The 66,695-nt window shown below is 40.4% G+C and overlaps 1 protein-coding gene and 1 non-coding gene across 2 annotated transcripts; one reads left to right on the top strand and one right to left on the bottom strand.

The window, feature by feature from the left end:
- Positions 1-3,434: 3,434 nt before the first annotated feature.
- Positions 3,435-3,506, top strand: Trnat-agu (transfer RNA threonine (anticodon AGU)). The gene has a single exon. It is a non-coding gene; the product is annotated as a tRNA-Thr (tRNA).
- A 2,546-nt stretch (positions 3,507-6,052) lies between these two features.
- LOC126184863 (protein phosphatase inhibitor 2-like) lies at positions 6,053-34,375 on the bottom strand. The gene is made up of 4 exons (XM_049927478.1): positions 34,247-34,375; positions 31,130-31,294; positions 16,451-16,542; positions 6,053-6,737 (listed from the first exon to the last, which is right to left on the bottom strand). Exons 1-4 carry the CDS (start codon positions 34,327-34,329, stop codon positions 6,496-6,498), a joined length of 582 nt encoding a protein of 193 aa, XP_049783435.1. The 5' UTR covers positions 34,330-34,375; the 3' UTR covers positions 6,053-6,495.
- Between the last annotated feature and the right edge of the window lie 32,320 nt (positions 34,376-66,695).

Raw genomic sequence — 66,695 nt, 5'->3', positions numbered from 1 at the left:
TCATTGAAGGTTTTGCGAAATATATGATCAAATACTGGGTTCACTGTTTCTTTACAATATAATGAATACATACTTAAATCAGGTGCCAAATACTTTCTACTCAATTTGTGTATGGCATAGGGACTTCCATATGCTGGAAATTTGTCAACAAAACACTTCAGCTATTGTATCTGACAGTGTTTTGTTGGCAAATTCATATCGTCCTCGTCGGTCAAGTGTAGCAGTTAAGCTAACATTTCTGCTTCAATATTCTATCCATTCGTCCTGCATATACTGCTGTGTGCTGAAAAAAATGGTTTGCACACTTTCACATCATTACCATGAATATCAGGCAAAATGTATTGCCTGGTATTTTCCCGTTGAGAAAGGCATGTGGTACATGTTCATGATGTTTTACAAACACATATACTGTTAATTAGAAAGGCCAATTGCAAATTGAAGTTCGCCAATCCATAATAATCATTAAATATTTTACACTGCCTGTCTGCATTTATCTTTAGGTGGCATTGCTTCATACGAGAACATGGTCCCATACGGCATTCTTTTTCAGGTGTGATCTTGCCCTTACCATTTACATATTCTTCCCCTTTGGCTCGTCTGATTTCTAACATTCCATTTCCAATCTTTCTCATTCCTCAAATGCTTTTTGTCTTTCATACTGTTCACATTATCAGGGATGATGATGATGATGATGATGATGATGATGATGATGATGCAAATGGTCCTGGTACTGAGGACATTTCCAAACCATCGTTAACATCAAGCTGCTCTGTATCACGTTCTTGATCGCCACCTTCCTCCTCCAATTGAAACATACCTGTGAAGTTCAATGTCAAACGTACGGGACTCAATATTTTCGTATTATCGCTACACAATACGATAACACACACCAACAATAACAACATACCTTGTAATTTGTTCCTCTATAGTTTTAGGTTGTGTGTTTTCATCCATGATTGTAACTTCAACAACTATCACCCAACCAACACACTACGTGATTCCAGGATGTGAATCAATGCGGAGTGACGTGAATACTGTGATAGCAACTACTACAGAAGGCAACATCGTTGCATCACACTGGGCATGACTGCACGTAGCGAACGCTAGAGTTGGTTTAGGGAACTGCTGTCAGTGCAGCAGCGGACTAATGAATCCTAGTCCACTATTGCACCATGAAAACGTGACAAAGGCTCAGCACAAAAAGTAGTAATTGGCCCCTCATCTACATTTACCATACAGAATTTAAATATGTGGTTTTGTAGGGCTTTTATACTCCACATAGGCATCATTTCAAGCAGGTAACTTAACACGGCAACAAATGTGGGTTAGTCCACTCTTGCTCTCAGTGCCTCATATGAGGGTTGGAACTTTAATAGTGGCAACTATTTATCTACAGCTCCTACAAAATAAGTGTTTCAAAGTTCTATTGACCTTCAAAGTAGTCACCAGCATTGAGAATAGCCCGTTGCCAGCAGTGTGGAAGTCTTAGAATACTCTTAGCAGTGCTAGTTGTGTTGACAGTTCGAGTGGCGCTATCTATTGCCCGATGAATTTGTAGCGGTTTTGAAGCAAATGCCGTGAAGTGTTTCCTTCAGTTTAGAAATAGAGTTGAACTCACGAGGGCTTAAGTCAGGGGAGTGCAGTAGGTGGTATAGCACTTAGCAGCCCCATCAGTCAAACAAATCAGTAACTGCTTGCACTGTACATGCTTGAGCATTGTCCTGCAAAATGATTGCCAGGTCCTGCAGAAAGTGTCATCACTTGTCTCTCTGCTGTTCATTTTTTGAACACGACCTACGACCAGCGTACATACAGAAGTGATGACACTTTCTGCAGGACCTGGCCATCATTTTGCAGGACAATGCTCAAGCACGTACAGTGCAAGCAGTTACTGATTTGTTTGACTGATGGGGCTGCTAAGTTCTATACAATCTACTGCACTCCCGACTTAAGCCCTCGTAAGTTCAACTCAATTTCAAAACTGAAGGAAACACTTCACGGCAATCGTTTCAGAACTGCTACAAATTCATTGGGCAATAAACTGCACCGTTCAAACTGTCAACACAACTGGCACTGCTAAGAGTATCCTACAACTTGAACATCGCTGGCAACGAATTAAACACACTCACAGTGAGACTCAAATGTCCATCGTATGCAGTAAGTGCCGAGGTGCTATTCCAAAACAGTTGAAGAGCCTCTGTAATGCTGTTTGAGTTTATAGTGCACAGGCATTTGGACTGAGGAGGGAGGCATGCTAGGGTAGTTTGTGCAATTGTTCAAAGCCACTGTGCCTGGGTGGCATAGAGGTTAACGCATCTACCTAGCGAGCAGGAGCAACATATGGCAACTGATGAGACTCATTAGAACTGGGCTGATGTACACACCATAGAAGCTTATTGGGTAACACGGAGACAGCTCTCAGCTAAGTGTGGCATATCGAGAGCATGTACACACCATCATTGCGGAACTGTGGTTCAATATAGAAGAATTTTTCTATTAACACTGTAAACATGGTTGCAGGACAACTCTCACCAAGTTTGCTAGTAACTTCCTAACTCAAGTTCACAATAACCTAATGAAAGATTAAGCTGTGGTACAAAACTCAACCCAGAACATGACATAATGTGAATCAAACAAGGGTGGACTAAGAATAGTATGAAAAGGGTTGAGTGTTATTCATCACATGGGAGGCAGTGAGTTGCAAACAGGCACAATGAAAAGACTGCTAAACAGTTAAGCTTTTGGACAAAAGTGTCCTCTTTCAGAAACAGAAAATGTACACACATGGCTGTATGCGGCCCAACTGTTTTACAAGCAACCAGACTATGTGCATTTTCTATTTCCGAAAAACTTTTTTGTTGTCTGAAAGCTAAAATGTTTAACAGTCTTGATTGTACCTGTCTGCAACTATCTATATCCTTGTGTGGTACTTGGTAACATGAATTACAGACTAACCACTTCAGTGGGCCATCAGTGCATTAAACTCTTTGCACAATTTAAAATGAGGCAAAATTATGACACTGCACCACACTACCAATGTCCTGGCAACCAGTTTCTTTGGCTCATTAATAGGTTGCAGCTCTATGCTGCTATGACCAGTGTTCTTTTACAAGGTACGTACATAAAATAAAGGAAAGGTAATCACTCACCTGTAGCTGACGTGGCACATAGCAACACAAAACAGTATTTATACTATCTTTTGAGCTCTTGGTCTTTCTCTAGTGAAAGTACACACACAATTACACACACCCATGATGAGACTCAAATGTTCATTGCATGCTGTAGGTGTTGTGCTATTCTAATACAGATGGAGGAGCCTCTGAAATGCTGTTCGAGTTTAAGGTGAATACCAAGTAGGCTGAGGAGTGAATGGGAATTTGGATTGAGGAAGGAGACACGCTATGGTTGTCCATGCAGTTGTGCAAAGCCACTGTGCCAGGGTGGCGTAGTGGTTAGCACATCTGCCTAGTAAGCAGGAGACCTGGGTTCGAATCCCAGCCTTGGTACAAATTTTCATTCATCACTTCAGTCTGCATACATGTACTTTAGTGTTCACTTGGAAACTTGCCAAGATGGACCTGCATACACGTGAGCAGCAATTCCTGTTGGGTTTGAATCAGATTGTCACTGAGATGGCATTACACTCTTCTCTAGACCCTGTCAATTAGGATCTTTTTATGGCCAGTGTCCTTATGCTATGTTACATGGCTAGGTAATGTCACTCCTTGTAGTCAAATTGGGCGGTGTGTTGATTTACCAGCAAATAAGGAAACTTAATTCACAGTGGGAACATCCAAAATACCTCCTTTCCGTCGCGTCTCCATGTTGACCTATTTTATTGTGCCAATTCCATATAACTTATTCACATAAAAATAACACTTCAATGTGAAAAGTCACATGATTAACTGGTATCAGTGATATGCAAACTACAACTCTCCAAAGTATCCAATGGGGTAACTTATTTTATCTGGTGAGCTTATGTATGAATATGTAATACACTATCTAGCACAATGTGCATTATTTCCCTTCACTGCAGTAACAAATGACATGTGAGGGACCTGAATATTGTGATTTCACATGTCACAAAACTTGCTGTGTTCTGGAAAAGCCATAAGAATTGCAACATTTTCAAAATCTTTCTCTCAAAGTTCTGGTTTAATATCATTGATAAGAATTTTTTTTTAAATATCAGAAGAAAGATAACTTTGTATTCTTACTACATTTTAATTAACGCCTTGACTTAAAAATCAGCAACATTAAAACACCAGTCAACACTGCAAAATGTTAAGATCTCTCTTTTGGTACTACATAATTAATTCATGTTCAGGACACAAATGTGAAATTTTCTTGCAATACTTCCATAAAAAGTACAAAATTTTTTTTTTTTGTACTTCAATCTATCTTTCCCACAGGTCTTGCTATTCTCTGCTTTCTTCAAAAAAGTGGAGGAAGGCTACTCTCCAACACACATGCAGTAGGCCATATCAATTGTCTAACTGCAAATTGGAATGCTCTTTTCTCACTCCAACTTGGTGTACATTTATGCATATAAACAATAAATTAGCTATGGAAATTCCATATTTTATAAACTGTGTCACTGACCTTGGCCATCTTTTCAGTGTCACAACTTAAAGATGTTAGCTAACACTAAACACCAATATTAATAACCTACAGAGCAAGTTCTTTATTTAAATGAAAGAAACTGTAAAATTTTTAATCTTGGTAAGAAGGTAGCATTACTGAATATTTCCTTCATGGCATAATGTTCATTACTTTACATGCTAAGCAAATCAAATATAAAAGCAATGCTAGTTAGATGTTCTTGCACCCACTGTTCTCACAGAGCACTCTCTCTCCTACCTTCCCTAAAAGCTTCATCACCAATAACATACATCAGAGTTCCTTTCCTCATTACAATGGAACTATTACAGACTGAAATGTCCGCACAATACTCACCATTCAGTTTCTCTGCGCAGTGGTGTTACACTCAATGTGTTCACATTAAGAAAGATCAGTATTTTATTTCACAACAAAAATGCAGGGATAAACTACTGTTCATTTTGGTTTCTAACATCTGTAAAGAAATTATTAACTTTAAAGATTTCTGTAATGTTTATTGTGAAACACAGGTTGGGTAGGATTGTATTTGTTTGAAGAGAATAACCAGTGTTTTGAGTACAGTACACTGCATGAAAATGAACATGAAAAGTCAAACATCAGTTTAAATTTTTGTTCTGCATCCAAGTGGTGTTCATACAAATATGCCTCCTGTACTATCAGGAGAAAAAAACTACCTTTTCTGCAAACAATGGGACTACAAAGAAACAATTTTAATGCATAGATGACAAACTAGTCCCAGGATGATTTGTGTCTTACACAACACGGGGGGTGGGGGTACACAATTAATAAGGAACTTTGTCAGGGTGAAATATCTTTTTTATATATCAGAAATATGAAACAAAATATTTCAGAAAAAATAAGAATTTGCATTTCAGTACTTTATACAATTAAGAATAACATCTTACAACATATCCACAATATAATAAAGAAATGTATTTACAAATTTCTTACCAGTGGTTACAGGAATGTAGCATGACGCATTTCATCCCTATGAAAACAGATCACGAACATAACTGTTTGCACTAGCAATAAATCTATCACACTGGGAAGCTTAGGAATGGTACATGCTATATGACACAAATCAGGACTGACAAAACTTCCTTGCAGTCCAAAGGTAGGAGCAAACTGTCACTGACCAGTGAACTGAAGCTATTATATATAAAGATAGCACCCAAATACAAATTTAAATTTGCTAGATAAAATAAAAATAAAGAGCTCGACAGACTTCAATGCTGCCATATATATGTGGGGAAAAAATAACTGCATAGGAAAATAAAGCCATTTTATTTGTGTATTCTCATATATGAGAATAACTCTTTCAAAAGTCTTTAAACAAAAAACTGTCCTTTCAGCCATAATTCTACCTTCAACATCATCTCTCTAAACCCTTCTAAGAATTTCTTCAGTAGATTTTTATCAGCTCTGCCACATGTTCATCTGGTAAGTGACAGCCCACCAATCCTCAGACTTCAAATTTCCCTAATTTTTTTCTAAGTAACCTCAGTTTTGTTACAAACTTAAGCATTAATCTACCGGGAAAAAAAGATTTCAGTTCTAAAAGAATTCCAGCTTCCACTTTTCAAATCTCACACATATATATGCCCTATATTGGACAAAATACTGAAGGGTTTTTACATCTGATACATACATACATTTATATATATATATATTAAAATTTTTAGCTGCATTTAATTGTGCATTCACATTTAGCAATTAATGTCAAAAACCAATGTTATACTTTTACTGATCAGTTTTGTCATTTGGGAAGGGGGAAAAGTATTGTTTCTTTTGATAAATTAAACTTAATGGACACAGATGAACACCAGTCTGTAATGTTTTAAATAAGATCCAGTTAGTAACACAATCCAGAAAGATTTAACTGCAATGTCCTGTTGCTGCAGGTACTGTGACACAGTTCATATTTGAAGCACTGGCACTGTTCTCAGTCGTTTGTTGTGCATGTTTATCATCCTCCTCCATTTCTACTGCTTCGTCATGCTCACAGTAATCATCTTCTTCAACCTCTTCCTCTTGCTCCATCAGCTTCCGAGCAAGTTTTACAGCATAATACTCATTGTAGTGAGCTTTTCGCTTGCTTTCAAATGCCACACGCTTGGCTGTAATGCAAGAAAATATATATTAACTTTGTGAATACAATAGTGAACTGAAATTCATAAAACAAGAACTGAATGATTGTCCACAATAACATATGAGTTCTTAACGATGATAAAAAAAATATTCGTAAACGTGATATGATATCCAGAAGCTCTATTTATGCTCCACTGTACAACAATCTAAAATATGAAACTGGTATATGAATGCATCAACAGAATTACAAAACCCACAATATCAGTGAGCTGACCGATCGTAAAACATATTCTGAACTATTTAACGTTATGATACCAGTTGATAAAAAGATTCTTCTAAAAAAATTATGAAGGGTCCAGGAACTGGTGCTCTTGTGAAACAACAGCTCATTTTTTCTCTGCACAATATCTTGCAAATAAACTTGGATGAATCATCAAATTCTGCAAGTACGGATAATAGCAGCTCTAATGTTCTCAATACAAATAAACAATTTATCGGATAGGGTCACTAGCACTCAGTTTGTCCGCTGAGGATGCTATTGTCTACAGAAAAGTATCAGTCACTGAATGATACGGAGATGCAGTGACTATAGCATTTCCAATTGATGTACTTACAGGCAGTTCTCTTTAAATGTGGGTAAATACATAATAATGCTCATAAATAAAGGAATACAAAAGGTTCCAAGAAGTTCGCCACTAATTCTATTAGTGAATATTGCCATAATGTTTAAGTAAATGGGAAACTACATGAAATAGAAAGAAGAATAATTAGTATTTAACATCCTGTTGGGAACTAAGTCATCAGAGATAGAGCACAAATGCAAATTTTGGCTAAGATGGAAAGGAATTTGACTGTTACTCTCAAAGGAACCATCCATGTATGTAAAGTTATTGAAGACTATGGAAATCTTAAATCACAATGGCTGAATGGTAGTTGAACTGCTGTTCTGTGCAATGTGAGTACCATCTATTCACCATTACACATTCTTGCTCAAAACCATGAAACAGAATGAATTCATGAAACCTGTACCACAGAAGACCAATGGAAGACTTCAATTTCATGGTAGGATTCTCAAAGCGTGTAGCACCTCTAACAGAAATAATAATAATAACAATAATAATAATAATAATATAGTTTAAAGCTAGGCAAAATTCTTTTAAACCCACATTGAATTAATTTAGATGAACAATATTTGACGTATACTGTACATCAATTCTGCTGTCTTTGACATATCTTGCATACTTCTACACCATATGCTAGTAGAATAGGATAGACAGTGCCTATTATTAGTAAAGATTACACTCGGTCATTCACAGCACACTGGCTTGTGAGTATACATGTAAGATAAGGGCAACTGTTGGCTTCTTCCTGGTTGCAGACTGAAAATATTTATCATGTTTGTACTAAGAGGGTACCAATAAAGTTATTTTCATATTTCAGTGCCTTTGTAAACCATCCATTCTGACATATGCTTTTAGAGGCACTTCAGGTATTTTTATGTAGATGTGAAATGAACACAATGTAAAACAAATCTAATGAAATATTAATGAATCACATCATCTCTGGCAACAGAATTCAACATATCAACTGGCAATTAAAAATTATGCCATACTCAACAGTCTCAGCATTGGCGGTAACTAATATTTAACTCTAAATGTGTGTTTGCACCTACAAATCACACATAAAAACTCTTAACAAAACGATTTCCCACCACAATTTTAAATATAAACTTCATAGAGGTTGAAGTTGTTTTCAGGTGGAAGGCACGTACACACTGTGAAGAAATATCAATAACATATAGAACAAGTGCTTTATCAATGTTGGGTATGTCACTGTCTTGGGTTTCAAAGATTTTTGTGATTTTTTATAATGAACTACCATTTCAGTATGAAACATAAAGAGAGGAAACATCCCTTTGGCTTCATATTCTGAAACAGCAATGTTATTTATTTCCCATGGTGTCACAGACTTCTTCAGTTTAATAGAAACTAACATTTTTGAGTTATCCTTCCTGATATGTAATGACCCAAACATTTTATAAGCCTATGACAGGTTTGTTAAAATTCTTAAAATCATCCATAAATATCACACATCCTTGGTTACTGGGAGTTTTAAAAGAAAAATCAAATACATTACTGATCTCTGCCTTTTCCTCTGATTTGCCACAGCAGACTTTCATTTCACAAGCCAAATTAGCTTCATAGAGTTCATAAAGTTTCAAACCATATTTGTTTTTATATACTGACTGGTAAATAGACACCTGCATCACAAAGTCACTGATTCACCACAAAAGAGTACTGCCCAGAAAATGATTACTACTAACAGGGATACTGAAATGGTCTAAAGCTAGTGTATTTTGGGGTGGGAGTCATTAATTCTGCATTGAGTTGTGAGAGACATTGATAACAGTTGAACTCTCTTCTATTTAGAACCTGATAATGAAATGAAAATTTTTACACCATTAATGTTATACTGATGCAATAAATCAAGGGCCTATGTAGAGCAAAACTTCAGAAACAACTATTTTATAAATGTGTGTATTCCTCCAGTAAGAGGGCTGCCCTATTATTTTGATTCACATTTTTCTATGTCATGGTTCATAGACACATTTGTTTATTCAGTTAATGAAGCCATGAACTCTTTGGAATAGTACTGACAAAACTGTCTAACATTAAGAGCCAGACTTTGCGAACCACCAATTTCAATATGGTACTGCTATAAAGTGACACCTGAGGAAATGTTTAGGTAATTACAGTCCCATTAAAAATAACTAAGGTCCAAGATCTTGAGTAACAATATGTTTCAGAGCGGGTGGAATCAGAGTACTCAATAACACAGAAATTTTATTTATATTATCAGGTTCACAATCTAACAAGCTTCAAGATTTCAAATAATTAATGATTCTGATCCACTGCAGATGTACTTCAGGTGGAAATCCCTTGGTAACTGAAGCACTGACCAAATGGCATCATCAGGCTAGCATGCAGTTCTTTACTGCTTCTGTGTGCATGGGTTCGAATCACTTCATGCAATTTTTTTTTTTTACTCCTTAGCACGAGAAATTCTGCAGATTGATCACTACCACTTACAAAAAGGAAGGAATGAAGGAGTAGATTTAGCATCCTGTCGACAACAAAGACAAGGAAAAAATTTCTGGTGTTTTTCCCGAATTTTCCGGGTGAAAATGCACTTTTTCTATGTTAAGTGACAGTATGCTTTCCCTCTGAACTGTAAAAATTATCAGCCTTTCCAATGGTTAAGGTTTTATACACCATCTTAGAACTTTCTGGCACTTACAAAATTTGAAAGATCTTTGATGTGCAGCAACATGTATTATGAAAGTATAAATTTGAATTCCACCAAAACTAGCACTTCATTTCCGAAGCACTGAAATCGAGATTGCAATGCGATTTTGTAAGCCAATCATAGCTCGTCACATGATCTCGCCAGTCAATGATACCAGGTATTCAGAGCATAGGGCACATGATGTAGTCACCCAATAGCAACAACACTTAAGTACCATGAACACACAAATAGTAAAAGTTAATGGTTTAAATTAATACACATGGTGTTGCTACAAGAAAAGCCAACAAAATTCTTCTAAGTGGCTGGTCTTCACAGTGTTAAGTTTTAAATGAGAATAAAATGCCCTGCGATTTAAGAAATTCATCGAACACTCTCACATAGCATCCACTCGCAATATTTTCCTGCTACCTGTTACAAACAGCAGTTGCCAGAGAGCGCCAGAAAATAGGCGTTACTGTGTGTACATATCCACGATGACGTAGGAAGCCCATATGCTCGTATGTGTAATCTTAACAAGAGGATACTCCAAGAGCATCGGAAATTTGTAAACCATAGGAAAATGCATAATTTGACTTAAAGTGCACATTCTTATGTCCAGATTCACAATGAAGCACACTCCAAACTGATATTAAGCTTTCAGTGTGGTTTTCGGGATGTAAATTTTCTTGGAATACCACCACTGCTATTATGCCATAAAAAGAACAAAACATGAAATAATATATCTCGTGTTTTGTTCTTCATTATGGCATAATGCCAAATGTGCCAGAAGATGAAAATGTGCACTTGAAACTCTGAACAGTTGAAAGTAGCAGGGAATATATAATGAAACACTGTTTCACATAAATTGAATGCATCAGCAGAAAAGATTAATAAAAGCCAAATTTCTTTAGCAAACCGACAAAAATAACTTCATTGTGCTGCAAGGGGATTAATGCTTGATTGCCAAAAATGTGGAAATAAGAAAACTGAAATTAATAACATATTTTGGCCTTCTGTAATTATGTGAATGTATTTTAATTCACTTGATAGCTCCCTGCTATAGATATCCGTTTTGTGTTCATTTGACATGAGAGCTGTAAATTAAGAGGGAACAGTAAAATCACTAAACGTAAACACAAGCCAAGTGGAGACTACCCCTTCCATCTAAAACTCTTACTGCTCTGCGCATGTGCGAATCTGCCAGCTTTGGTAAGACAGAAAAATTTTTCCTGGTAGCATATGGCTGCTTGTTGTTACTGCCAATATAGCTAACAGCCACACTAAGTAGCCAGAAGCGGGAGAAGTTACCGCTTATAGGAGACTCAACTGCACCTCAGTCCGCTGGCAATTTCTCAAACTAACCTAATGTAAACAGTTGTGGCGTCACGCTCATCAGAAAGAGTTTGTTGTTATGAAGTACTGCATAGTCTTCGTCCTAGAACCTTTTACACATTTTGTTGTTGGCAGACGCTTGTGTGTGCGCTGTGTTTTGTTGCTGTAAATGGCGCATTTCCTTTGCAACTTTCATTTTGTTTGTTTTTCTCTCATTTATACATTATTGCTGCAGTATTATCCTGCTGTAACTGGATACAGTAATATTCTTTGTTAGTGCCAGTTCTTCCTAGTCAAAATTACGAAAAATTAACTGAAAACTGAAATTATGAAAAATTCCCAGAATTCTTAAATATTCCCAGTTTTATTCCTGATGAAAAAACTTCCGGGTTTCTCCCTTATTTCCCGGTTGTCTCGTGGCGTATACACCCTGAACAATGACATTAGAGAGCATGAGCTCTGATTGTTTCATGGACGGGAAAGAAATTGGCTGTGCCTTTCCAAAGGAACCACCCCAATATTTGCCTGGAGCACTTTATAGAGAAATAGCAGAAAACTGAATGGGCAAATTGATATAGTTACCTATAATTCCATATTTCTGGACAACCCAAGTCAGCAGGTTTATAGAACCGAAGTCATTCTGGCAGAAGTGTACATCCCTCTGCCAATCATGTGACTTCCTTCTCTCATCAAGTTAAGAACTTCGGAAATTATGAAACTGCTGCACACTTCTTGAAACATTTAGAGAACTGCATAACCAAGCATAAGGGTGTAAACTTTATGCACAGTTAGCTGTCTGTTCCAGTAGTTCACACAAAGTTGTCATGTCATCAACTGTGTTTGGTGTAGAGGATTTCTCTGTTTTCCCTCCAATGGTGAGTACCATTTGATGCACTGAGAAGGCTTGCCCTGAGACGGGATCAAAGATAATGAGAGAAAGGGTTGGGTTGTTTGGCGGAAGAGACCAAACTGCGAGGTCATCAGTCTCATCGAATAAAGGAAGGACGGGGAAGGAAGCAGGCCGTGCCCTTTCAAAGGAACCATCCTGGCATTTGCCTGGAGCAATTTAGGGAAATCACGGAAAACCTAAAGCAGGATGGCTCCCAAATGAGAGAGAGAGAGAGAGAGAGAGAGAGAGAGAGAGAGAGAGAGAGAGAGAGAGAGAGAGGGTGGGGGGGGGGGGGGGGGTGATGACAGATTACCAGTAAGTATGTCATTCTTTATTGCCCCCATCTTGATATTCCCTAAAACACGATAATATATTTTGTGAGAAATCCAGAAATCCACACAAAATCCAGTCTGCAATGGGGATCAACACACGTTACCAATGTTCATATGGATATACACTGATTTCATAACTACTTTCATTCCCCTGCCAAGAAGTTAATAGTAATGCATAAAAAGTGATTAATAATCCACGGGCATGGAAGCTGACATGTGAATGCAAGGCTTGCACTACTTTGCAACAGCCCCAATTAGCAAATGTATCAGCAACAGATCGAAATTACTACCATTCTACAATCTGACACTAACAGGTTGTGGACCTGATACATATAACTAGAATTTTCTTATTTATGAGCGATCTAATGATTTCATTGAGCTCAAAATGGATCCTATAGCAATTTTTGACCCCTGTTACTTTTCATAAACAGAAGAACAGCAACCTACAGCCTTTCACAGGAGTTTCTTTCAAGTAATCCCATACAGTATGCTGAAGCCAATCAAAATTGGTGATACTTGGTCTGGCCTCTCATTGTAAGTCACATTTCAATCCCATCTTTCAGATTTTAAATAAAAAAATAAAAAACAAAACAACAACAACAACAGATTATCTGGAGAAATTTTATTCCATACATCAATGTCACTTGTAATGTCTGCCAATGGACCAATCAGTTCTTCTCCACTACATCCACCACTGGTTGTACCTGAATCTGGAATTTTATGTCTACTTCAAGTGGACTGGGAATACATCAACCAAAAAATCCTATGCCTTAATGACCTCAACTTCCTACTCCAACTAGCAGAAACTGCAGGTTATATCTTCCCACCAAAAAACATTTTCAAAATTTTGGTTGTTGAACTGGACCTCTTAAGATAACCAATCCAAACTGTGCAAATCATTTAGTAAATCTTGTACAAACAATTTCTCATTTTGGTCTTTGATCTAAATTACCCTGCACTAAGTTGACACAAGCAAATTAATTCTGGGCTAATGTTTGCAAAAACCACACTCAAAACTGGAGTACCATTCTTACTATGTATTACTGAAACATTTTATCTACTGAAAGACAAAAATTATCAGCTATCCACAGTGTCAATAACAGTAGCACTACTTGGGACCTGAAAAATGGAGCATCTACTTTTGGCAAAATTCACACTTAAAATTTTTTGTCTGTAAATGATTAGACATCCAAACTTAAAAGGTTGCCATGCTAAATGCCTGAAGATAAAGCCTTAGTGCTTTTTGACTGGAATATTTGGTTTTGCCAAAACTTCAATTTTTTCTGAAATCATCATTGCTTCTTTTCTTCTTTTGGCTCTATTTATGCTTTCAACAAATGATTGTTTCTGTTGAGAACCAGCAGTCTTTTCCCACTGGTGAAGATAATCTTTGCTAATTTAAGGTGTTCCTCCACATTTTTCTTTTCCCACCCACTTCACTTCAATGATTACAAACTTTGCAGAATATTGATTTCAATCTTTCATCGGCATTAATGGCGGGAGACCCACAACTGACATCGCTACAGGAAGAATTGATAAGGTATTTAGCATAGAAGTAGAATCTAAAGTAACTATTCATAAGTTAGGGAAGATTTTGACACTACTGAAATATGTTGACAGGCTTTGTTTTCCCATCACTGTATTAGATCCTATAAACTGGCTGCCAGCACCAAGTGTCAATAAACTAGCATTAGGACCACCAGAGGGGCAGTGGGGGGAAAGAAGCTCTGCCTCCCTCCTGCGGGGCAGCCACCTTACACACATATTGTGTTACTGCAATAGCCGAACTGCCGAAAGGTCATAGGGCTCACCGACCCCTTCTGGTGTGATGATGATTGTAATCTAAGTCCATGATAGAATCATTTCAAAATAAGAAAACAACCACCAATGTACAACACTCAGCAATTAGTAACTGCTACTACACTATTGCTTGTTGAGGTTAGCAGTGTTGAACTTTGTAGTTCAGACCCAACCTCTACTGGTATTTGATGCAACCACAGTTCAAAACATCCAGAACCCAAAAGTGTCCAGACTGTACAAACTTTCGAATTTTAGCTAGCAGGTGAACTATACATTTCTTTGTTCCAAGATGTCAAGTCTGCAGCTGAGTCCTGTATTGCCCTATGCAGTGTGCATTTTATAGCAGCATCTGAACCACAGACAATTGGATTGACACTAGAGCACTGAGCACACAAATACGTCGCCGCATTCATGCAGCTTTTTATTTTACAAATATGTTATTAAGCACATTTTCTTGCCTAATTTGTTAAGATGATGTGCAAATACCAGTGACTGAAAATTGCTCAATATTACTGATATTGGTCAATATCAGCAATATGGCAGAAATCATCATTTCGAGCAAAAAGTCTAGTAAACATGGGTCTAAAATGCATGAAGAGCTATGAGGACTTTTTTAGTAGAAGAGGTATAGCCCATGTTTACTAGACTGTTTTGCTTCGGATCATTCCTGACATATTCCTAAATATTAACCATTCCTCCTGGGACACCATGTTTATGCAGAAAATAAACATCTTTCACACACTCTGACAAAAATAGTTCATCTGGATACAATTCACCATCAAATAGCATTTATTAGGTACGAGGGCATGTTAGAAAGTAATGCCTCTGAGTTTTTTATTCACTTTTCAATATCGGCTGAGGTATTACAAGGCATGCATATATGCATATTACTCTGTTGACTTTCCTGCTTCACTGACAAGTAGCAATCCTCTGACACAAGAGGACTCTGAATTTAAGTGGGTTACATGGCGGTATGTAACTATGTCACTGCATGACAGCCCCCCCCCCCCCCCCGCCTCCCACCACAAAAAAAAAAAAAAAATCAGAAAATTGAAAGCACAAATTCAAAGAGTGTGTCCCACACATGGAGCACCCTCTCCTTCGGCACAACGCTGCCAGACCACACACATGAGTGCCACAACTGCAACAATCTGGTGCCTTGGGTTCACTTTCATCAATCATCCTCCATACAGTCCTGACTTGGCCCCAATTCAATTTTCATCTGTTTCCAAAACAGAAAGAACACCTTTGAGGACTTCTCACTGACAGTGATGAAGCAGTGCAAGCAGAGGTAAGGTTGTGGCTTCATTAGTGAAGTCAGCCACTCTACACTGACGGTATCAGTAATCCGATATTTCTTTGTGCCAAATGTGTTCGTCACCCTGGTGCCTATTTTGATAAAGGTGTAGAATATTATGAAAGGTTTTTTTTTTAAATTTTAAAAGCCTAAAGAGTTCTCAAATTAAAAAATTCAGAGGCCTTACTTTTGAGCACACCCTAGTAATTTCACATTTTTGCATTTTGGGGCAGAATTTGAATCTATATTTGTATTTGTACCAAATGTTAATTTTTTCAGGTACCTAGTCATATAAACACAAGGATATGTTGACCGACAACCTGATTCATCATTTTTTCTTCTGCCTAGGAGACTAGAGTGAAATTCAATCTGCAAACCACAATAATGATGAAATGCCACTAAAAACCTAGAAGAATTTGAACTACACACTGAAAACAATCTTTGCAAATTATTAACAAATTTATACACTTTTCTGAGTGAACTGATCATAAATGTTCATGGAACTATCTGATACAATGCCTTAAATTGAAGATAAATATAATATTAGGAAACCAATTACACAAAAAAATCCTGTCAATTTACCCTGGGCACAGTCAAATATATCTGTTTATACCATCACAGATATACTTATTTGAGCAAATGCACTAAAATTACTGTACTGCTGAATATGTATTTCCTCCTTGTTTCATGCACACTACCAGCAGGCAAACTACTGACAGTGGCACAGACAAAATACAATTACTACAAAAACACAATGTGTCCATTTTGAATTCTTGTAGTACCGAAAAGTGCTTTGTCAAGTATTACCTTTCATTTCATCAGTTTCATCTTCACTATCTTCTTCGCTTTCTGAATCTTCTTCAATGCTTTTTGGTGGCTTTGTTGCCTCAAGTCGAATTCTGTGGAAATAAGATCAAAATTAAAGAATGTACACCTACGCTGAATTACTGAGAATATGTAACATTACAACTATGAAGGTAAATGGCAGAAAGTACTAGGAACAGAGCATAGTGAAGTTAGTGGTACTGGCAATCTGCTTTTATCAGTGATACCACCAATGACATTTTATTTATTAATTTTGGTGTAAAAGTTCAGGTGACTGACTGGTCTGTAGCGTAAACCAAGGTCTACGTTAGATTGAAATGTGATTGTTTTGTTGTGATGAAATGCCACTACATACCGAGCCAACAAATTTATCGTGGCACTTTATACATAATGCATTCGGTATTTATATTAATGTCCCTACTTTGGGCTCAAATTCTCGTTTTTAGTGCTTTTAACAGCATTAAGAACAAGAAAATGTCCACCCAAAAGTCCTGTATTCCCATGAGGGTCCCATTACTTTCATGGTTAAAATGCGCATTATTGTACGAAATATAGACAATATATATACTTTTTAATGGTACTTGTTAGTGTTATTACTCAAAGTTGATGAATTCTATCACATTCTTCACTACTTCTCACAAAATGTATGATTTAAAAAAAATCACATTAGGCAACTACCTGCCTTACACCAAACATTGTTCAGAACTAAAGCCCTGTGACTGATTATTTAGAAATACTTCTCGAGAGAGAGAGAGAGAGAGAGAGAGAGAGAGAGAGAACTTCTACACTGCAACACACTAAATCTGTTTTATCACACAGCCTGTATGGCAATGAATCAAAATGGCCGAAAGAAGATAGATAAAGGATAATGTAAAACAGGCATCAAGAAAGTGAGAAATGCTGTAGAATGAAAGTAATTTGGAGAGGTATGGTATACAGAAAGGAAGAAAGAGCTGTTGAGTATCTGTACTGCCAGAAGACTGTGAGGAGAGCACAGAGTGCACCCTTTAAACACGAAGCAACATATAGTTAATGCAAAGATAGCAAATCTAACAGAAGAGTGGAAAATTAGATGAAAGGCTGGTAGGTGAAGGAGGGTGTAAGAAGACAATGAATTATCTAAATGAAAATAAAATGGCAAATAAATGATAGTAACTCAAACTGAAGAGAAAAACTGAAAACCATTCTTGGTAATGCGGTTGTCAATAAGACTTAAGAGAAGAAATGAAAATTTAGAATATCTATGAAAGACTCACAAGCTGTTGAAAAGTGTTAGTCTTTCAGAAAGTATAGAATTTTCTGTTGTTGAAATTATGGGTTATATCGTGAACAATGTTTGTAAACTTTTCTCAACTAATGTTTGGCTATGCCCATCTTTTTGGGGTGTAAAGCTTTAATTCATATCACTGTTATAAGATCAACTAGGGTCTATACATGACCAAGGAAAAAAAAAAAAAATAAAATAAAATTCCCAGGTTTCCCGGTTAAAAATTTACTTTTTCCCATGTGAAAACACACTTCTCCCAAGGTGAAAAATACACTTTTTCCATGATATGTGACAGTATACTTTCCCTTGGAGCTGTAAAAATATCAATCCTTTGAATGATAAAGGTTTTATACACCAGTGTGGAACTTCAGAGAACAAAAAAACTCGGCAAGAATAAAAGTTTTGGAAAGCTCTGATGTGTAGCAACATTTACACTGCATATTTTTATATTACGATACACTGCATATTTTTGTATTTGTATTACGATAGTACAGGTTCAAAACATCAGGTTAGTTTTTGAAGCATTGAAATCACAACTGAAACTCACTTTAGTAAGCCAGTCATAGCTCATGTCACGTGACCTTGCCAGCCAATGACAGCAAATATTCAGAGCATAGAACACATGACAGTCAGCCAATAGCAACATCACTGTTAAGTAGAGTGAACACACAAATATGAAAAGTTAACCTTTCACATAAAACATTGGTCTTGAGGATTAACAAGCTACAAGAAAAAATAATATTAGTCTTTCTTGCACGTGTTGCACTTTAAGATACATCACACAAGTGTGCCAGTAAGGTTTTAAATAATGACAATTTCTGGTCTTCTGGCTCAAAATTCTTCTAAGTGCCTAGTCCACAATGTTTTACGTTTTAAATGAGAATCAAATGCTCTGCAATTTAAGAAATTCATTGCATATTCGCAAATGTAACTTAATACATCTTGCATAAAAGGAAACTTACTTTGAAACTAATGCTTTTCAAAGCACCGTTCACAATATTTTCCCACGACCTGTTTGAAATGGCTTAATTTCAGCAGTTGCCAGAGAGGGCCAGAAAACAGGCCTTACTGTGCATAGGCAGCTACAATGATTTAGGAAGCCCATATGTTCAAACACATATAGTATTAAGAGATCTTACATGACATCCTAAGAGAAACAGGATACTCTAAGAGCATCAGAATTTGTTACACCATGCTAAAATGGATAATTTGGCTTAAAAAGCACATTCCTATGTCCAGATTCACAATGAAGTAGGCCTCAACCTGATATTAAGATTTCATTGCAGTTTTCGGGACAAATTTTCTTGAAGTACCAGTACTGTATTATCTCATGTTTGGTTCTTTATCTACATCTACATCGTTACTCTGCAATTCACACTTAAGTGCCTGGCAGACGGTTCATTGAACTATTTTCATACTACTACTCTACCATTCCACTCTCAAATGGCGCGTGGGAAAAAGGAACACCTAAATCTTTCTATTTGAGCTCTGATTTCTCTTATTTTATTATGGTGATCATTTCTCCCTACGTAGGTGGGTGTCAACAAAATATTTTCCCATTCGGAAGAGAAAGTTGGTGACAAATTTCTTAAATAGATCTTGCCGCAAAGAAAACAACCTTTGTTTCACTGACTGGCAACCCAACTCACATATCATATCAGTGATACTCTCACCCATAACACGAAACGAGCTGCCCTTCTTTGCACTTTTTTGATGTCCTCCATCAAATGTACCAGGTAAGGATCCCACACCGCGCAGCAATATTCCAGCAGACGACGGACAAGTGTAATGCAGGTTATCTCTTTAGTGGGTTTGTCGCATCTTCTAAGTGTTCTGCCAACAAAGTGCAGTCATTGTTTCACCTTCCCCACAATATTATCTATGTGGTCTTTCCAATTTAAGTTGCTCATAATTATAATTTCTAGGTATTTAGTCAAATTGACAGCCCTTAGATTTGTGCGATTTACCACATACCCAAAATTTATCAGATTTCTTTTAGTACCCATATGGATGATCTCGCACTTTTCACACCAAACAGAAATTTTCTCTACATCATTTTGTAATTGATCGTCCGATGATTTTACTAGACGGTAAATTACAGCGTCATCTGCAAACAATCTAAGGGGGCTGCTCAGATTATCACCTAGATCATTTATGTAAATCAGGAACAGCAGAGGGCCTATGACACTACCTTGGGGAATGCCAGATATCATTTCTGTTTTTGATGATTTACAGTCTATCACTACGAACTGTGACCTCTCCGAGAGGAAATCACGAATCCAGTCACACAACTGAGACGATACTCCATATGCACGCAATTTGATTAATAGTCGCTTGTGAGAAACGGTACCAAAAGTCTTCTGGAAATCTAGGAATATGGAATCGATCTGAGATCCCTTGTTGACAGCACTCATTACTTCTTGGGAATAATGAGCTAGCTGCATTGCACAAGAACGATATTTTCTGAATGTGTTGGTCATGTATCAACAAGTCATTTTCTTCAAGGTGATTCATAATGTTCAAGTACAGTATACGCTCCAAAATCCTACTGCAAATTGAGGTCAGTGGTATGGGACTGTAATTCAATGGGTTACTCCTATTTCCTTTCTTGAATATTGGTGTGACCTGTGCTACTTTCAAGTCTTTAGGAACAGACCTTTCATCATCAAGTGAGTGGTTGTATATGATTGCATACTGCCATATGTACCAGAAGATGAAAATGTGCACTTGAAATTCAGTGAATGGTTGAAATTAGCCAACAGCACGAAAAGCCACACTTATTTAGCAAACTGACAAAAATAGATTCATTGTTCTGCAAAGCAACTGGCTGCCAAAACCATGGAAATAAAATGGGAGAAGGCACTACCCATACACAACTCAACTGCGCACGCAAGTGAGCCTGTGGGCAACTGCTCAAACATACTTTATGTAAACGGTTGTGATGTCACACTCGCTGGCAGCAGTTTATTGCTATTAAGTATTCCATAGCCTTTGACATATTTTGCTGTTCATCACTTCTTACCAGTCAAAATTACAAAAATTTAACTCAGGTCTAAAATAATGAAAAATTTCCGGGTTTTTCCCGGATGTCCCAGAGTGTATACACCCTGTCAACCTTTGAGATTATTGTGAGAAACCAAACCTACAAATCAAGTGATTTGTCAAGTATAAATTGTTGCCAACATGTGATGTGCTATTTGCCAGTTGTTACTTCATTAGACAAAAATTTGCACCATTATTCTGTTTAAAAAAATTAAGAAGTAATTGCTACAACATTCTTGCAATGTGGTACAATTACATACAAAAGGTACAAGGTAAAGCTCTTAAGAGATTTCCTCTCAACAGCTTTACCAGCGATTGTACCCCCTCAACGAAACTGACACCTGACGAGACTCACAGTGCTGAAATTACACATACATACATCCATTCATTGTCACAATTTATGATCATGAAGACCAACATTATTTTCAGTACGGAAAATCTTATCAAAGCAAGAGTTGAACAGTTTCAACATTTTTTTTCTGATAGCCCTTATGAAACAAGCAATCTACTCAACCTATGTTAATAAACCGAAGAATATATATCAATGGTACAGCTATACATGAGCACAGGGAAAGAGGAGTCAGATAAGAAGATGCTGTATTACCAAAACTATTGCAAGTAATCTTACAGGAAGTTTTGAGATCCTTGAACTGGGAGAACTTAGGAGTAAGGCATAACTAACATACCTTTATTTCCCTGATGGCACTGTGTTGTTTGACACTAGAACACAAAAACTTCAACAACTAATCAGAGAACTTATTAGAGCAAGTTTGAAGCCAGGCCAGAAAATCATACAAAATTGATAACATCTTCCACAGAGAGAGACAGCAGCCATTCGTTCTCTTAGGAATGATGGTGATGTAGTAGTTTTACCAGCTGACAAGGTGAATGCCATGGCTGTAGTAACATGGGATGATTATGCCCTAAAAATGGATTTACAACTCAACAACCTGGGATACAGAAGTCTATCTAGTGACCCCACAAAAAGGATTAAGCACAAGGAGTCCGTTGTCATAAGATTTATGTAAGAAACGTCATCCTGGTGCTGTCGTTCTGTCTGGGTTGTATGGCCTGCCTGGAAGGGGTTCCTCTATGCCGTATTGCTAGTAATTTGAGTGCACCCACTTATACCCTGGTGAAATATTTATCATCTGTTCTCAGTCCATATGTTGGCAAGTGTGAACACCATATCTCCAATTCGGTGGATTTTATTCGGTGACTGAAATCTTTGAGGCTGGGTACTTCAGATTTATCAGTGAGTTTTGACGCGGTATCTCTGTTTATATGAGTCCTTCTGGAAGAGTCCCTTAGTTTGATCAGTGGAAAACTGGATGATGAGTTGGTGAAGATTTGTCATCATGTGCTGACATCCACATATTTTTTATTTAATGGCAATATTTTTTAACAGAACGACGGGGTGGCTACGGGTAGTCCTTTATCACCCATATTTGCCAGTTTATTTATGGAGGACTTCGAGGATATGGTACTGAGGATTTCGGCTTTGCAACCAACGTGCTTCTGGAGATGTGTGGATGATACCTTCTTCATCTGATCCCATGGACGTGATGCTCTTAAAAGATTTTTGGACCACTTCAACTGTCTTCATCCCCACATTAAATTTACCATGAAGGTTGAAAGTGATGGAATGGTTCCATTTTCAGACATTATGGTTTATAAAAAACCAGATGGTACTTTGGATCATAGTGTTCACCAAAAGCCGATGCACACAGATCGGAATCTGCATTCTACCAGTTGTAATCCACCACACCAATGCAGTGGCATCCTTAGGACTGGTACACAGAGCATATTCCATTTCTGACTAGGACAACTTAACCTAAGAACTTGCACATTTGATGGCTGTTTTTAGGGAAAGTGGATACTCAGCTGTGCCAGAGTTCATGCCTACGTGCAGACCACGCAAGACAACATTTTGTCCAATGCCAAACATGCTAAATGGGGGACAGATCCGGAGAACGTGCTGGCCACGGTAGTTTATGTACAACTTCAAGAGCACGTTGGGTGACATGGGACACATGTGGATGTGCACTGTCCTGTTGGAGAAGCCCATCACCTTGCCAGTCCATAAACAGTAGCATGATGGTTTGAATGTACCGTGCACTGTTCAACACTACCCCAATCACAAGAGAGGTACAGCCACTGTAGGATATTGTTCCCCATATCCTGATGCCGAGTGATGGCCCTCTGTGCATCTGTCATATACACACCCGATTTTAGCACTCACCTGCGCAACGCCACACATGCGTACGACCCTCATTGGCACCAAGGCAGAAGCAACTCCATCCCTGAAGACGACATATCTCCATTCGTCCTTCGATAAACACCTATCGCAACACCACTGGAGGCTGGCTGAATGATGGTGGGGTGTGAGTAGAAAATGCTCTGACAGTACGCAGGACTGTAGCCCAGCTTCATGGAGATGGTTGCAAATGGTTCTCGCTGATACCCCTGGAGCAACAGTGTCCGTAAGTTGTTGTGAAGTGACAGTGCAGTCCAATATGGCATTTTGTAGGATGTGATGGTCTTAGCGTGCAGCTGTGCATCGCCTCTGTCCAGACTCAGGTCGATGGGAATGTGCACCTTCTGCTGACCACTGGTGACAACATTGGTGCACTGTGGAGACCTCATGACCCATGTGTTGCACAATTCTGGGATACGTCCGCCCAGCCTTCCACAGGCCCACTATACGCCCTCGTTCACACTCCGTCAATTGCACAAGCAATTCACGTACACACTGTTGTGGCATTCTAACAATGTTGCAGACACAGACAGAGCTCTGTATGCCACAGCAAATTGACTGCTACTGGTTCTGGCAGTGACCAACCACTGCACAATTAGCAACATTCCATTGCTGATAATGCGGTTCCTGGTGTGTCCACAACGCTGCATGTTTGATCATTGCATGCACTGCCCTCTCGTAGTGTCCAGTGCAAATGTACCTCCTTGCATGCTATCGTTTGGCAAAACCTCGTTTCGATAACATGAATAATTTATGAGATGTGATAATTGATATGACCAAAATTTGCGATGGACAAGGATATGAATGGGCGCATCACACGCAACAATCTGTCGGATATACGACTCAGTAATTCCAGAATGAAATAACATGTTCAGCTCTGTGTTTTAAATGTAATTCTGATACCGTATCTACATTTCATTCACTGCAATGTATGAGCTAAAATCAACCATACGCAAGTTTATCTCAGGAAACACTTTAAAATTTTGTGCAATGCTTTACTTAACCATATGAAGCACAGTAAGTATGGCAGATAACGAAAAGAAATTCAGTTCTTAATATAGTGTAAGATGTGCAAAAATCAAATGTTTTCACCTAATAGTTTTCAAAAAGATTAGTTCACACTGGCCGGAACACCGCCTCTCAGCATAGGCACCAGCATTTGGCAAGCAGTACAGACATAAGAAAAAGGCGCCCTCATCACAGATTGCAGAGCAATTTTGTAGCAGCAAAAGATTTAACTTATTTGCCATGTGTTCTAATATAAGGTGTCCCCAACAACAAACATTCAAGCATATCACTGGAGATGTCTTTTCTGTCCAGTCAGTGTACGTGACAATTTGCAGTTATGTGCTATATCTCAAAAACTCTTATCCCAAAGTTTATGGCATTAAGATTAAGGGATAAGTGGTTTCTCATGTGGAAAAATAATCTAGTTATTGCCTAACTGGCATTAATGTGCAATGGTAGAACTACAGTGAATGCACAATACTGTACACATGTCGAAAACAAGTATAAAATGAAAGTTTGAATGTCCCTATGTGGAAAAGAAAATCAATCATCATCAATGGAGAATAACTGAAGTTTGACAAAGACGAAATCTGCTGAGATATTGGAATTCAAGTCAGCTGCCTTCATGCACCCCAGCACCTGAGAAAAGCTACATGAGAATTTAAGTGTTTGGTATGACTAAGGGCAAAGTCACCAAAAAAGGCATGACAGTGAATTAATATAATGACAAAACGTAGAGATGCTGCAAATAATGAAGAAGCATACTTATATGGGTAATCCCGAAAAACGGAAAAACATTCTTTTAAATTAATGGATTCCTCAGAAGATCCATTTGCTTCTACAAGTGTGTTTTTCCATGCAAGAAAGGAAGATATAGGTCTCAATTTTACAACAGACACTACTCTCTAGAAACTTTTCTAAAGTTTTGCACCAGTGTCTTGACAATTTTTTTGATATAAATAATTCTTTCTCAGTACCTACTAGATCACAGGAAGTTATTAGTACCCGTATGTACAGTCACCTGTGTCACGTAGGTAACAGTAAACCCCTATTTTCAGTGCAATTAAGTAGACCAAAGAGTCGTCAATTGTGAACAAGACAATGTGGCTTGTGTAGAATACTGGATCCATCAACACTTTACAGGCCATTTCAAGCTTAATCCACATTTACTCTGAGTCCAAAAACATGTTACTGTTCATACCATTGTTTCTGAACAGGTCTGCAACATGTTTATCGTCTCCTCATCCATCCTAGTGACAAAACATTTGTGTGGTAATTCACACTGACTGCAACAATGTCATAGTGTACTTAATTGTGTACAGCAAAGAAAGACATTGCCATCAGGTTGGATGAAAACATACATGGTATGAATGATATGCTGTGTATGCTAAATGGGGAAGAAGGTCCCGCTTCTAGTAACTTTGATGTTGCCACCCAATTCTGTAATTATAGTTTATTTGATGGAGCCTTTTGTTAAAAAAATTCAGAAAAGCAATTCCTGTGAAGCAGATGTTTGCTGTTATTCTTCAGTTTTTGGCAATGAGAGATTCATTTCAATGCACTGCACATTTATTTCATACACTCATTCTCAGAAAAGAAGCTGTTCCCAGAAGGACAAGGTGGACTGCGTGTAGATGGGTCCACACATATGAAATGATTACACTTTCAACTTTGAGGGCCCAACATGTACTATGCTACGCTGCCACAAAATGTACTTGCTAAAATGGCATTGGACACCCATTATTGTGACTGGAAGGATCCAGATGCCATGGTATGGAATTGTCAAGGTATCTGATTTTCCCCTGTAATACTCCATCCCATGCCACTTGCACCTGATCAAGCAGATTCCGCAGAGTTGAGGGTCCTGATGACATGCTTCACGGAACCTACACATTGTTATCTGGGGAGCAACCATGTGATGTGGCTGGCCGTAGCAGTGTATCCACAGCTGCACAGCATGCTCGTGAGGTAGCAGCGGTATGAGGACAACAGTTGTCCGGCAGAAATAGGGCATAAGTGTATTCACGAAAAGCAGAGCTACCAATTGCAGGACATCATTCATTTACCGTGCAGCTGTCACTGAGCCCATGAGGAATACTAATGGTGAATAAGCACCATAGGATATCACCATCACATCAGTCTGGTGGGACATGTAATGGGGGACTACAAACTACTCTTTGTGGCACTCTCCACTGCGCTTCCAGACATGGACTCTGGTCATCGCCTCCAACACAGAATAGGGACTTGGCACAAAACATGACCTGCTGCAAGTCTGAAAAGCCCCATGTTCATCGTTGCCAACAGCAGGTGAGTCGGGTGCGACACTGTGAGTGTCAGGCATCGTAATGGTCAGTGTGCAGTGTGCCACTTGTCAAGCTACCACCTGCCAACAGTACTAACACTCACAGTATGTTGTATAGAAGGCAGACCATCCCACTGACTTGCCCTTATTGTTGTGGTTGGGTCTGCTCAAATGCAGCAGATAATTCTATGGTGCTCATTCCTTGTAGTTGTTGAGCATCTAGATCCTACATGTCCAGCACAAATGATTTCCTGTATCCAATGCCACCAACAATGGGCACTGGTGGTGGCCGCACAACTTGCGTAGTGTGCAATATGATGATAGGACCACCCAACCTCTCATGGGGCCACAATGTGGCCCCTCTCCAACACTTCCAGCTGGGCACCTGACAAACAAACATTGCACATGTGCAAAGTGCATGCATGTCCAGGTGATGCACCCTACTTCATACTTGCCAGCACAGCTCTTTGGGGCACTTTTATATCAATTAATGGGCTTGAAATCACGGCCTAACCGCGCTCCCTGAGTGAGCAGCCAACTGTGCAAACCAATAATTAGCATAGCTACCCAGTTTGCAGTGTACCGGTCAGGTTCTTCTGGGTACAGCTGTTTATGACAATGAGTATTTCAAAGCAAGCTATATATCTTACAGTTCTTGCAGTTTGTGAACTGTCTGTTAGGAATTATGCGAAAGCATTCCAATTATGTAAATAACATGGAAGTATATGAAGATTACAGAAAAAGAACATGCTTTGTCCACTTTTTTCCCAAACTGAGTTGTCTGTGCTATCAAATTTAGGATTCTGTGTCACCCACAGAGAACATCACTAGATAATGACTGCTAACTACAAATTATAGCTCTTTAGCATTCCAAGGAGAAAGCAACAGATCTGCATGCTGTCCTTTTTGAGCAACAGAGGACTATGGCTACCCCGAAACTATACAACCATCTTCACATGATCAGCTTGGCCACTATGCATCAATTACAGATAATAGTTAGCACCCCCCCCCCCCCCCCCCCCTCCATCCCCACCAGCACTTTGGTGGATGAAGAAAGTGGGCAAGTGAACACCTGAAACATAGCCTGTATCATTTGTTCTCTTCATTCTCATGCACAAGATTTGTCTGATACTTTAATATCACCATAGGTGTGTGTGGAGGGGACAGGTATCACCACAAATCGCAGGAAAGCAGTCTCATATTCAATATGGTGGTGGGTCAGTCACATTCTCGGTCTAAATTATGTACAGATTTCTGACCAGGGTTGCCAAAAGTTTCATGAAGTGAAATTCCACAACATTTCCCTGATTTCCAGACAAATTTTAGCATATTTCCCTGACAAATTTTGAGATTTCAACTGTACGTAAAGACATAAGTTGACAAAAAAAATGTAAGGACGTCTGTATTTCTAAATGTGTGACCAAAAGTCATAAGTGTTAACATCAACATCTTTTGTAATGAACTGTTTTTAGATGGAGAAAGTAAGGTAAATGGTATATATGCTTCATTAAGACCATTTTATTTCAATAAAATGAAACATTTGGTGACAAAAACACACATTTCAGTGGAGTTGCAAGACAGATTTTAAATACCTTCACTGATTTCAGATATAACCTCAGAAAAAGTAGGCCTCGTGAGAGAAGGGTTTAAGGCAGGGAAGAGTTGTGTAAACCAACACTATAGGTTACCACCAATAAAACGTTTGTTCTGCTATGTTCACTATTGTCAGTGATTACCCACTGTGTTTTGTCTTATTTTACAAGTACTGTGTGGCTTTTCTTTCAAGAAATACTTGAGTACATAGCGTACAAACTGCCAGCGACTGCCACAATTTTTTTCTTCTTATGGTCCATACTCTCTAATATATAAACTACTTTTGAAGTGCAAAAATGTACTAGAATAAATAAAATGTCTACACAACGCCGCACTGTACAATTTACTAGCAGTCAGACAGTCGCAATTACTGAAGTCCATTGCCTATGGCCTCTGGACTGCCGAGGAGCACTGCAGTCCTGGGTCCACAGATAAACCACGAAAATCCGCTGCATTATTCCACACAAACAGATCTGGCTTGCAGGCAGATCAGTGAGACTAGATCCGACGGGCAGGGCCTGCACATCAGTAGGAAATGATGGGCTTCAGATCAGCAGGCCCGATCCGTTAGATATACTCAAAGAAATGGCCTGCAGTTTAGGCCCATCATGGAAGTCCACTCATGTGGCCAGCTATTCACGTGTCGCAGACACCATGTCGATGAAATGAGACTGCGATGTTCAATCCACGCACAGATAAGCTGCACGAATACTCTGAGAATCAATATTAATGAGGATAGGCAGCAACCCACTGCAAAGAGGATTGCTGAGCTGCAGACAGGCACAGAGAAAAGGTAATCACACTCACAACTAAATTTTTAGTCATAGCCTTTGTCATAAAACCAGCATGCACACATTCACACAGTCACTCAGACACAAATGTGCACACCACCGTCTCTCACCACTGTATCAACGATCTCTGAGAATCGGATTCAAACAAACCACTCCTCACGCCTCTCTGCCTCTTGTCGGCAGCTGCTAGGCCAGCAGCAAGAAGTGGTGGCAGCACTGACTGCAAGCTGAGGGAAGTGGCAGGAAGGGGAGAATCAGTAGGAACGAGGGCATAGGGAAGCAACGCACGTATTCAGTTGCGCCCAGCCAGCGAAAATGCTTAACATCTCAGTAAACAAACCATTTCGTCCACTGAGACAGAAAACAGACTTTTTAGTCCCCCCCCCCCCCCCCCCAAATTTCCTGGACACATTTGAAATTCCCTGATCCCCGATTTCCAGAACTTGCGGCAACCCTGTCACACTTCACGTCACTGCCAAGGGTTATTGGAGGCCTGTGCCATATTGAGATAGTAACCACCAACCTGCTGTCTAGTCTTACATTCAAGATCTAACCAATGGGTTTGCTTTCAAGACAACAGTGCATGAGCACATTGTGCTAATTTCATTAACACCTTCCTTCAGGAGCCAAGAATCAACCAAATGGAATGTCTTGCAGAACCTGCTGACATTACCCCAATTAAACATGTCTCAGACCAAACTTGCAATGCAGAGTTACAGAAATCATAATCACACACCAGATTAAGACAGAGCTACACTATCAATGAGTGGGGGTAAACTGAAGCGTCCGATTCCACCTGTCTGGTTTGACCCATGATGTATGGGTGCTGTGTGTGACGTCATTGCGGCGTGGAGTTTGAGTTGGTTGTGTTTGATGGCGTCCTCTGTGTGTGTGTGTGTGTGTGTGTGTGTGTGTGTGTGTGTGTGTGTGTGTGTGTGATGGCCGGCCAAAATTTGTTGGTGGTAATTTTTTTTGTCTATTTTCTCTAGTTGTAATGTTTTGTGTATTTATTGTGTACTGAATGCATTTTAATTTATGTATGGATGTTTGAGTTTTTAATTTTAGAGGTGTTGTGGTTTTGTTTTTGTAGTTGTAGGTGTTGGTTCTTTTGTATTAGTAGTTATAGTTGACCTATACAGGTCAAGGAAAATGACCTATTCCTATTTTCGTATTTTTATATGTAGGTATAGGTGTTTTGGTACTGTCAGCTGTGGTCAAAGCATATGGGTGGAATTGGACACTTCCCTATTCCTAACGAGTGGGACAAATGTGTGTAGCAGCGAGCTCTACCACACTGTAGACAGCACGTCTAGGAGTATCCAGGCATATTACAATGAATCGTGTAAAGCAACACTGTCAAATTTTACCCTTGGTAGATTTTGATTTCACAGATATGCAATTTCACATCGACTGCAGCTTTATTGTTGCTTTGTTTACACCCTAAAACAGTTAACTTTTTCATTTTAATAAAACTTTTCGTTTTTTCCCACTCCCTCTGCATATAAGCATTCACATGGCCACAGATATGCTAGTGGTGCAAATTATTTTTGAACAATTTATTTCTCAGTACACCAACAATATGGCACTTCGCACATTTTTTTGCTTATTTGAAGAAAACCACTTTCCAAGCAACCGTACAATACCATTTGTATTCTATTAGAAAGACGAGAAATTTCAGGTGTTTAAATAATTTTACATACACTCCCAACTCTACATTTTTCATTATATGGCCCTAAAAATTCCGCCAATGATAAAATGAAGAATTTTACAATATTCCACACAAAAAACCTGTTTGCTTTTCTGATAGTTTACAAGACGTGGATAAATGTGTCTTGCTTTATTTTTGTGAGGTCTTCCTTGATGATGTAACAGTTCTGTTCATTTGTATTTAAGTGTTCTAGAGTGCTAAAAGCAAAGTCACCAGTGCCCACAACATTTCAAACAACACTACACCATGCTGACAAAGCAATGCCAATAATATAGGAAAATCTTTAATCAAGACATATGTGACCGTGCATATGCGGAGATAAAGGCAATGCGAAATTCTGAGAAACAGCACCAAAGTAGACCACTTGGTAACCAGAACTGTAAGGAAGGAATGGTTTTTAATCAAAGATTGTTTTAACCAGGTGACATGACTTAAGCAACACACAAAACTTACTTCAAATTCATCTTGCTCTCAAAAAGGCATGAACAAGGTGTTAGTCCTTTTCTTAGTACAAAATGATTTAACTAAGCACAATTCCAGCCTCAATGCATTCACACTTCATTGGTATTACGAGAGTTACTATTAGAAACCACAAAGGAGAAAGAAAAATGTCAAACATAAAAAAAAATGGAACATAGTACAAATACCTTTACATTCAAAAACATGCACAAGCAGAATTTAAAACCAACTCACTTCTCTGCGAGTACAGCCGCATCAAGTTCATCTACCATTGCATCTTCATCAACCCAGTTGAATGGTGTTTTGGGTTCCTCGATCTTCATATGGCCATACTCTTTGTCAGGTGGATGAAGTGTTGCTATTATATTCATTTCATCCCATTTTGTCTCTTTTTGTTTCCTATAAAAACAAAACAGTAGCAAGAAAATGCAAACATCTAGGGAAACAATTTAGTTTAAATGTATGTAGTCAACTGGTTCTAATACAATACATTAAGATATTGTGGTACCTAGTCTTTTGAAGCAGATTTAGTTTTCATTAACTTACAAAACTTAATGATTCAAGATTACTTCAATGCCTGCTGAAGAATATACATCCGAATGACACTTACGCGAAGTAAAGAATCAATAGTATTACTTGAAATCTGTCTTTTCACACACTACATTAGCACTGAAGGAAAGTTCTCTGATGGAATCATATTCTCAAAGCATGTCAGATTGGAACAACAATTAGTAATTACTCTTGATGTAGAAATACGAAGTTCTGGAATTCACAATGTACTAAACTAACTTTGAAATAATTACTGAAGCCAAATAGGAGTTTAGTTATGTTTCACAGAGATGTATGTGTGAGTGGACTGCCAGGTATTAATTTTTTTTTTTTACCAAACTGTTCGGTATTTCAGCCCTGTGTTTGCTAGCAATGTACACATTGCTTGGTACTTCTAGAATTCCATTCATATCACTAATTTATTTACTCATTGTAACTGTACCTGCTCATTGCTTCAAAAGTTACAAAATCTGATGCAAAAAATCATTAAAGCTAGCTGCAATTGTTATGTCTTGCATAATGCAGCAAAACACTGCATGAAATTATTAACTTTCAATACTGAAAGTCTTGTGCCAAATGTTTTCCATGAATTTTGCTATCAATGCTGAAACAGTGGAGGTGTTTAAAAAATGCTTTGCTTTTGTTATAGTTAGGTGGGCAACTTTACTGCCAGCCGTGGAAATGCTTCTGCTTGGGTGGAAAGTGATCAAAATACATTTTCACCAAGGGGGGGGCAGTGAGAATGACTGCAATTAGCTGATTTGGTCTTTTGTTAGTAATGAAGAAAGTGGATTACCAAAGCGCTACATTTATTTTGTACACGATTAAATGAAGTCCACAAATGCATCAAAAGTCTGGAATCAGAATAGTACATAAATACTATAGAATTATGTAATATTTTAGTCACATTAGAAGAGGATATTGAATTATGCAGGAGCAATTGTTTCTTTGGAGCTAACACTAACCAAGAAATGTTAAAATCAAATGAAACCGAGGAAAATAAATTCAAGAACCCAGCTCTCATAGCTTACAAAAAAGCTGAAGGTTATCTTAAAAAGTTGTTTGACCAAAAAAACTATTGCCGAAAAGACAAAAATAACAAAAATGCATTGGAAGCTGTAAATAGCAACAATAAATGAAATTTTTATGGCTTCTTAGTGTTTTACTGTAGTCACCCTCAGAACTCTGATTAGCATAGTCTTTCACCTTGCAATGTTTGATCTGTTCGTCAATTTAATCTGGCAACCCTAATGTGAGGAGACACCAGATTTATTATGAAGACTCACTTGTTGGTCAAGTGAACAACAGGCTTCAATTTATTGGTACAACATACAGTAACTGCAACTTTTACAAGAATTCTTTACAAAATATTTGTTGCATCTGTACTGCAATACAACTCTGCAGTAAATCTGAAATTTGGAACAACACGACACCTAATACATATATAGGACAGTTGAACTTCGAAATATTAAAATAATGAGTTTTGTACTTTATATTTCAAAAACACCAAGAAATTTTTTTCAGGACACAAATTATGGATATCATTGCACCCCTATCTATTGCTTCCACAAATAAATTAGAATGACATAACACCTTTCACAGTAGCATCTAAAGTCACCCTCCCCCTCAAGTCAGTGGAAATAAGAACTGGCCTTTACATGCTACAGAGTACACGCATAGATGTAAAACTCACTCTGAATGATTGGACACAATTCATTACCCACTCAACTTTCTCATACAATGCTCTGCTAACACCATTTTCTGAATAGAGAAAAGTAACGGCTGCACATAGTGTACTCAATGGCATGCATGAATAAACTAATCATATTCATAAAATTCAACAATGTTAGCAACAGACTCTCGTCACTAGTGTAGTATTGTTAACTTTAAATCACAACTAATGAAACAACAAAATATGAAAAACAAAACTAATATTTACAGTAATGTTTATTGCCGTGAACGAGGAAATCGTAGACTTCTTGATAATTCCGTTGAAAAATGTGTTAACCAGAATAATATCGTGTCTTGAAGAGTACTGCAGTTATGGAACCGTTGCATACAATGTCTTTTACACACACACACACACACACACACACACACACACACAGACAGACAGAGAGAGAGAGAGAGAGAGAGAGAGAGAGAGAGACGAATTGCCAATAAAACTGCGAAAACAAAACGAGTAAGAAAACAACTACACCGAATACGTGTTAGGACTAACCATTGTTTAATGTAGTACACAATACATGCCACGAGCATTGTTTTTTAAACACAATGTGTAATGAAAACAAACAGTTCACGACTTAAGTCCCAAGGTAACTAAACATTGAAAGTTGTTAATGATACGCAATGCACAATGACCGGCGTCTTTTCATGACATTGCATACTGCGCCCAAAACCTATGCGGAAACCTCTACGTTGCTCCATTATATGCATTGCTTTTATTATGAGTACTGAAAGTTAATTATTTCGTAAGTCAGAGAAATGTATGCAATGTTTTAAATCCTTGATGCTCTAGTGGGTCAGGGGAAAAAAACCAAAGCAAAACTTTTGACCGAATGAAAATCTACGACTTACGACGAAACAGTAAAGTACAAACTATCAACATGTTCTTGTCTACATCACTGCAGGCTTCTTTAGAAGTCAAAGGCAGAATATGACAACATCGAAAAAGTATTAGATTTTCGAAACTCACGTACACACCAACATAAAAATCTATACATTTGGAAGCACCATTGTGTAATATTTCTTTCATAAGATTTCACTACGAAATTCTGCCATAAACTACAGAAGCAAAGTTACCTCTTCGGTGCATCCGGCTTCTCAAAACTTGAAGAGGTTTTCAGAATACCCTTCGATGGTCGTTTTCCCAAATTTTCAGCCATCGTTCACTATACCGATAATTTTGCCTGCGATGCTTTGACATTCAATTCAAAGATAAACAATATACTTTGGCGCATAGCTGCGATTGTCGATAGTGCGGTCTATATAATAACAATCGCAGTTTCCACAGTGGTTGCATTGCATGCTTCTCAGCGGAAATTTTTGTACTGTTTATGAGAATTAAATGAACGAGAATTTCACTAGTTTTCTCTTTGCATCAGTTAATCACTAACAATTTTGTCTAATGTTCTCAATGAGTCTGATCCTCAGTAGCTTAAAAAAATGCGAAAGACAGACTATGGATACTGGGTATTGACGGGTTTATTAATCAGTTCTTTATTTCTTATCAAGCACCACCCGTTGCAAAATTTTTGTTACAAAAAATGTCAATGGAGTTCCTTGGCAAATCGTGAGTGCTGAATTCGAAAACGAAATTAACTTTGGCTGTAGGGTTCAAGTTCCTTCCTGACACGCTACTCCATCTATCGAAATCTTTGAAAATGTTCCAAATTACTCACTCTTCTGTGGCTTAACTCAGATGTTCAGCAGATATAATGGTTAAAAAATAATATAAATATGTTCAAGGAATTACCACACATGGCTCTCAGTTCAGAAATTGACTTCAGGGAAATAAATATAGTTAAATTCTCTCATGTTGACAAATGAGAAGGAGCGATATGTTTTACTTGATAAAAAGCTCCCTATAGCCAAGATCACTTAAATTCTTCTTTGTTTTCGACAGTAGGGTTTGACAAACTTAGCTGTCATCTTCTGGCCTTCAAAAATTTCTGTTACAAAACGTGTTCATTGTGAGTTGGAACCTTATGACAAGTTACCATACTAGTGCATAAAACGTAGCACATTATACAAATATTTGTCAGAAATAAAACATTTACAATGAGAAAGCATCTTGTGCACATGACGATGTCAGCATATGTAGCTCTCACAGACGATATCGAATCTTAAAAGTCAACGTATACAGCAACATGCACATTAGCACATCTGTTTACGTTAGCTTTACATGTTCTGTTTCAAAGACTCGTCAATGATCTGTGAGCGCTACATATACAGACATCCCCATTGCGCGCGAGGTGCTTTTTGATCGCAAATGTTTCATTTCTGACAATCATTTGTACAGTGTGCTACATTTTATCTACTAAAATCACAAACTGGCGTGAGACTTCAACTCACAATGAAAATGTAGTGTAACAAAACTTTTTGAAAACCAGAAGATGACAGCAAAGTGTGTCGAAACTGGTTGTTGAAAATAAAGAAGTATCTATGCGATCTTGGCTACAGAACATTTTTTATCAAGAAATTACGGTGGTTTGACAGCACTGCCGATGAGTCATACTTGAAGACATAGAATCAAGCTGGGTTTCGAATTGCAAGAAAATTGACTTCACTTGAGTGACGCCACTTTTAGTCATGTTACACAAACTGAAGTCGCTTTAACTTTTTGATGCCACTTTTCTGCTTCCATCGCCGATTAGTGCCATGTCAAATATCTTTGTCAAACAAATATGACGAATATTGGATCATATCTTTGATTAAATTTTTGTCAAAGAAATGTGATAGTGTAATACAAGCCTTAGCGACTTTCGACTGCCATCTTGTGGTTGAATTTCGAAGCACCATCGCTATGTTTTGGTTTATGTTTCAATAATTTAACTAATTAAAATGTCTAAGAAGACGTCAGTAGCAACATTTGTACAGTTTATTGTGTTGTATGAGGGATGATCTTGTTTGCAGAAACTCTGAAACCGGTGCTAGAAATGCAGGATTTTGAGTATTGATGGAAACTGTGGATGGAATCTGGGAACACTTTTCCAGTAGTGATTTACTTATTGCAAAAGATAAAATAGGGAATCACAATGCCTATGTCTGTGAACATGACAAAGTAGTACAATCTTATAAGAGTGGTGCATCTGCAGGTCCAGCTGGCACCAGAAGATATTAATTTCTGAAAAATATTTAGCAAATATATAGTAATAAACAAAATATGTTGTATTAAAATACTTGTCACTTCCTTTTATGCATGGTTACAAAATATTTCCCACATTTAATTAAAAATGTAAGTGAGATAGTTTGTGGAAGTTGAATTTAAATAATTATAATACTGTACTTTGTCAATACAAAAGAAATTGATCATTTTATGATGCAAGGTAAGCACACAGCTATAATGACAGTAAAATGATGTAGCATAAGATTTCACTCTGTGTGAGAGCACCAAGGAACTCCAACAACATGATGTTTGTGTTTTTATTCTAAATTATATGTGGCTAATCTACGACAACATGGTGTGTATTTTAAAAGAAATACAATGTCATCTTTCTGTATTCCTGGTTTCAGGTAGATCAAGGTTTTTTTCACTGCAGTTATACATAAAAAAGTGTTTATTTATGTCGTGAAAGTACCAATATATGATACTTCTGTTATCTGATGCAAGCATAAGATTTTTGTGTAAGTAAGTATTATTGAGTAGTTAATGAAAGGTGATTTATAGCTGCACAGTAACTCACTTAATTCTACAAGTGATGAGAAGTAATATAATATTGCCAGTATATTCAGATTCTACTACTGGCAACATAAGTGCACTTAAGCACCTGTTCAACGAATTTTAGAAAGGAAGTAACAAGGTCTCTGGTGGTGGTATAATTTCAGCCACTTTTAATATAGGACCATGAATATACCATCACCACCTAGATTGCAGTGTCTTTTTGTGCACTTTTAGAAAGCTTAGTTCCAATATTCAGCATAGAGTAGCTTTAATATTTCGTCTTGTTTAAGTAATGTCGATTGCAAAAGAGAAAATACTAGCTTCCAAATGAGCTTTAAGGACTCAGCATCCAACTTTTGGGAATGTGGTATATATTGGAGAGCTGCCAGGTAGTTGCCAGATGTCAAATTTGAAGTGACGTAGTTTCACTCGAGCAAGCACTGCATCTGTAATGTGCATATCATGTTTTTTTAATAGAGCTCCATATGCATCTCAACAAGTACTTAAAATTGGATTTTCGCTTATGACTGCTACTTCATTTATAAAAGTGTGTATGCCCTTGTGTTATTCCTGTGCAACAAAACCCACTTCCAGATTCCACTTTTATACTTCCTCTTCTACTTGTTGGATTCTGGGCTTGATTGTAATGCCATAACCTGAACGACAAAACCAATGTCTGTTCAAACAATCTTTCACCATATTGGAAATGGTGTCACAGGAATTTTGACAGAAACATGTAGAAAGATCAGCACATGACATCACTGGTGTATCAGTTGTCATACAACTTGCTGTGGCTTCACTTTAGTTGCATATTGAAACTCTTCTTCACATTGTGTACGTTGACACTTACGACTCAGCATTGAAAGTTCTGGAAAGTGTTGGAAATGACTCTTCATGAAGGTTTGTTGTTTATGCTTTAATTCAGAAGAAAGCTGATTATATCTTTGTAAATAGCGCACATTCTTTCTGTAATGCATATGTGTGGCGAATTAACTTTGAAATCACAAAAATGGAAACTTGATCCTCTTTTAAAGATGTATTACGAAATTTTGGTGACTTTTGCCCAACAAAAAATATGGAATCGCTTTGAAAACAAGGGAAACTGTACAAAATCCTAATTTAACGAATACTACAATGCCTATATACCAGAGTGAAGAACTGTGATACCAGTGTGTCCTCAGAATGTGGCAGCCAGTGAAGATGAATATGGTGATGAACTCAAAGAAGGCAGTGAAGGAGATATGCATGCCGATCCAACATTCCAAGGCCACTTGAGACTTTTTGTCTCAAGGGGATCTCAGCGATCTTATTTTTGACTTAAACTTGATAAAGCAACAGGCTGAGCTTTTATCTTTGTGGTTACAAGGATTGAATCGTCATCTCTGCGATTTAAAGTGAGTGTTTATTATGACTATCGTGTGGTTTTTTGTGAATATTTCTGCAATGAAAGTGAGATGGTTTTTGTAATGATATTAAGTCCATTATGGAGACTCTTGCTCATGATTTCTGCAAAAATGAGTAACACTTGTTCATATGTTTGAGTAAAACTGGTCTGAAAACAGTACTTTTTCACAATATCACAATGGTAACGAATTTCCTTCTTTTATAAAATAAACAACCCGCTTCAGTTGCCAGCAACTGAAGTGAACTTTTTATTCTATAAATAGGTTCCTCAGTTGTGGATGTTCACCTGATCAAGAATTTCATTCTGATACTGTTTCTCATATGGTTAATCTGAAGGAGACATATGAGAACTTCAAACTGCAGCTCACTCTTATCTAGTATTATGAATACAAATCAGATAAATGTGGAGATACAGGTAACCGCAATTCCTCCTGGTATGCAGCTGTGGTACAGTAAGCACTGCTGTTTTCAGTGTGAATGTGACAGCAAAGACAGAAAAAACTTACTATTATTAAAAAAAACGGCCTGCTCAGAAAGAATTACTGCCTGTGAAGAAGGTTGTGCTGAACACATCTCTAGTTAACCCCAAAATCGTGTGTCTGCCTGCACTGCTCATTGAAATGAGCTCATCAGAAACTTTGTGGAAGCTATGGATAAACCTATACAAAAATTCAGGTATTTGTGAGAGAGGTTGTCAAGGATCAGTGAAGTAAAAATAAGGGAAGGATATTGATTGGTTTACAAATTACGTAATTAATGCCTGATGAGTACTTCCTCACATTGTTGAGTGATATTTAAATATAAGAAGTTCTTAGGTAAGCATAGGGAAGAGAACTATAGTCACATTGCAGTAGAAATAATTTCTTGAATGATCAATTTGTGTTCTCCCAGATAACCTTGGTACATTGGTGATGAACATGGATCATGATTCCACTAGGACAGTTCTCAAATGGAAAAGTATTGTGAAGGCAAATCGTGTAGGGTAATATTGCCCAACTGCTGCTGGTCCTTACGAAGCAACGTTACTGAAGCAAAATATCACAGAACATTGGGAAGGAAATATTTATAGCTACATTTATTTACTTTTCTTTATTCTAATGCAATTAATTTCTTTGAGTCCTTTGTACAATGACACATTTGTTTGTCAATCAAAATATCCACGGGTGTACTGCCAGTCTACAGTGTCCAACGGACTCAATATTTCGGCGATTATACATGTCGCCATTATCAGGTGAACTGACGGACTGAGCTCCTGTGAACGTGCCGGTACGGAGATCCGTACGCTATGGCTGCTCAGGGGGAACTGGCTTCGGTCGCGGCGGCGGCCGATTTAAATACCCTCCGCCCGCGGCGCACTCCCTCCGCCGTCCGCGCCCCGCATACGGTCACGCTGTGGAACAGATTGCGACGGCGTCACACACACATGTGTGTGTGTGTGTGTGTGTGTGTGTGTGTGTGTGTGTGTAATATATAGGCTACTATAAGGTTATAGAAAAACCAGTGTTACATGATGAAAAATGAGGCCCCTGCAGAAGTTGTGGTATCAGATATGTATTCAGGGACAAATTGCCTTCCAGAAACAGTGTATATTGTTCTAGTAACAAATAATAAGAGTTATTTGTTGATCAATGTAATTGCTCTGCAGTATAGAACGAAGGAAGGACCACAGTTTAACATCCTCTCAAGAACAAAGGCCATTAGAGACAGAGCATAAGCTCAGATTAGGAAAGGATGGGGAAGGAAATCAGTTGTGCCATTATTAAAGGAACCATTCTAGCATCCAACCTAAGCGATTTAGGGAAATCATTGAATACTTAAATATAGATGGCTGGCCAGGGATTTGAACCATTATCCTTCTGAATGCAGGTCCAATGTGCTAACCACTACACCAACTCGAGCAGTAGCATAGAAAGAGTTGCCAGGGGAAAACAACTCTAAAATATATTTGTAAAAATTCTTCTGCTGTTTCTCTGGCACTTTATATGTATGAGTGAAAAATCTCTACAGCTATGCCTTTTACATTGTAGTAGTCTGGCTTGAACACTGCTATTTAGTCATTCAAGAATAGCAGGATGGCCACCTAGAGTCAGGATGTCGAGAATGGGTGACCTCAGAGAATGGGTAATGCCAGGTCCAGGTTACAGCAAAGCTTGAAAATAAACAGCAGTTGTCGGCCACACATTCTATACAACAGAATAAGCTAGTGGCCATGGTGAGAAAGCACTGATGTAGTGATATGCATCGAATGCAATGTTTGCAGCATCTCGCAGGGTGGCTTTGCTGAAGTAGGTGATGATAATACTACTCAGCAGTGAATAGGCAGCCCTGGGGACAGCTAGCTGGAATCGATGTGGCCTGTGCCAAATCCATGATCTCCTAAGTCAATGGAGTGCTAGAAGCTGGTGTGTGCTGAACAGAACCTCTGGGTTAGTCCCAGTTTGATGCCAAAGAGCATTAGGCCAACAGGCCCGTGATTGAGTCTAATAGCAGATGCAGCCCTTACAGGCCACTTGCTCATGCAGAGACTGCATCAGAACCAAGGGTTGATCAGAATTTGAATCAAGGTTGAAGAGCAGCATGGTGGTAGACACGTCAGATGCCCTGTCTAATGCCAAGACAGGATAAGTCAGAAGTCAGGTGATAAGAAAAGTCTCCATTGCAAGCGGTCTTCAGCTGGGCTGGTGGCCCAGATATACTTGTCTGGGTGGCGTTGGTGTGCCAAAAACACCACTTCCTGGCACATGTGCCTGAAAAGCACTGCCCCAGACATTTGCATGGAGTACCTGAGACATCACAAGGCAGCCTGCTTGTGCTGAGGTAGCAGTATTACAGTGCCTGCCACTGCAGTTCCATAACTGGCAGCCCACTTCCCCTGCTGGCATCTCACACTGAGGCCAATGACATAATAATGACTCCCCTTTAGGAAAGAAGTCAGTCCTCCAAATTCTAGACTGCTGCTGAACCTGTGAATTTCCTACAATTACATTATGGTATTGTATTACTTGTATTTGTGTCTCTACTTTCCCACACCTCCTGTGTACAGGTTGTCCTCTATTCTTCTTAATCAGAGTCACTACTCATGGCATAAAGTCTTTTGGAGCAGTGTACTCACTTCACACTTGATGGTCAACCCACTGGAGTGACAGATATTGGAGTGGAAGTTCAGGACAGATAGTTCTCCACTGATAATGAAAATAGGCAACACAATTGGCGACTAAGATTAAGACGGTTTCTGATACTGAGAGTCCTGCTACCATGATGTGACGCTGGTTTATGTTGCAGTGCTGTTGAATGTGGTGGAACAAGTGTTCTGCAACTAAAGCGCCCACTCTATGCTGCTGTTAGCCTGTTGAGGGAATTTATTATGGTGGTGTCAAGGGTATTATTCAAGGAGGTTGGGTACTGGCAGGCATATTCAACAGAGGATATGTTAGGTTGAAGACTGTAAGCCTCTGTTATTGCAACAGGAAGATGAAAAGTCAGCCCCAAGATGTCGCACTGGGTTCTGTTCAACATTAACCTACTGCCCGACACCTCTAAGCTCTATGCCACCCTTGTGCAGCCTTGCTTGTAGCAAGCAGTGATAGCTATGACTGCGTCATACATCAAGTATATCCAGTGTGATACTTCTATCTGGAAGTAGTAAAAACACAATTCATTCCTCAATAAACTTTGTAAAAAATCCTTTTCCCCCACACTCACAATTTTCAAAAGAAAAAATGCTGTTGCCACATCTGTGTCCACAGTAATAATTCAGAAAATACTCATAGTCATACTTCACTCACACTGCATCCATACAACAAAATAAACAAACACCATCTCTTGTCATCTGAAGATCATTATAAAACGAAAACAAACATCCAATTTACCACACTAACAAGACACCAGAATCACTTCAGTTAAACAACGCTCATAATATCCCCTAAGTAAGTGTTAACATATCACAAGAATGAAAATCATCCACATATTAAATCTTGTCATCTGTCAACATCACCTGACTGTCAGTCAGTCAGTATCAATACAGTGGCATAGCCACAGTACACTCCAAGGCTTTGATATACTTTCAAGCAAAATACATATAAATGTAAATAAAAAACATTTAGCATTTGTACATCATTTGCTTCACATATTCTCATTACAGTGGTACACGAGATGGTATGTAAAAAAATTCACTTAATAAAAGCCTAAATTTTTAAATAACATGTTAGTTCTGTGGCTGGCAGTACTCTTTGTGGGCATTTCTGTCGGGATGTTATGTATAGCAGGGAAGCTCCAAGCATTCTGTCCTCCTCTTTATACTGGCCTAACTCTGGATCTTAAGGCCTACAGCAGAGTACACACAGATTGTATGGGAGTGGCGTAATCAACGTGATGTGCCATTTTTTCTTTCTTACCACCTCCCACTTTTATTGGGACTGATACCAGTAATGTGGAAAAGGTGAAAGGGTCGAATACACCCAGCATAGACGACTGTTGTCCGCATAGGTTTTTGTAATATCACATTAACCAAGAGGACATCTCCACTACTTCATTCGAATCCTAATAATGACTATAAAACTTTTTAGTCTTCCTGTTTGGGGTATAAGAGCTTGTCAACATCAGCCTTAATCCCACACAGTATGAAGGTCGTTTGGCATTTCATTGCTCCATTCAGTCTTGCCATTCTAAGGCTCTTGTATTTGCTCTCTGCAGTTCGAACCATACCATCTGTAATGTTTGCACGAACTTATGTACTGATTCACTGTCCTTTCGCATTCCGGGTTTCAATATCTCGAATGGTGATGACATCTCCTGTGCACATAACGCCTCATATGGTGACAGACCTGTACACTCATGGATTTTTTAATTGTATGTTGCGAGAGCGTGAGGTAATAGTGTATCCCAGCTGGTATGGTGACTGTTGACAATGCGAGTTAACATATATTCTGCTTTTTTGTGCACCCATTCTATCCTGCCACTTGCTTGCAGGAATAAAGCACTTGTTCAAAAATTTGTGATAAACGGCACAGTTGTTTTATTAGTTATGACATGAAGTTAGTACCTTGTTAGGTAATCAATAGTTCTGAAGTTCCGAATTTTAACAACCAATTTTTGTCCATTCCTTGTGGTACTGTAGGTAGCTGCTGATTTTTGATAGCTATCATCTTCACATAGCATGAGAACCGATCTATTATTGTTAATACATAACGATTAGCTGTTGGCATTTGCCCTAAATGGCCCAATAGGTCCAATCCCATTATCACAAACTGTTTGCTTGCTTCTGGTAATCTCTGCAATGAAATACATTGGTGATTTAACTCAGCACACTGCATGCATGTTATGCAGTTTTTTTTTTTTTTTTACATATTCTGACACATCCTTTTTCTGTGTTTGCCACCAGTATATCATCCCATGGTTCTACATCTCCATGATCTGCTAACATATGATAATGTACTTGTCTGAGTACTTTCTCCAACAGTGTGGCTGGCACAACATGAGGTCCACGTTTTGCTTCCTTACACAGTAGTCCATTGTTTACAATGAATTCTGGTTGATTTGCAAATAGCTTGTAGTTATCATCCTGAGCTTGCGATTTCTGCCATTCTGCAGAAATTTTGCCCACTCTTCACAACAAACAAGACTTCTGACTGAGGCCATCTGCATTTCTGTGTTCCTTGCCATGTTGATAAATCCCCTCAAAATTCAATTCCCTGAGTTTTAGTGCCCAGCATATTAACCTGCTAGATTGGTCTCTTAAAGCTAATAGCCATTTGATGCTGCACGATCTGCTATGATCTTGAATTTCCTTCCATGTAAATGACATAGAATGTTGGCTACTCCAACATTCCCTAATTGGCCGTGAAGCAGCTTTTATCTGCTACACTCAACTGTCAAGATGCACACGCAATCAAATGTTCTGCCCTCTCCACATCTTGGCTCAGTACACAACCAAGGGCAGAACTGCTAACATTATGTGACAATATGTATTCATTTTCATAATTTGTGAAAATCTATACTGGTCCAGTTTTTAACAATTCTTTCAGTTTACTGAATGTATCTTCACACTACAATTGCCAGTGAAGCTTCAGTCTTTTCTTCAGTAGGTGGTCGTGCTATCTCTGCAAATTTCGGTACAAACTTTCGGTAATAATTCGTTATATCTTAAGAATGTTGCAACTCGTTCTCCATATGTGGTGTCGAAAAATCCTGTATGACTTTTATTATCCCAGGGTCCATATTGACTCCCTCACAACTAACTGCATGCCTTAAATATTGTACTTCTCCCAGTGTAAAGTGTAATTACTCTGTAGTGAGAATTAGGTGTTCCACATGCAACCACTTAAACACTTCTATTAGTTGTAACATATGCTCTTCGATGTCCTAAACAAAGACAATTATCTCATCCAAATATACCATACTCAGCCTAGTTTTCAACCCTTGTAAAACTCCATCCAAAAGGCAATGAAATATAGCTGGAGCAATTTTCAACGGGAACTGCATACACCGATATTATAATGTCCCAATGTAACCAAAAATGCTGCTTTTGTCTGACGTTCTGGTGGTGCTTCTAGCTGATGACAACAACTCCACAGATCTATGGTAGAAAACTATCTGTACTTCCCCAGATCATCCGAAGTTCCCATTATATTTACGATTGGACAAGCATCTGTAACCAGGCACTTATAAAGATGTCAATAATCACAACAAAACAAATATGGTTTAGCCCCTTCTGTATCTTTCTTCAGGACAATCACCATCAGTGTTCCTCGGGGACTGATACTTTCCCCAATAATACCATCTCGTAACTACTGATTAATAAACGTCTTCATCATCACTTGTAGGTGATGATGCACACAGTATGGTTTATGATAAACAGGCAGCTCATTCCCCTTTGGGAGTCTATGCAGTGTTACTGAGGTCACTGGCAATGGTCCATGGTCCTCAGACTCTAACAACTCCTCCATTGCTAACTGATCTGCTCCTTTCAAGTGACCTACCTTCTCCCATAATGTAACTCAACTAGCGCTTGTTTAAGTTTAGGTTCTGAATTTGTTCTGTCCAAATGGTCTACCTCTATAATCAATCCCATAAACAAGTCCACATCCATGGCCCCCAAAATTATCTATCCCAATGGACACTACCTGCTCACTGTGTAATTCGCTTATGTGCACAACACTCCTGGATACAAAACATTATGATTTAACCAATTCCTCATTCTCCTGAGGTAGCTTTCTTACACACAACGCATTTGAATAAAATTGTTGTGTTCATAGTTCCGCGTAGTCAGCGCGTACACAACTTCCCCACTAGAGCATGCTCAGCTAAGCACAACAGCGCAGGCGCAGCGCTCGTCCATCTCCGCACTATGAGATGGCGCTGTCTTAGAGACAGACCAAATTCTGCTTCCGCCAAACCGCGTATTAATATGTAACACAGCCAATGAGATTGCTGCTAACGTAGAACCTTTTCTCCTCGTGGATCACACTCGCGCAGTGATACCTGAACGCTCGAGGTATTATAACGAGTGTACAGACCTCCAATTAGTCAGTCTGCATTAGTCTACAATAGTCTGTACCAGTCTATAGTCAACTTTCAGTCTGCGCCTAATACGATTATCATATTCCTGTACATAGCCATGAAGAGAAATGTATAGACACTTTGTCAAGTATCAGAGATATGTGAGAATAAGATTAACGTACCAAGACCAACGGAACTTCAGATTGTCAATTGTAAATAGCATCCAGAATCAAGTTAAGTAAGGTTTATGATTATTATTATTGTAATAAACGTGTGTGAAAATTAATCAAGTTCTGTTTAAAGTTGGTCACCGTCAATCTGCTACTCTAAGCGTGCAAGTGACATTTCTATCGTCTGACCTAACGGCAGAAGATAAACACGCCACGATAAAGACCACGAGACATATTGCTGACACTCGCCTACTTCGCTAGAGCGACAGGTCAAATAATCTGATGGCATGTGTACCGAAGGTCTTAAAGTACGCACACCACAAAAATATTTCCGGGTTTTCAAACCACGTCAATTTGAATAAAATTATCGAGCGTTTGATGGCTTTCTCTGCCTTCATCGTCAGGAGTAAAATAGGTGACTGCTGGGGCTGGTACGGTTTTCTGCTTATACAGCCACGAGTGTTGCCTCTGGCACCAGTCAGAGAGGGCCAAAACGACGTGTGCGTGGAAGGTGAGTTGGGCAGCTCATAGCAGCTCCTGCCCGCCTTGGGACCGAGTGACGTCCGGTGCGCGAGGATCCGGCATCACGCTTGAAGCTACCGCTCCGCCTATCTACAAGCGTCAAGCATCTGTCGTTGCTTCCTTTCAAAATCAAGAGCCCGTCCCGACGCTCTACTAAGTGTGTGCTCCTGGTCTCTGTTAAAATTGTTACTGTTCATTCTAATCCCAGCCGCCACTTTTATAATGGAATCCCAGTATGTTGAGGCATGAGCCAAGACTCTTGCGTTTTCAAACAGTATTTTGTGTCCGTTTTCCACGCTGTGCTCATCTATGGCCGAATTTTCAAGTTGCCTTTGTTTAGTATGTCACTTGAGCTCAATAAAATGTTCTGCAACTGTGTGAATTGTCTGAGCCATATACACTCCTGGAAATTGAAATAAGAACACCGTGAATTCATTGTCCCAGGAAGAGGAAACTTTATTGACACATTCCTGGGGTCAGATACATCACATGATCACACTGACAGAACCACAGGCACATAGACACAGGCAACAGAGCATGCACAATGTCGGCACTAGTACAGTGTATATCCACCTTTCGCAGCAATGCAGGCTGCTATTCTCCCATGGAGACGATCGTAGAGATGCTGGATGTAGTCCTGTGGAACGGCTTGCCATGCCATTTCCACCTGGCGCCTCAGTTGGACCAGCGTTCGTGCTGGACGTGCAGACCGCGTGAGACGACGCTTCATCCAGTCCCAAACATGCTCAATGGGGGACAGATCCGGAGATCTTGATGGCCAGGGTAATTGACTTACACCTTCTAGAGCACGTTGGGTGGCACGGGATACATGCGGACGTGCATTGTCCTGTTGGAACAGCAAGTTCCCTTGCCGGTCTAGGAATGGTAGAACGATGGGTTCGATGACGGTTTGGATGTACCGTGCACTATTCAGTGTCCCCTCGACGATCACCAGTGGTGTACGGCCAGTGTAGGAGATCGCTCCCCACACCATGATGCCGGGAGTTGGCCCTGTGTGCCTCGGTCGTATGCAGTCCTGATTGTGGCGCTCACCTGCACGGCGCCAAACACGCATACGACCATCATTGGCCCCAAGGCAGAAGCGACCCTCATCGCTGAAGACGACACGTCTCCATTCGTCCCTCCATTCACGCCTGTCGCGACACCACTGGAGGCGGGCTGCACGATGTTGGGGCGTGAGCGGAAGACGGCCTAACGGTGTGCGGGACCGTAGCCCAGCTTCATGGAGACGGTTGCGAATGGTCCTCGCCGATACCCCAGGAGCAACAGTGTCCCTAATTTGCTGGGAAGTGGCGGTGCGGTCCCCTACGGCACTGCGTAGGATCCTACGGTCTTGGCGTGCATCCGTGCGTCGCTGCGGTCCGGTCCCAGGTCGACGGGCCCGTGCACCTTCCGCCGACCACTGGCGACAACATCGATGTACTGTGGAGACCTCACGCCCCACGTGTTGAGCAATTCGGCGGTACGTCCACCCGGCCTCCCGCATGCCCACTATACGCCCTCGCTCAAAGTCCGTCAACTGCACATACGGTTCACGTCCACGCTGTCGCGGCATGCTACCAGTGTTAAAGACTGCGATGGAGCTCCGTACGCCACGGCAAACTGGCTGACACTGACGGCGGCGGTGCACAAATGCTGCGCAGCTAGCGCCATTCGACGGCCAACACCGCGGTTCCTGGTGTGTCCGCTGTGCCGTGCGTGTGATCATTGCTTGTACAGCCCTCTCGCAGTGTCCGGAGCAAGTATGGTGCGTCTGACACACCGCTGTCAATGTGTTCTTTTTTCCATTTCCAGGAGTGTATATGCTGCCGCATCTGCAAAGGGCACCATACACACCGGGCACACAAAGAGCTATATCGTCTTTAATAGGGCGAAGCATATCTCGTATCTTGCAGGTAGGTCGGAACACTAGTCTCAATCCATGTCTCTATAGCACACATCCTAACTTGATGCTCGTTGCCTACAGTATGGCAGGAAAGCAGCCGGCTCGGCCTCTTTGCCGATTCATGAGGCGTCCTTCTTCGGTGCCACCTGAAAGCATTTTCGGTGTCTCTTTTGCTATGACCATTGTCTCTGAACATTTGCCTCAAGCGCTGCAATTCAGACTGTAGATGACCGTAGTCAGAAATAACTTTTGCTCTGTGTACTAATGTGTTCAGGATCGCTTTCTCGTGCACTGTGTGTTGAAAACTATCGGCGTTCACATATCTTTCCTGTATGGTGAGGACGTAATGCGTAGTGTGAGACTACTGAAAAACTGTGGAAATATAAATCACATTTACTGATTTCTGTAACATTTTTGCAACGCTGCCCGGACAGGGTGGTAACGGCTCACTTCGCTGCAGTTAAGCACCACGTTCGACCTGGTGCAGTGGAAAGAGTTTTGAAGAGGACAAGTTACATGACACTGTGACAACTGATACGACAGACAAGATATGTGCTTGATTTAACGCCAGAAACCTATCTGATTATCATCGATTTTTGTCATCAATCTTGTCGCCATTCGATTGGGAGTGGGCGTACATAGGCTTGGCAGCATAACAACGTGCAAGTTGGTTCAAGACGTCTAAGCAATGTATCAAGTTTGACCGCTTAACCCACGCAGGATCTGACATGGAGAATGATGAGGTCCATAGATCAGTTGTTAATCTCGTCAGCCGAGAACTGGGCGTTGGCTCTGTGGCAGCGCTGAGTTAAGGCCTTAATTTTCAACAGTCCCACGACGTCTACCGATTTTGGATGTTATTAGTGGAATAGAGCAGTATATTCGGCATCTCTCGCTCGACACAGCTGAGGACGTCAGACTAACTACCAGCTGTATACTGGCGAAAGCTAATCCACCGAAGTCTAATATTAGGCTGGAGAAACGGCCTCGCTTACGCTTATTGCATGAGAACGAAGACTTGGTTGTTTTACCAGCCGAGAAAGGAAATGCCACTGTGGTTCTGCACATTGAAGACTGCCACCTGAGGGTGCTACATTTATTAGCAGATGACGCATAATGGAAGTTTAGTCATGATCTGACACAGACCATCTCCAGAAAGTCAGAGAAGCTATTAAAGGATCTAACGCCTCCCACTTGTTTATTGTGTATGTTTGGTAGAAGCGTCATTTTCACGAGTAGCCTACTTTTATACCTCTCAACTGTGCAGTTTCAAAGTAAGCGGGTTGGGAGACCTATCATAGTGATGTGCGAAACAGTAACTTTAAATTAATGCTGTCTTGAAATCTGGCCCTGTCACTCATAAATACCCCCTGTTGCTAATGTTAGAGCACAAATTAAAACAATAATCATACCAGTAAAAGAAGGATCAAGAACAAATTATAATGCTACTTGAAAGACAAATGCTAGTGTTCACTGTACAATTTATTTTAAATAAAAACCCAGAAATTTACCTACACAAATAAGAAGCAATACATGTCTTATGGACTCAAACAATAGTGAAATAAATAGACTTAAATAATATTGGGCAACTTCTACTTGCTTCTGCCCAAAACGGATAACACGATCTGAGAAATATTATACGATATGACTGACTTCGTTTTTCGCACCAAAAACTAGAAGAAGCTATTGAAATCGATTGGTTGGCGTGTAACCTCAGTGAATTAACCTTTATACGTATATGCATTTCAATCTCTATGTTCCCTAAGGAGTCGGCACCGTTGCCTATATCACCGTAGCAAAAACGTGGTTGTTCAATGCGATGATGATACTCGATGTAACTGCCGCTGGCGACAAAATTGCAGACCCGCAAAAGTGGTGAGAGTTGAAACCTAAAACCATAGATAGCGGACTGCTATTCATAACTGCTAACGCAAAGCTGAATCTTGTCACTTTACTGCCAGCAACAAACGTAAGACGCGAACTGGCAGCACAAGCTGGAATTCAGCAACGTTTTAAACGCAAGTGAATGAGAGCAAAGCGCCAGGCCCAAGAGGAGAACTCCCAACACAAGGCGGAGTACAGCAAAACACAGTGCCCTAACTGATCTCAAAGGCAGAAGTTGTGCGTCACGCTGAGGCCAAAACAGAATTCTTCTGTGCGCTTGTGAGAAAGTACAAGAACATGTTCCTGCTCTGTCGAGAGCTGAGACAGGATGTCTTGCTCGTTCTAGAGTTCAAATAGGGATCCCGTAGCTAAAACTGCCAGCTCACCAGCTCGCCTCTCTTCACCTGTCTCCTATGTACGGGCGAGCGAATCGTCGCAGAAGAGCCCAAGCCGGCTGCTTTCCTGCCATACTGTAGGGCATCAAGCAGCAAGTTAGGACGTGTGCTGCAGAAACATGGCTGAGACCATTACCCTGCCCTGTCTGCAAGATACGAGATATGCTTCGCCTTATTAAAGACGATATAGCTCTTTGTGTGTCCAGTGTGTATGGTGTCCTTTGCAGATGCAGCTGCATGGGTCAGACAATTCACACAATTGCAGGGCGTTGTACTGATCTCAAGTGACATATTAAACAAAGGGAGCTTGAAAAGTCGGCCATTGATGAGCACAGCGTGGAAAACGGACACAAAATACAGTCTGAAAACGCAAGAGTCTTGGCTCACGAGTCAACATACTGGGATACCATTATAAAAGAGGCGGCTGGGATTAGAATGAACAGTAACAGTTTTAACAGAGACCAGGGGTACACACTTAGTAGGGCGTCGGGGCGGGCTTTGGATGTACAGGGTGTTTCAAAAATGACCGGTATATTTGAAACGGCAATAAAAACTAAACGAGCAGCGATAGAAATACACCGTTTGTTGCAATATGCTTGGGACAACAGTACATTTTCAGGCGGACAAACTTTCGAAATTACAGTAGTTACAATTTTCAACAACAGATGGCGCTGCAAGTGATGTGAAAGATATAGAAGACAACGCAGTCTGTGGGTGCGCCATTCTGTACGTCGTCTTTCTGCTGTAAGCGTGTGCTGTTCACAACGTGCAAGTGTGCTGTAGACAACATGGTTTATTCCTTAGAACAGAGGATTTTTCTGGTGTTGGAATTCCACCGCCTAGAACACAGTGTTGTTGCAACAAGACGAAGTTTTCAACGGAGGTTTAATGTAACCAAAGGACCGAAAAGCGATACAATAAAGGATCTGTTTGAAAAATTTCAACGGACTGGGAACGTGACGGATGAAAGTGCTGGAAAGGTAGGGCGACCGCGTACGGCAACCACAGAGCGAACGCGCAGCTAGTGCAGCAGGTGATCCAACAGCGGCCTCGGGTTTCCGTTCGCTGTGTTGCAGCTGCGGTCCAAATGACGCCAACGTCCACGTATTGTCTCATGCGCCAGAGTTTACACCTCTATCCATACAAAATTCAAACGCGGCAACCCCTCAGCGCCGCTACCATTGCTGCACGAGAGACATTCGCTAACGATATAGTGCACAGGATTGATGACTGCGATATGCATGTGGGCAGCATTTGGTTTACTGACTAAGCTTATTTTTACCTGGACGGCTTCGTCAATAAACAGAACTGGCGCATATGGGGGACCGAAAAGCCCCATGTTGCAGTCCCATCGTCCCTGCATCCTCAAAAAGTACTGGTCTGGGCCGCCATTTCTTCCAAAGGAATCATTGGCCCATTTTTCAGATCCGAAACGATTACTGCATCACGCTATCTGGACATTCTTCGTGAATTTGTGGCGGTACAAACTGCCTTAGACTACACTGCGAACACCTCGTGGTTTATGCAAGATGGTGTCCGGCAACATCGCACGGCCGACGCCTTTAATTTCCTGAATGAATATTTCGATGATCGTGTGATTGCTTTGGGTTATCCGAAACATACAGGAGGCGGCGTGGATTGGCCTCCCTATTCGCCAGACATGAACCCCTGTGACTTCTTTCTGTGGGGACACTTGAAAGACCAGGTGTACCGCCAGAATCCAGAAACAATTGAACAGCTGAAGCAGTACATCTCATCTGCATGTGAAGCCATTCCGCCAGACACGTTGTCAAAGGTTTCGGGTAATTTCATTCAGAGACTACGCCATATTATTGCTACGCATGGTGGATATGTGGAAAATATCGTACTATAGAGTTTCCCAGACCGCAGCGCCATCTGTTGTTGAAAATTGTAACTACTGTAATTTCGAAAGTTTGTCTGCCTGAAAATGTACTGTTGTCCCAAGCATATTGCAACAAACGGTGTATTTCTATCGCTGCTCGTTTAGTTTTTATTGCCGTTTCAAATATACCGGTCATTTTTGAAACACCCTGTAGAAAGGAAGCAACGACAGATTCTTGGCGCTTGTAGGAAGGCGAAGCGGTAGTTTCAAACGTTACGCCGGATCCTCGCGCCACCTGACGTCACTCGGTCCCAAGACGTGCTGGAGCTGCTACGAGCTGCACAACCCACCTCCCGCGCACGCGTGGTTTTGGCCCTCTCTGACTGGTGCCGGAGGCCACAATCGTGGCTGTATAAGCGGAAAGTTGTGCCAGCCCCGACAGTCAATGATTTTGTTCCAAACGACGATAGCAGACAGCTAAATATGACGCTCAATGGTCCAAATTCAAATGGCTCGGAGCACTATGGGACTTAACATCTGAGGTCATCAGTACCCTAGAACTTAGAACTACTTAAACCTAACAAACCTAAGGACATCACACACATCCATGCCCAAGGCAGGGCCGGCCGGGGTGGCCGAGCGGTTCTAGGCGCTACAGTCTGGGACCGCGCGACCCCTACGGTCGCAGGTTCGAATGCTGCCTCGGGCATGGATGTGTGTGATGCCCTTAGGTTAGTTAGGTTTAAGTAGTTCTAAGTACTAGGGGACTGATGACCTCAGAAGTTAAGTCCCATAGTGCTCAGAGCCATTTGAACCATTTGAACCCAAGGCAGGATTCGAACCTGCGACCGTAGCAGTCTCGCGGTTCCGGACTGAAGTGCTTAGAACCGCATGGCCACAACGCCCGGCCTCAGTGGTCCGCAAGTACTTAAGCGGTAGCCCATAAGGTATCGTTACAGATCACTAGGTTTGTAATTAACCCATTATTCATTTCTATGTTCCGCCTACTTATTTCTAACACAGCCAATAATAAGCTTTACGCTGTGAGGAAACGTATCTTAAATGGGCCAACTGGAAATGGGATAAAGAACAAAAGCGATACAAAAAACAGTACCCCGGTATTGCAGCAATGTTTGTGTAATACAGACTGAATTCCTGAGATGAATTTCATTCAGAGTTAGTTACTGATAAGGCTGTCTTATTAAAATTTCAAAACTTTCGACAGTACAGTGTTGTGATGTAGCTACTTACGCACTTTAAACAAGAAGCTGAATCCACCTGTGCTTCATTTCTATGGTGATACAGCAGATTTCATGGTTAGTATGGCGTGCAATGGAGGGTCCCTAGCGCACATGGACACATATGTAGACTGTCACGTAACTTGTACTGTCTCTAGTTCTACTAAGTTTCAGGGAAATCGGATACACAAAGGTGCTCCTTGGATACCGTGATGAGGAACATCTGAAACTGTCCGTGATACAGTTGTCTGGTGTATACCGAAGTCTTCTACACCAGTTTAAAAAGCTGGGTCTGCTAAATAGCACAAAAATGTTTTCATTTTCGCTTCATTTGAAAGAATGCCTCCTTTTGTTTCACGATAATGGGAAAGGAAGCCATTCCTCAGCCAAATAATATTTTTATTGTAAAACCTGTATGAACTTCTACAATTTCTCTCTTCAGTATTTCTTTAGGGTACTTAGGCCTATGTCTGTTTTTTGCCTTCCGAGCAACGTAAGTTATATTCTGCCGTTTGTACTAAAAAATCTGGGTAAAACATAGTGTCAACATAACTTACTCAGTTCGAAGTATGCTACAGATGGTGTTTTCCGATTTTGAGAAACTTCCGTTGTTTTATTCATACGAAATCGGAGAATGTTCTTCGCGTTGAGCAACTTCCCCCACCCTATTACTGAAGCTGAGAACATTCTAGAGCGAAGCATGTTCTCCGACTTGTTTTATTCATGCAAACCTGAACATGTCCTCCGAAATTCCGGGGATGAAGTGCAACATCAGTTTTATTCATATGACCCATTATGAAAACCCCACAAACAGTCAGTCACGTGAGCAGCGGCCTCTGGTGTGTAAAAATGTAGGTTTGTGAAACTCATGCGTAAAAAAGGAGGATTAGGTTCAAATGGTTCAAATGGCTCTGAGCACTATGGGACTCAACTGCTGTGGTCATAAGTCCCCTAGAACTTAGAACTACTTAAACCTAACTAACCTAAGGACAGCACACAACACCCAGCCATCACGAGGCAGAGAAAATCCCTGACCCCGCCGGGAATCGAACCCGGGAAGGGAGGATTAGGGATTAATTTCGTGAATCATAAGGTCATAAAAGATGCAGTATTCACTTTATTCAAACTGGGAAACTTGCAGAAATCCTAAATATGGTGGAATTGGATCCCTAACTTCAAATATGACATTGCCTTAACCACTCCATTAGTACATCGTTCTAGTTGTTTTCTTTAGTGCAATAAATCCTTTTTAGGACACAAAGGAATTACAGACATTGACTGCGAACTTGCACTGACTGAAATCAAGGGGACATGTTGAAGTTTTTGCCGGACCGGGTTTCGAACCCTGGTAGCCTACTCACTAGGGAGATACTCTGACCATAGAACCATCCAACTTTCGACCAGTATTTATATTCTTGGTTCAAGCAATTCAGCTTGCTGTACTTGTCTGATTTCGAAATGGTACTAATGAAGTCTTTATAACGTCTGAGGATGTCTCAAACATTAGAGATGTAACGTTAGGAGCAACAACGTGCCTTAGACGAAAGCCTAATGTCCATACAACTAAAATCACCAAGAAAAGAATTAATACTGTCTCGAGAAAAGATAAGATGAATATCAAGAGTATAATAAGGATAATTTCCAACTCCACATTCCGACTCTCACAAAAAAGATAACTGGGTGTACGAAAATTAAGTCTGATAATGATGGAGGGAATTAGATTAGGAAATTAGGCACTAAAAGTGTCAGATGATGTTTTATACCTGGGCAGCAAAATAACTGACGTTAGCTGAAGTGGAACACAGACTGGCAATAGTAAGAAAAGCGCTTCAGAAAACGAGAAATTTGTAATCATTGAATTAATTTGAATGTGAAAAAGCATTTTCTGAAGATATTTGTCTGGAGCGGAAGTGAAATGTGGACGATGATAAGTTTAGACAACAACAGGAGAAAGTTTTTGAAATTTGATGTTACAGGCGCATGTTGAAGATCAGATAGGAAGATCAGCTAACTAGTGAAGTGGTACTGAAACAAATTGGGGAGAAAGGCAATTCATGAATCAAGTTGACTAAAAGGAGGGATCAGTTGATTGGCCACATCCTGGGACATCAAGGAATCGTTAGTTTGGTAAAGGAAGGAAGAATGTTTGGGGAGGGGAAGTAAAAGCTGTAGGGTGGGGGGCGAGACCAAGATGTAGTAGTAGTGCGCAGATTATAAGGCTTGCACAGGATAAATTTAACATAGAGACCCATATGAAATCAGTCCTCAGAGCGAAGACACCACCACTCCAAAATACTTTTCTGTAATTCCCTATCGAACTAAAGTGTACAAAATATGTCAACCGACTGCTTTATAAAGGGTGTTAGGACTGAAAGCGCACATGTTTCTACTGATGAATGTGGACAATGTACTAAACAACATTACATCAATATTTACTTCATTTGCAGACTAATAATTACAGCTGTTACACGTAGCATGTTTTTAGGTTGGTTAGTACCTTCAAGCACACATAGAACAAAGAAGTCATTAATGTTTTTTTTTCCCTGGGCAGCCGGTCTGGTACTGAAGTGTGAAGGCATGGGCACAAAACGGACAGTCTATACTGACAGGTATAGTCCACTTCACAGTGCAATTATGACCGTGCAGAAAACATCAGGTGGTAAAATGTGATGTGTTTGCGGAAAGGCTGTTAGATACGGAGAAAAAACAACTACCTCACAGAAGTTGGTACAAATTAAGGAACCTATGATCACAATGCTTGTACCTATACCCCTAACACCCCGTATTTCTCGAAAGTTGCTAATAATTTTTATGCTAAACAATTTAGAGGGGTCTGTTATTTCTTTTTTCAGGTCATGTATCATCAACACAAACAGCCAAGATTTTTTGCGCTACCTATTCTGTTTTATTGACATACAACGAAATCGTGCTATTAGTTCTGTTTCATACGACATATCGTTTGGCATCTTCAAGAGAGTTATAAACATGTGAGTAACGTTGAAACTCGGTCTTTTACTGTCGCAAGAATCCTCTGGAGGAAGGATGAACGGGATGATCTGTTTGTTTGTAACACAAAGATTCCCTTCCAAATCATCTTCCACCCTGTAAATCTTCCTGAGTGGGTCGATGGATGAATCAGAGACTCAACTTCAGCCTGCATGAGCTATGTCAACCTTTCAGTATTTTGGTAGTTGTAGGACTAGCAGTAAATGCAGGGCGTGCCATCAATTTTCTATTGCTTGGAATGTCGCTGTCCAGCAGTTGGGATGATAGGTAACGGTATCCCCTCCCCTTAGTGAGGACGGGCCCTCGAAAATCTACGAGCAGGCCAGCACTTTCCATGTAGTCAGCAGCTTGTAAGTATGGTACAGTATCTTCATTGAGCTTACTGATATGGTTTGGAGTTAGACATCTTGTCGTTATTTAATCATATAGCAACTTTCTATTGGTTTTCATGTAGTGCTACGCTTCAACAGTTCTTTCTGAGGTTACATTTCGAGTTGTATTCAATCAGTTTTCGTGTGCAGAGGGCGTCTTGGTGAGATAGCCTTTGTCCATGAGGCGGTGGTATCACATGTACTTAAAGATCAATGAGCTTAGTGTTTCATGCTTTGGTTTATTTCTAAATTCAAATACGTGTTTATGAAACTTATAGAGTCTTTTCTATGAGAATTTGTGTGATTTTTAATGCTTTCATTCATGCTTTAGACTTGATTCTCTATTGGAGCCCACACCACATGGTATTTCATTCAACCAAAGCTCATCCTGATGTGTTTAAAAGTATGTATCATCGCCTTCAGCGATTCCAGTTAGTCATTTTGTGGTCTCTTCTCTGGAAACATTTTTATCTGAGTTAAGGCATTTTCATTCTATGTTGAAAACAATATTCATAGGCAGAACCTACCACATGTCCTTTATCCTGCTTCCAATAAGTAGTAGTATGCTTCATATCATCGTACTTAAAATTACGAGCCGAACGAGTACCGACATGCATAACGAATGCCTTCTCGATTTGCATTTATTGAATTCAAGATGTTTTGTTACCATAAAACAAACTACGTCTGTGGTAGCATCCCGATGTGAATGAACAAGTGTTATTCATTATTTTAGGGGAGCATGTAATTATATCTATGTCAGTTTCGTTGTTTTCCGTGTGTCATTAGCTGAAACCATTCTTATTTGCCTTTTTGTGAAGATCGATGGCAATTACGTTTGTTAGGCGTCCATAAATATGTGTGATCATTGACCCATTACCCAAAAACCACATGAACTAATCCCATCCGAGAAGCTAATCTGTTACCACGAGGTAAACAATGCTAGAAAAGAAAGTGAAGTTGACTACTGGGAAGTGTATTAGAGTGCTCCATGGACCATCTCATATCCTTGAGCTTGTATGCCAATGAAAATTATCCATTACACATAGAATCGCTCTTAATTATATCTGTGGCCCTAACCAACTGAAATAGGACAATATCTTTTACTTATCTACTTACCACATGCTAGCTTGTTGATATGCAGATAACCTTCTGTCAATGTATGTTAATTAAACGGCCCCAATTGTTGCCGTATTGGTTCCTGGGCAATCTACCTCACGTCATCATGAAGTTGAAGCCTATTCAGTACATCCCCCTTACAAGTGGCGAGCCCTGGCAAGAATTTTCGCGACCGCGAGAATAATCTGAAACAGAGGCAGACGAACGACAATTATTATTCTCTTTCAGAAGCGTTACAATCCGGCTTGTGTTCTTGATTCAGCGGTGAGCAACAGTGTTTTTTCCGCTTTGTAATCAGAGTATTCATGTTGTATCTTTTGGAGGTAATTTCTCTGGGTGAATATATGTGTATGTAAACAATTTTTGGAGGATTTGTTAGGCTTTCATTCTGTATTGATTAACACAATTATATTTTTTTCCTCAATTTTTCGAAAAGTGCACTTGAGCAGCAGGTATTGTGATTGGTAAATAAGAGATATAAGCATCACTGCTCCCTCGAAAGCAAAAAGTTTAGTTGTATGGTTAGCTTTCGAGACGAAATGTATGAAATGATTATGACCTGCTGAGGGATTTGGGATTACTGGGAGCTGTAGTGGCAGCTACCGCAGTCGATCCACATAACAAAGCAGATAAGGCTGAACAAATTGTGTGAACACATGTACAAAGTCAGGAGTGGAAACTGCTAATGTGGAGCTCCCAATCCGAGTTGAAACAGCTGAAACATGGACTGAATCGACACATTCTCAAACTGATGTACACGCACTAATTTTGTGTAAGCTCGATAGTATCGACAAGGGGTTTACCGAACAGAGGAAAGAAGTCTGGGGACAGAAAGATAGTAATGAATGAAAAATTGACACACTAGGAAACAGATTGGATTCGGAATTCGCTGAAAATCGAAATTCCGCGGACGTAATCAGACAGGAGGTAGCTGAAGTAAGAGAAAAGACTGGCGTGAATAATCAGTAGGAAGATGAAGTGGCAGAGAGGATTAGTGAAGTGCAGGAACGCCAACGGGAATTAACTGAATGACTTGCGAGCCGCGTAGTGCCGATCGGGTATGATTTGATCGTGTGTTTTGGTGGGACGCCAACAAATAGTGGTCAGACCAAAGAAATAATAGGTGAGACTTATTCTGAACATCAGTAGGTGCTAGAACGTGTCTGCCAACAGGTGGCACACCAGGAAGTTGTACTGTAAAAATGAGAAGCTGAGACTAGTAAGGACACTGAAAAACTATACACACTTGCGATTGCTGCAGAACAAATTTCCTTGAGGAGCTAAAGCAAATCAGATCGTACACAGCCGGTAGCTATCAGTGACGGCGATAGGATGCTGTCAATGCTGCGCTTCAAGCAGACACCGCTCGAAATCAGTAGATGCAATTGGGAAGGATTGTTTCAATTACAGCAAGCCAACACGACTGGAAAGAAATGCGAGTTCATAGTACTGTCTAGTTCGGAGATACTGACGAAAGTGACAAGCAGAAAAGGATGAAGTCGGAACATCTGGGGGATCTTGAAGACAGGTTGTATAATGTGCGCTGATCTCTGTGACATGCGGCACTAACTGCACAGTATTACAGCATCAAAATCGACGACGATGAGTGTAGGCGTATTTCGTATCAGTACAGAAGTACTCTTTATTTCCAGATGCCGTGAATGAACAAATGCTTGGACGTGAGTCGATCAGTTTTAACATACTCTTCGACTTTCATGGGGACTGTTGCTCAAGATGAAGTTCATTTATAGTCATCCACAAGAGGAAGCACCAGTGCAGATTCAAATTTCAATGGGTAACTGCAAACGGTAACGATTAGTTCCAGAAAGCTTTTGTAAATGAATCCAGGTTAAGAGTATCCAAGATACGAGGTGCATTCAAGTTCTAAGGCCTCCGATTTTTTTTCTAATTAACTACTCACCCGAAATCGATGAAACTGGCGTTACTTCTCGACGTAATCGCCCTGCAGACGTACACATTTTTCACAACGCTGACGCCATGATTCCATGGCAGCGGCGAAGGCTTCTTTAGGAGTCTGTTTTGACCACTGGAAAATGGCTGAGGCAATAGCAGCACGGCTGGTGAATGTGCGGCCACGGAGAGTGTCTTTCATTGTTGGAAAAAGCCAAAAGTCACTAGGAGCCAGGTCAGGTGAGTAGGGAGCATGAGGAATCACTTCAAAGTTTTATCACGAAGAAACTGTTGCGTAACGTTTGCTCGATGTACGGGTGCATTGTCTTGGTGAAACAGCACACGCGCAGCCCTTCCCGGACGTTTTTGTTGCAGTGCAGGAAGGAATTTGTTCTTCAAAACATTTTCGTAGGGTGCACCTGTTACCGTAGTCCCCTTTGGAACGCAATGGGTAAGGATTACGTCCTCGCTGTCCCAGAACATGAACACCATCATTTTTTCAGCACTGGCGGTTACCCGAAGTTTTTTTGGTGGCGGTGTATCCGTGAGCTTCCATTGAGCTGACTGGCGCTTTGTTTCTGGATTGAAAAATGGCATCCACGTCTCATCCATTGTCACAACCGATGAAAAGAAAGTCCCATTCATGCTGTCGTTGCGCGTCAACATTGCTTGGCAACATGCCACACGGGCAGCCATGTGGTCGTCCGTCAGCATTCGTGGCACCCACCTGGATGACACTTTTTGCATTTTCAGGTCGTCATGCAGGATTGTGTCCACAGAACCCACAGAAATGCCAACTCTGGAGGCGATCTGTTCAACAGTCATTCGGCGATCCTCCAAAACAATTCTCTCCACTTCCTCGATCATGTCGTCAGACCGGCTTGTGTGAGCCCGAGGTTGTTTCGGTTTTGTTGTCACACGATGTTCTGCCTTCATTAAACTGTCGCACCCACGAACGCACTTTCGACACATCCATAACTCCATCACCACATTTCTCCTTCAACTGTCGATGAATTTCAATTGGTTTCATATCACGCAAATTCAGAAAACGAATGATTGCACGCTGTTCAAGTAAGGAAAACGTCTCCACTTTAAGTATTTAAAACAGTTCTCATTCTCGCCGCTGGCGGTAAAATTCCATCAGCCGTATGGTGCTGCCATCTCTGGGACGTATTGACAATGAACGCGGCCTCATTTTAAAACAATGCGCATGTTTCTATCTCTTTCCAGTCCGGAGAAAAAAAATCAGAGGCCTTAGAACTTGAATGCACCTCGTAGGTTGCAAATAAGCATCCTCATGATGGAAACCTACAGTGATATAGATCACCGGAACTCTGTCACATACTTTAAAGAAATGATATAGTGCACCCAGTACTTAGATGCACCATATGATCTGCCAGAGTTAACTGGGTTTTCCTGGCGAAGTTGCCTAATTGGTTGTGAGGGGAGATCGTGAAACTCGGAAGGAACACGCAGGATGTATACTCACTTCAAAGGTTGTTTCAAGAATTAGTTTACGACCAAAATTCAGAACACAAGACTGTGTGAGACGATCGGGAGGCGATTCTCGTCGAAGTACAGAAAACTATGAGCAGAGAAATTGGCGGTCTAATTATCCACGAAACCGGAGTACCTGGAAATGGGACAGGAATCACAGATGTGGTTTTGTGCGGCCAATGTCAGGACAACAATGACTGGCGATGTTTTAATGAGAACGTGCAACCACTGAATAATGAGTCTCCTTTATGCATCATGAAAATCCGATCAGCTGATACCGACAACAATGAACGTAGTGTGGGAGAGGTTGAGAATCAAAGGAACTGACTATTAGAGGTTGTAGTAAGTCATGAGAGTGAAACTGGAGAGTGAAATGAAGGGTTAAAGATTTTGTATATAGGTTTTGATAGTATGAAGGTGGGCGGGGAAGGGGGGGGGGGGGGGAGACGACGACGACGACAACGACGAGGCTGTCAATTCAACTAAGTACCTGGGTGTTAAAATTACGAACAACTTCAGTTGGAAAGACCACATAGATAATATTGTGGGGAAGGCGAGCCAAAGGTTGCGTTTCATTGGCAGGACACTTAGAAGATGCAACAAGTCTACTAAAGAGACAGATTACACTACACTCGTTCGTCCTCTGTAAGAATATTGCTGCGCGGTGTGGGATCCTTACCAGGTGGGATTGACGGAGGACATCGAAAGGGTGCAAAAAAGGGCAGCTCGTTTTGTATTATCACGTAATAGGGGAGAGAGTGTGGCAGATATGATACGCGAGTTGGGATGGAAGTCATTAAAGCAAAGACGTTTTTCGTCGTGGCGAGATCTATTTACGAAGTTTCAGTCACCAACTTTCTCTTCCGAATGCGAAAATATTTTGTTGAGCCCAACCTACATAGGTAGGAATGATCATCAAAATAAAATAAGAGAAATCAGAGCTCGAACAGAAAGGTTTAGATGTTCGTTTTTCCCTCGCGCTGTTCGGGAGTGGAATGGTAGAGAGATAGTATGATTGTGGTTCGATGAACCCTCTGCCAAGCACTTAAATGTGAATTGCGGAGTAGACATGTAGATGTAGATGTAGATGTCGAAGACGACACTCATTGAATAAAATGAGGAAATAAATGCCATTAAGTGTCCCATAGTAAATTTAGATGTAAATAGTGTTAATATTCAATATATTCTAGGCTATGGTAGGCAGGTGTCAGCTATCAGGAAAGATGTGTTCATACGAACAGAGAATGACTTGTGTTACCACTGCAGAAGACTCAGGTCAAGGATTCAGTTTATGAAAAGAACTTGGAAATCTGGCAGCAAATGTGGTTAGATTTCATGCCAATTTCCTAATAATCTCCTCATTAAACTGTTGAGGCGATCCTTGGCTTAGACTTTTGAGTCATTATCGGGTCCTTGATGTGAGAGAAATTTGTACCTAGTTAAATGTTGGTAGACGTATAGTCACACTGACCTTTGATGACTGTATGAATAAAGATGATTTTGTGACTGCGTCACTTGGCACAGTAGCAGACTCAGGTTTATGGGCAAGGAGAGACTTATATACTGCAATATGTTTGTACTGTGAGGACGACAAAGAAAAGGAGTTAGCTCAAATGATTGACGAAAAGGTATGTCATATAGAAATGAGGCATGAGTGGAAAGAATTAGGTGGGATACTGAAAGCAAGCAGAATTGTATTTTGTGAATTACTGGGGACGATTAAGAATTTTCTATAGTAGTTCCACATGAAGGAGCATCGAATGTTCTTTGTGTGGCCATATCCAAAACTGCAGGTACACAAAGCTGGAGCCAACAGAGTGCTCACATAACAGCCCATGGCTTTGTGTACCAAAAAAGCACAGAGCAGTCAGGTTAATCCTAGACTCAAGACAGATTAACAGCATTTTCGAAATGGAGACGCACTGACCAGAGACTTTTAGTCTGACAGTAGTTACTCCAACGATTTCAGATAGTTAAGGTGTGGACATCAGTCGATCTGACAGAAGTTACTGGCAAGTAGAATTGCACCCCTCATACTAGGAATATACAGTATTTCTGTGTTACGAAAAGTGTTATCAATTCAGGAAGCTACTATTAGGCTTGAACATGTCTGCATTGGCATTTATTCGAACATTAGCACCGCGGTTGCTAAGTCATAGCCTAAATATGCCACTTTCTAAGTTGACAATGTCCTCACAGCTGAAAAATCATGGGCAGCACAGAGCCAAACGTTAGATACGTTGTTGCAAAACATTTCGCGTGCACAACATCACTCTGAATCTAAGTAAATTAAAGTTTGGAGGAAAGACTTAAACTTTTTAGGTTATGTTGTCTTGTCTAAGGGTATTCGTCCAGACCTGGAAGAATTGCAGGCAGTTTGGGAGCTTCCTGCATCTGCATCAAATGAAAGGTGCAAGGATTTCCCAGTCTCATAAATTTAAAAAAAATAGTTCATTAAAACTGAGAACTTAACGCCACCAATTTTTTGTAGTCTGGTAAAGGGAAAAGACAGTATGAAAGTGGAGTGAGGATGCACAGAAATAATTTCAGGAAATAAAAAGAGCACTATTGTTGGCTCTGATATTGTTTCAACCTGATCTGAACAAGGAATCCTGTTCCTCATTGGCAAGTTCCCAATCCACTTTAGGTGTGACTCTCTTTCAGAAATTTTAGCATCTTGGGGCAATACGTCCACAAACAACCGCATTCACAAGCTGAGTCTCTAATCAAGTGGAGAAAAATTATTCGTTTACCGAGATAGTCCTCTTTACCAAGTCTAGGCACTTCATTTTTGGTCATATAACTGAAGTGCATTCAGATCAGAAGGAACTGCAATTTCTATTGTCAGCAAAACTAACTCACAGATGATTAACACAAGAACTTCAACTCAAAATCATTTACGTGCTGGGACCAAAAATACACTCCTGGATATGGAAAAAAGAACACATTGACACCGGTGTGTCAGACCCACCATACTTGCTCCGGACACTGCGAGAGGGCTGTACAAGCAATGATCACACGCACGGCACAGCGGACACACCAGGAACCGTGGTGTTGGCCGTCGAATGGCGCTAGCTGCGCAGCATTTGTGCACCGCCGCCGTCAGTGTCAGCCAGTTTGCCGTGGCATACGGAGCTCCATCGCAGTCTTTAACACTGGTAGCATGCCGCGACAGCGTGGACGTGAACCGTATGTGCAGTTGACGGACTTTGAGCGAGGGCGTATAGTGGGCATGCGGGAGGCCGGGTGGACGTACCGCCGAATTGCTCAACACGTGGGGCGTGAGGTCTCCACAGTACATCGATGTTGTCGCCAGTGGTCGGCGGGAGGTGCACGTGCCCGTCGACCTGGGACCGGACCGCAGCGACGCACGGATGCACGCCAAGACCGTAGGATCCTACGCAATGCCGTAGGGGACCGCACCGCCACTTCCCAGCAAATTAGGGACACTGTTGCTCCTGGGGTATCGGCGAGGACCATTCGCAACCGTCTCCATGAAGCTGGGCTACGGTCCCGCACACCGTTAGGCCGTCTTCCGCTCACGCCCCAACATCGTGCAGCCCGCCTCCAGTGGTGTCGCGACAGGCGTGAATGGAGGGACGAATGGAGACGTGTCGTCTCAGCGATGAGAGTCGCTTCTGCCTTGGTGCCAATGATGGTCGTATGCGTGTTTGGCGCCGTGCAGGTGAGCGCCACAATCAGGACTGCATACGACCGAGGCACACAGGGCCAACACACGGCATCATGGTGTGGGGAGCGATTTCCTACACTGGCCGTACACCACTGGTGATCGTCGAGGGGACACTGAATAGTGCACGGTACATCCAAACCGTCATCGAACCCATCGTTCTACCATTCCTAGACCGGCAAGGGAACTTGCTGTTCCAACAGGACAATGCACGTCCGCATGTATCCCGTGCCACCCAACGTGCTCTAGAAGGTGTAAGTCAACTACCCTGGCCAGCAAGATCTCCGGATCTGTCCCCCATTGAGCATGTTTGGGACTGGATGAAGCGTCGTCTCACGCGGTCTGCACGTCCAGCACGAACGCTGGTCCAACTGAGGCGCCAGGTGGAAATGGCATGGCAAGCCGTTCCACAGGACTACATCCAGCATATCTACGATCGTCTCCATGGGAGAATAGCAGCCTGCATTGCTGCGAAAGGTGGATATACACTGTACTAGTGCCGACATTGTGCATGCTCTGTTGCCTGTGTCTATGTGCCTGTGGTTCTGTCAGTGTGATCATGTGATGCTGAGCCGCTGGCAAATCAATAAACGTTCAAGTTGATATGGGGGTCGCTGCAAGTCTCGTCAATTTTCAAATGAATTTGCAGTTATGGCCACATGTTCGAACTCTGTCAGTTAGACGGTTGGTCAGTTATAACTAGCAATAAGTTCCGTTTAAAGATCAGTTTAGCACAGAAGCCACTTACAAAAACATGACAAAGGAAATAACTTTCTTAGTTATAATCAGTGCTGATAAGGAGAAACTTTTTGGTCCGGACACAATTACGTCTTTTGGATTCTTCGTCAATGATGCATATCAGAGAATGTACCTTACCAACAAGTGGAAGAGCTCTGGACAGTACTCCTCGGCAGTTTTCATCTGGTCTGGGAAAGGAGAAAATTTCGAAGCTCATATTTTACTGAAAGCTAAAGCACGATTTCGATTTTTCGTCCAGGCAGGTTCCACTGGCACTCTGTGATCAGGTCAAGCATGAATTACGCAGGCTGCCGGAGCTGGATGTGATCGAAACTATCTCATCGAGCCAGCGGACAACACCCATGGTTACTGACAAGAAACCGTCCCGGAAACTCATGCTTTGCTGGGATTTTAAGGTCACATTGAATACTCAATCTGAAGTGGATATATACCCAATCCTGAAGCTCGATGAACCATATGCAAAGCCGACAGGCGGATGCTTATTCTCCGTTGTTGACTTCGCTGAGCATAGTTATAGCTTTCTTTAGATAACAGTTCTCAGAAGATTTTAGTAGTCTACACAATGCGCGGTTTATATACGAGGTGCATTAAACTTCTAAGGCCTTCGATTTTTTTTCTAACTAACTACTCACCCGAAATCGATGAAACTGGCGTTACTTCT

This window comes from Schistocerca cancellata, chromosome 4 (genome assembly GCF_023864275.1).
Source record: "Schistocerca cancellata isolate TAMUIC-IGC-003103 chromosome 4, iqSchCanc2.1, whole genome shotgun sequence".
NCBI lineage: Eukaryota > Metazoa > Arthropoda > Insecta > Orthoptera > Acrididae > Schistocerca > Schistocerca cancellata.
The sequence above is the reverse complement of the archived record's forward strand: the minus strand, read 5'-3'. Positions and strand labels throughout refer to the sequence as shown.

Bases quoted from the DNA above. Each gene is read 5' to 3' on its own strand.
- LOC126184863 (XM_049927478.1), bottom strand. From the start codon at position 34,329: ATGGCTGAAAATTTGGGAAAACGACCATCGAAGGGTATTCTGAAAACC. The intron at 31,295-34,246 runs GTAACTTTGCTT...TTGTTTTTATAG, and splicing joins AAGCCGGATGCACCGAAGAG to GAAACAAAAAGAGACAAAAT. The intron at 16,543-31,129 runs GTGAGTTGGTTT...TTATTTCCACAG, and splicing joins GCGGCTGTACTCGCAGAGAA to AATTCGACTTGAGGCAACAA.